Raw genomic sequence first — 72,089 nt, forward strand, 5'->3', positions numbered from 1 at the left:
AAACTCGGGAATGGTCTACCATGTACTGTCAGGAATGCCCCAACTTTCTCAGCCTTTAAATCCAGACTAAAGACTTAACTCAATCTGGCATATCACTAAGCAGTGTAATTCCAGTAGGCTGCGTTTTTCTCCCCCCTCTGTATTAACCAGTCTAATCTCTTTGTCATCATCTACTAACAATTTCTTTCTTGTTGAGCATTGCTTCAATATGATAAGACCCAAGGAGGCCGACTGGCTGTCACACCAGCACCCCATGCTGACTGAAGCCGACGACCGCCTGCCACGATGGCCGAGATGTACCTGCGTGAACTGGGACATCGAGTTAACACTCATCTACAATGTTATTATTAGTTGTAATTGATTTAAACATCTTTTTTAATCTACAATGCCCTGGAGAGATGGGCAGCCACTGGCACCTGGACCCCAGAGGTTTTTTCCTCCCTTGACTTTCAGTTGGAAGTTTTTTGTTCCTTTCCACAGTGGCCAGTAGGACAGAACTTATAGCTTTAATAACTGCATGGATAATGTATTACTAGTATATAGTCAACTGTCTTCTTTGTTTCTTTGTCTTATACCTTTGCTCAGCACTCTGTGTCATTGTGTGGGAATAGTGCTCTATAAAAATAAATGGAATTGAATTGAATTGAGTCTGGGGCGTCAGTAATTTTGTCAATTCCTTTTCTTCTTATTTTAAGAACTGTATAAAGCTCCATGGCCTACTCTTCTTGTACAAACTATTCCAGTTCTCCCAAATTTGAAGTATGCTGGTAGAAAGGTGCAGGAAGCTGCACTGCAGTTATTTTTACCAAAGGCTGTGCTACCAAATATTGACTCTGGGTTTCAATAATTTTGTAAATTCTGCTTCTTTTTTTATTTTCTGATTTAAAAGGATGGATTAAATTCTGAATAAAAAAAACGGCCTGTAAAGGGAAATAAAGAATCATGGAGACCAAACACTTTGGTCAATTTCAATTTTTCAGACAAAATTTTGAGTGCAAGGGTGCCAATATTTTTGAGCACGACTCTATTTGTTAAGTGAGCAGTGATTTATGGGCCTCATGTATGACACAACATCGCCTCCCAAGCCAACACGCTGCCTGGGCAGTCAATGCGGTCATGAGTAAGTACAGGGCAGGAGGGGAGCCATCGATTTCGTGTCACAAGCCAAAATCGGTCTCCTGCTTTCCGAGGGCTTCGACGAACAGCGCGCGCTCCGCAGTGGCCTCCCCCGGGTTCGACAGGCGGTCCGTCCGCCGCGCTGCACGCTTCCAACCCTCTGAACTCGATCTTGCCAATACAGCCGGTGTTTCTGACATAAACACACTCAATGACACCGTGCTCCTCCCTTCGCAGCCCTCTCGGTGACGGCAGCGTGTAATCCACTCCATCAAGACTTTGGAGAGCAAAGAGGGAATGTTTGATGCACGCTAATTCCAGCTATTAATTATTGATCATATCATCAATCGCGTTAAACAGTGTTTGTTATAACATTTCTAGTTCATTTCTCTGCGGGAGATCAAAGCCTGCGTTTCAGTCCCCAGGTCTCTGGGAGGAAGACAAAAGCAGTTTACCAACCATTAATATTTATGAATGAGTGTGAGAATACAAGTACACGCGGCGCTCGTCCCGTTCTCATTAGAGCGATTGTGATACGAGCCGTACATGTTGTTAGCCTTATCTTCGCTGTCGCTGGATCGGATGCGCTGATGAGCGGTAATGGATAGAGGGGCCTCTCTCCGGCGTCTCTAGCGCTCGAGCGCTGAGTGACACACGCACATTGATATGCACAGCAGCACTTTACAATTTTGCGATCTAAAGCGTGAAAATACCACTTCTATTTCAATTACGGTCACCTACTGTGGGGAAACGCGAAGTCCCCATACCGCTCTCTTTGGGCCAAGCGCTCCTGTCCCTGCAGAGGACGAGGGGCAGAGCAGATGCAGTCAGTATGACCTTATGTTGTAAGTTCCCAGTCCAGTGCCAAAGATTTGGAAAGTCTTCGAAAAGTATGACCTAGTACTGAGATTTTATATATACAGCATATGGGGGCAGCATCTCTGGGCTCAAAGGATGCAGGTTCAGATCCCGTCTTGTGCTTCTGAGTTGCTCCAGTAAAAAGTGCCCAGCTGAATAAACGGGGAGATCGTGGTAAGAACATTGTAAGGTGCTTTAGAGAGGACAGCCAGCTACATGTAAATGCAGTACATACAGTATGTATTCATTTATGTTCAATAACCACTTGTCCTGGTCCGGGTTGCAGCGGTCCACAGATTATGCCGGAAACACTGCACGTAACGCTGGGGGGGGGGTGCACCCTAGAAGGGATGCCAGTCCATCGCAGGGTAGCCACATATGCACACACTCATTCACCAGTTCACCTGAAATGCGTCCTCATGGTAGCATGCTTTCGCAATATCGGCTCTAGAAAATTAATACTCCTCTGGTGTTCAAGACCTTTTGGCAAGAGGTGTGTGTGTGTGAGCGTGCCGTTAGTGTCGCTGTGCCATTATGCAGAGGCACAATAAAGCTCGTCTTCTGACGCTTAGCGTAATGCCGCCGACAGCACAGTCCGGGTGGGTTGTTACTGTATTGCTGGGCAACTGAAATAAATGTCATATAGAGAGCTGTTGGACTTATTAATATTATTTACATTTGTTATTATTTAAAGTGGTTTATATTGTTTTGAGAGACATTTGTCAAAGTTAGTCCGGGGTTTTGGGATGGGCTGGGAACCGACCGTAACTTTCCCCGTAAGAAATAATGAGAAATGGACTCCAGCTATCGGCCTTTTCAGTTTCTGTCCCAGTTCTCAGGAACAAATGAAGGGTGGATAGCGGGGTACAACTGTATATGTATATGTCTCTTTCTGCATACTCTTGTACTTTCATATTATACGTTAACTATATCATATGTGTACATATCATTCTCTAGCACTATGGTGACCGGGTGCACCGTTTCAATGCTTTAGCCTACTTCCATGACCCCGTTTCCCGCTTAAGATACATCCAAAGAGCACGAAACGGAAGTCGCGGCGCAAACGTGCCGAAAAGCGGCTCTCAACGCAGCTCGACGGCGCTCTTCGAATCGCGGCCTTCGCTTTGAAGGACGATCCCTCGTACGGGACGCGTACCGCTCCGATCGATGTACCGCACGCATAGCCAGGAGTCGCGGCGCCGCGTTGTCCCGAACGAGTCGGGTTCATTTACTGACTGCTAATGTAGGACCGTAATGAACCTTTCACACAAACGCCCCTTCGATAGGCAACACATCATTAAGAGATATATGAACGCTTAATAGCCCCTGTGACTTGTGTACGGTTACGGTGGCCCACCGTGGCGTAACGCACCGGGAATCGCAAGTCGCCGATAAATCATTCCGCCTCGCAATAAATTTCCTCCTGACTCTTTACATTTTGAATCACTGACACAGAAATGGCTTAGGGGTGTATTCCACACCAGTTATGACAACTTTAATTCTGCGATACAAATGATGACCCTCAAACCTTTGTCTTATGCAAAAACGTGATTGATTTATGGGTCTTGATTTTGTCTGAAAACAATGACACTTGAGATTGATGGCAGTAGTTTATAAATGGTCTGACAAAAATGGATTTTGTGTGTGTGTGTGTGTGTGTGTGTATCTGAATTAAATTCCATCGTTAAATGAAACGAGGGTTCAGTGACAATACTGTTAGCAATTAATTTGTTAAAATTATTTAATTAATAAATTGGTGTAAACGCCGCTCTTTATCTGATTAAATACTATGTTCACAATTAAATTATCCCCCTGCAGTGGAGTGGCATCCCATCCAGGGGGGACCCGCTTAGCCTAGCGTCCAGACGGCCACCACCCTGAACCGGACTAGCGGTCAACGACTTGATCGGTCAGTCCAGCTCATGACATCAGTGCACATTTGAAATACGAGCTTCACGACTACGTGTTGGTTCAGACATATCCTGACCTGCCATAAACCATAATGATAAAAACACCGAGGCCATTCGTTCGTTGATACTTTCGCAGTAAGAAACTTCCAGAAAAAACTGAGCTGAGCAACCGGAAGACTAGGGGATGGGCTTTGTGGTCGTCTTTCATTTCTTAAATATATAACCGTGGTATTGTCACCGGGGTTAGTGGGGCAACAGCACTCTCTCACTCACACACACACACACACACACACACACACACACACACACAGCGGAAAACAGCGACACCTCAGTTATCTGTCATTTTCTCCGGAGCTGGTCGGGGTGGCAGTTTCGACTCGGAGTCGACAGCAAGGACACATTAACATTTCAGTCGGAGTGTCCTGAGGGAAGTGGTCCAAGGGATCCCAGCCAGTGTGTTAACAGCCAGGAAAATGTGTGTGCGCCTGCGCACGCGTGTGTGTGCGTAAAAAAAGGATGCAGCGAGGTCTGCAGAGCAGCCAAATGCAGAGCAGATAGGCATCCGCCTTGGGGGGAGGACGGCTCCTGAGCTAAACTCCCAGCAAAATACTAAACACACAGGTGTGTGTCAGCGCCTAAGGAACAAACTGATCAGCAATTCAGCTCCCCGGTCCAGGAATACATTTCCGGGGAGAAAGATACACTTGCTGTGGCCGACCAAATGCTTTTAACTTCGGTAACCGCTCCGCTGAAGTGGACGAGTCGGCGAGTGGTGCTCCAAGAGCACAAAGGCACCGCAGGCATCCATATATATAGTATTTTGTCACAAATCTAGCTTTTTTTTTTGGGGGGGGGACAATATAGTTAAGATTTTGATGCTCACTGTAAGTGACCAGCTGTCGGCTGTCATTCGAACCCATTCCCTTCTCCTAACTGCGCCAAGCAGTTCGATCTTGCGTCGCTGGTGTCCTCACCCCTCTTTGTTCCTGAAAAATTGCTGAAATTACATATTTTTCAGGTTACGCTCACAAAAGAATAATGCATTATGCTGTTTATATATTCCAAATAAAACGTCTCACTCAACGAAAGAATTGGAAACGGCTTTGGAGGGAAAAATTAATCTGTGAACAAGACGAAGACATGATCTTCTTCCCTTTATTTCCTGCCGTTTGCACTTGATAACCATGGGCAGTAGGTGGTGTAGTGGTTAGTGCCGCTGCTTTGCGCACAAAGGATCCGAGTCTGAATGCCACCTTCTGCTGTAATACCCTTGATAAAGGTACCTACAGTATAAATGAGCCAGGCTTATAAATGGGTAAATCACTGCAAGGTACTTTGAAGAGAGGTGTCTGACAAATATGTGTTTGTACATATGCACCAAAAATGTCCCAACAAGTTCATACATTTGACACTTTTTTCTTCTTTAAAACTGGACTGGTGACTGTTATAGACTCCTATACTTATTCCAGTCCTATATATCTTGTGTGTTTGTGTACACATATAATATATAAACGTATAGCATCATTTTAATGCAATCCTATGAATGCAAATTTACAAGGGTCAGTCAGTAAGTATCTGCAATTATGTTTTTTAGTGCTTCTGGATCAAAGAATACATTTAACTGTCAGAACTTAACAGCAGGTTATAATGTAACGTATTCATTCATAGCACATAGAATAAAATGTTCCTTTAAAATAATGTCTTTCATCACAGGGAGCCGACAGGCCGCAAGTCTTGCAAAGTACAACACTCACGCCTTTTGCAATCGCCCGTTTGTGCAGTAGAACCCAAGTCCGATGTAAAAAGAAGGACCGGAGCGCGTTCGAGGCGCCGTTGCGAGCCGAGCCTTCCCCTCATCGGTCACCTCCGTCACGCAAAGCGGCAGCACGAAGCCCTTCGGCGGCGCATTAGGGGACATCGCAGCCCCCCGCATCCTGGGTCCCCCAGCATCTTCTGGGTCAGCATTAAAGAGGGGGCGCTTGGACACGTCCCGAGGGCACCGGTGCCTTTCACTGCCTGCGTGGCCCATTGCAAACGTGCACGTGCGCACACATACACAAGCACACACCCACACACACACACACACACACACACACACACCCCGCTTGCCCCCGGAGCAATCCTCTCCAGCAATGCCCTTAAGTTGATGTTACAACTGGTAGCTGCGTGTGCAGTTGTGAAATCGTGCTGTTTTTGCTGTACTTAGGCCCGTTTTGAAGTGTGCATCATTGGCACATGTGTCTAAAAGAGGTGTCACCATCAACATAACAATATCATTCTTCCCTCAACAAAAAAATTAAAGAATGCCTCCGCTTTTATTAAATATTTATTATAATTTTTCTTTACATTCCTTCCGATTTTCCCCTGGCAAGCTTGCGCAACGCGAGAGCGCACGTCGGCTCTACCCAACAGTAATTTCTGAACAGCGTTCCTGTTGTTCCGGCACCACGCGTTCGGCTGAAACGTGACATTTTCCTTTTCGGAACGTATTCATAACGTTGGTTTGTTGTGAAGATGGACGGCTGTCTGCCTGCTCCTCGTCGCTATGAGTTGGGGCAAGTGAAGGACCCTGATGCTGAAAATCCCGGTAAGACTCAAGCAAGCAGTGTAATTCATAAGCGAAAAAAGTGGGGTTTTTTTTGTTCAAAATTAAAAAAAAAAAAGAAGCAAAAATACTGTATTTCATTTTACATGGACACATTTCCTCCTTTAATGGCACCTTGTAACAAATGTGTACTTTCAGTCCCGGATCTATTTAGTTTAGGCTGGGTTAGACCTCCCAGGCAAAGTGTGTGCGTGCGTGTGTGTCTTTGTCAAAATATTATTCTCCTTTTAGTAAAGTCCAACGTATGTCCTCTTACATACAAAGGGAACATTCTCGCTACCCTAACTAGAGTACAAACTGCACCCCTCTGTTCCAAGAAGACACATTTCATATTTTAAAATTTTTCCTCTTTAATTGTGAGATAAAATCGCCTCGGTTTAATCCACGCATATTCAGAATGACGTTATGCTCACGACATGGACAGATGTTGGGATGTGTTCATCTTGCATTTAACACAAGACTATTCCAATGAAATGGAACAACGGATGTGTCGCTGCTGCTCCCAGCACTCTCCCGCTGCCCATATTCGCCTGGTAATGAAGCAGCGAGGAAGAGGAGCGTGAGGAAGGGGAGGAGGAGGAGGAGGAGGAGGAGCAGGAGGTGGAGGAGCCGCCGGGTCGGAACACGTGGTTCGAACATCGGCGCTATCTGCTCCGCCGCATGGCAATGACACCTTAACACACGTAGTCCCAAAGTTTTAAAACAAACTTCTTATTCTGGAATGGATCTGATGCGGCTGAGATGAGGTGTCGTATGACACGGGCCCGTCGGCGACCTCCGGGGGGAGGGACGGTGGGTCCGGACGTCGGCGAGGGGCCGGGCCTTTCGGTAAGAAATTCCTGCGTTTGTTGCCGTTGTTCTCCAGATTCAGTCAATGCAATAAAAAGCGAGAGGAGGAGAAGGCGAGGAGTCCCGCGGGGCGGGGCGGGACCGGACGGGACGGGACGGGGCGGGGCGGGGCGGGGCGGCCTGCCCTAGTCCAACGGCTCCTGTTTTATCCGGATGACCGACGAGCCGCGCTGCCCCCTCCTCAGCTCCCTCCTCAGGATGTACTCGCTGAATTGCGACGAGTCCACGCCGCCGCCGCACGAGCCCACGATGTCGAAGCCGCGCTGCTGCAGCCGCTCCAGCACCTGGACGCCGGGAGGAAGAGGAGGAGGAGGAGGAGGGGCACAGGAGGATGAGCAACCGCAGGACGAAGCGGAGAACAAGGAAACGCGTGCGGGCGAGAGGGCGCCCGCTTGGGACACGGTGCCCCTTCTCAGTTACGTCATTAGAGAAAGGGAAGGCGCAGGGCGGCAGGTGGTGCGGCGGTAACAGTCGCCACCTAAGGACCTGGGTTCAAATCCCTTCTCCTGCTGCAGTGCACCTTTACCGTGTCACTTACCCTCAATCAACACAGTAAAAATGACCAGAGCTTGACAATTTTGGGAGGGTTCAACATCTTACCTGTCCCATCCCATTCTGCACCTGTCCAATTTTGGAACATATCGCAGAGAGAAAAGTAAACGTGCAGGCTGATGATACCTTTGTAAGCTCTCATGAGGACGAGTCCATCGGGCGAAGCATAATTACAGAAAGACTCCAACGTTCAGAAATGGCCAGAAACGGCAAGATATTGGGGATTTTTCGTTTTGTTTTTTGAAAAATTGGGATGTTTTCTAGCAGCAAGAAGATTTCAGAATGAGAACGCAGATGAGGCAATAGGGACATCGCACATTTTCTTTATTATGATGGCGATCGTCGCTTTGCATTTAATTTCTGATTACTTTCAATTATCGCCCACGTGTCCAGTGGACACGTACCTGCCCGACTACGAAAATTTAAGTAAATCACCCATCCAGGAGAGCCAGACAACCGGTTGAGTCCTGACTGCCCAGCTGCATAAATTGGTAAATCAGTGTAAGTAGGTCAACACTGTAAGTCACCTTGGAGAAAAGCATCTGAGAAATTAACAACAGTAAAAAGCAACAGAGTAAGACAATGTAGCTGAATTTAAATGAAAAAGAAAAAAAAAAAAAAAGGTGTGTGAAAAAGGGTGGGGTGGGAGGGTGTTCATTTGCAATTCAACAGCTATTAGTTTCCTCTGCCCAATAACTCTGACAAGCATGTGTCCTTGATACACACACACACACACACACACACACACACACACACACACACACACACACACACACACCCCTCAGCACCCCGATTCGTCAGTCTTTCAGACTCTCGCTCCAGAAGGCTGTGAGATCACATTCCATTAGGGCGCCCTCGGGGAAGCGCTGATTTTCTCCTTTTTTCTCGCCCCCCCCCCCCCTCCCGACACACACCCCCCGCACCCCCCTCGCTGTGCCACTTGGCAGCGCCGCAGCTCAGCAGCCTTCCCCAGCTCGGGGCTCGACTGTGTGCCAGACTACAAAGGTCCCGCACTGCTGGCAGTTTCCGTCTCCCCTCCATTAGCGCACACACAGGACCCAGTGGCGATATGTTTTAATAACCAAACAGGATTATACCCTGCCTCCGGACACTTGGGGGCGATCAAATCCACACCCTCTCGAAAAATACAAACCGGAGGGTGAGCGCACGCGTATGTGTGTGTGTGTTGGGGGGAGGTGGGCGTACTGATCCCTGGGTTCGTTTCCGGAGGCTTCGACGTTCGACTGCAACGTAACGCTTCCTTCCAGGTGCGGCTGGGTTAAAGCGAACAGGGGGATGGAGACCAACTTAAGGCCGAACGGCCGATATCACGGGAGCGAAATTGAACTGCGACAGCAGTGTTAGCGCGGCTTAAGCCGTGCTTCCGAAGCGCGCCCGCGAAATAAGCGTCTCGCTGGGAAGGGCGCGCGAGGACGGCGGCGGCGGCGGCGGCAGCGAGAGCCCGGCTCACCTGGACCGAGTTGAGGTGGCAGTAGCCGTTGAGCGGGAAGCGGATGACGTGCGTCGAGTCGTGGTTCCAGCCCGCGTTCACCGAGTTGCACATGACGTCGCCGATCTCGGGGAAGACCTCCTCGATGAGTGCCTTGTCGCCGCTCAGGCTGATGCGCTCGCCCAGGTCGGGCGCCACGCGGACCACCAGGCACTCGCAGGGTCGAGAGGCCCGGCCCAGTTCGCGGTCCTGCTTCCAGCGCTCCAGTTCGCTCAGCATGGGCTGCAGCTGGAAGTAGCGCGCCTCCTCGTACAGCAGGCTGTAGTCCTGCGGCGGAGGGTGGAGACCGCGCTCGTGATGTTACGGCACCGCAGGTGACGGAACAACCCCGACACGTACGCACGAAAATATCAGCGGACCCCATTAAACCTGGACAGTTACTTCAAGAGGGAGCATCGGTCGTCGTAACGAGGCAGTTCCTCTGCGTCAGTTACTCTATAATAGTGCATATACGCTCATCCAGCTCTTTCGTACTTCTTACAGGTGTACACATAACACACACGGTACTCAAAGCCCTTCGCACTTTTTTTTTTTTTTTTTGTAAACTGCAGCCTTATGTTAAAAATCACTTAAATCCACACACGCACAGTTTCAGAACCGCTTGTCCCATACGGGGTCGCGGGGAACCGGAGCCTACCCGGCAACACAGGGCGTAAGGTCAGAGGGGGAAGGGGACACACCCAGGACGGGATGCCAGTCCATCGCAAGGCACCCCAAGCGGGACTCGAACCCCAGACCCACTGGAGAGCAGGACTGTGGTCTAACCCACTGCACCACCGTACCCCTCACTTAAACCCCTCTGTCCCTCATCACTCTGCACTCAATACACCATAATGATAGAGCACAAAGAGGATTTCGGGATGTATTAAAAATGAAAAAACGGAATACTTTCTCGGTGCACTGTGTGATTATGCATGTCTGCGTATGAATTCAACATTTAACGGAAGGACAGAACAGAGGACCGAAGACAAAGAGATCAATGACAACAGCGCGAATGAAGCGGCGCTGGGTCGGTGGACAAGCGCACCTGGATTGGAAGGTCCGAACGGGGACAGGATCGCCGACATTATGAGAGCCGATATATGAGCAGCAAACAGCTCGTGGAGGGCGAGAGCCACGCAAAGCGTAGCCGAGAAGACGGCCGGACGGCGGCTCCGGTGTCGCGCCGCTCAGGTGTTCGCCAGGTGCACGAAATCCTAATTCGGTCGGTCCGTGCGAAAGCGGACAAATACCTCGTAAGGTGAAGCGGGGCGTTAAACGAAGCTCCTGGTAAGACCGAATTCTCGTAGCCCTAATGGGGGTGTGTCGGCGCACAGCCGTGCATATGTGCAAGTAGGCTCAAGCGCTTAGAGTCGGTGCCATTGGATCCAAAGGTTGTAGGTTCAATCCCCATATCTGGCTGCAGTAGCCTTGATCAAGGTACTTACCCTAAATTGCTCCAGTAAAATTACCCAGCTGTGTAAATGGGTAAATAATCATAACCTTAACAGTGTAAGTTTCTTTGGAGGAAAGTGTCTGTTAAATGAGTGAATGTAAATCTACCACTGGGGGGGTTGGGGATTTTCTCTCAAACTGTGGACATGGCTCCCTAACACACAGCTGAAGGTGTGTGTTTGTGCCATGTTGGAAGTGGACTTATGACCAGCTGGGCTGCTGGCAGGGAGCTGCTGTTCCACCCCTGGGTGAAAAAAATGTAAACTCGCAGCGCTTCAGCGGAAACGCAGCTTCGCAAGCGGATAAATATGTAAAACTGTAAGCTATACAAGCCGATATGGATAAAGGCATCTCCGACGCTGCGGGTGTAACTTTGATTTTAAGTCGGCGGAGGGGACCTATGATGACGGCCCCTCCCGGTCTAGTTAAAGGCTGGTAACGCAGCGAAGAAATTAGAAGCAGCGATTAGAAAAACCAGCCTTTCGAAAAGACCCGGGGACACGTCCCTGGCGTGAATCACGCCTGTGCATTAAGATCTAACGTGGAAAACGGTATCGCGGCAGCGTTAAGAGTAAAAACAAGTGAAAACATTCGTTGACAATGGAATGATGCTTCGCCCCTCGTCCTGCATCAACTTTACACTCATTGCTGGGAGGGTTTTCATGTCCCCCCCCCCCACCACCAAAAACAGCAGAGACGCGTTCGAGGCGCATAAATCTAAATTTCCTTCATCAGTCGAGCGACTCTATTCATTTTGGCATGAGGTCTCGGACTCGCCGAACCAGAATGAAAAAGCCGTTTAAAAGATTACGAGAAGACGAGGGGTGAAAACAATCGAAAATTATTACGATCGCGTCGATAAAATGTTTGCGTGGGTGCAAAAAAAAAAAAAGGGTGCGATTTACATATACTCATTCGCAGAGCTTTTATTTGGATTCTGGTCTCCGGACGCTTGACATTCAAGTGAACTTGACCCCGTTTTCTTAGCTGACACACTTTCGGTGCCCCACAGAGAGCGGCCATCAGCCGAGAGAGTGAACTGTGCTCTCAGAGGGTCACCTATAATTAGCTGTTTAAAAAAAAAAAAAGAAAAAAAAACCCACTCGTCGAACTTTATGAGCGGCACTCAAATTCGTATTATTCTACATAATCAACAATTTAGAGGACCCGGGGCGGTTTGCCCATAAAAACCGTCCCATGATGCCTTTTCTGAATTAACATTGGAAGCTTACAGTAGTAATATATAGGTGTCTGCACAGATTTACCAGCCTACTTAATTATCACTTCTGCCCATACATTTCCTTTGAAAGGCAACTTACGTTTTCTACGTTTATTCATTTACCTGCTACTATTTTCCAAAGTCACTTACAATCCTAACCTACTTGTTATTTAATGTTAATTATATCATCATATATTTAATGATTCACTTGACACTTTTCTCTAAAGAAACTTACACTTATTTACCTAGCTGGGTAATTTTACTGGGGCAATTTAGGGTAAGTATCTTACTCAAGGGTACTAGAGTCAACGGTGGGAATCCAACTTGTGACCTTTGGGGTAAAAGGCAGTGGCGCTAACCACTACACCACCAGCTGTCCCATTCGCTCACGCCATTCAGGGTCGCAGGGAGCTGGAGCTTAACCCGGCAACACGGGGCGTAAGGCTGGAGGGGGAGGAGACGCACCCAGGACGGGATGCCGGTCTGTCGCAAGGCACTCGAGGTGGGACTCGAACCCCAGACCCACCGGAAAGCAGGACCTGGTCCAACCCACTGCGCCACCGCAGCCCCCCCCATTTACTTAATAATAATTTATTTATCTACTGTGAGGAGTTTAGGGTGAGGCCAGTATTTTGAACAACGGTATTACAGCAGGAAGACCGATTCAGACTTGCATGTTTTGTGTCCGAAAGGTCGTAGCTCCGACTGCCTGTTGCGCTACTTGCCGCCCCAGTACGTAACTGCTAAATTAGAAACTTCACAACAGAATAGTATCTGGGTATCGTACGAAGAACTAAGGAAAGAGAATTTTGAGCATTTTGTCGAAAAATACACCGACCTTGATTCCTCCAACAAGCGTGCCATTCACTGAATGGGTTTTGTCCACTGCCGTGGTGTTATAACCAATCCTGTACCCTACACGCTGTATGGCTGGGTCTCTTACCGACGAAGACACTTATCCAAAATGTCCTTGAAATTCTGTGATTTAAATTCTTTATTGCATTGTAAATTTTGATAGCACTGCCCCAGCCTTTTTATTATAATACATTGCATTTTCTCCCTTGCCTTTCGGCTGGGAGTTTTTTGTTTTCCTTTCCTCAGCGGCCAATTGGCTTACTTTATACCTTTAATACCTAGTACAGTTCTCATAGAAAATTACTATATAACTAACCTTTTATCGTTGCTATTGCCATGCCTCCGATCCCCCGTTCAGCGCTCTGTGTCACTGCACTTTTTGAAAATAAACTGAACCGAATGGATCTGGGACTCCGGCACCAACGCTAGTTCTTTGCCATCAAGGCAGGCATGTTTTATTTTGGTATTTATAAATGTCAAGGAGCCAGTGATGACGTGCCTAACGCTCAGCAGCTGGAGGTTGGAGGAGGAGCCCGTATTAGTGCGACAAGACAGGAGTCTGAGACCCTCGGATGAAAGCATCAAGGAATGAACGATCGGCACCTCCGAAGGCCACCTCATCTCACTAGTTCAGTTGCTTACTTTAAAGTCATCGGGGATGAGGAGCTTGGAGGTCCTCAGGAAGTTGAGGATGTAGCGGAACATGTGGCCGTCCCTGTCGATGAAGTAGTGCTGTTTCAGGCTGTCCAGAACGATGGGCTCCGTGCCGTCGAAGAGCCGGCCGATTCTGCGGAGGGACAAACGAGGGAGATCTTCCGTTTTACAGCCGCTCGCACCTGGCGTCGCTGACCGCTGCTCTGCCTTTCACGCAGCGGTGCGTGTCGGGTGCGGAGATACTACATTGAAAGGCAAAACAATGAGCTCCGGAATATCTTTCGCAATAAAACCGAGAAAATAATGGCTGTATACAACACACACACACATCTTCAGAACCGCTTGTCCCATACGGGGTCACGGGGAACCGGAGCCTACCCGGTGACACAGGGCGTAAGGCCGGAGGGGGAGGGGACATACCCAGGACAGGACGCCAGTCCATCGCAAGGCACCCCAAGCGGGACTCGAACCCCAGACCCACTAGACAGCAGGACTGTGGTCCAACCCACTGCGCCACCGCACCCCCTATCTGTATACAACATAAAAGATATAAATAAAACAAGTGCACGGTGCATTAAAGGTTCAGCGACAGCAATCACTGTAAAAAATAAAGTAAACCTCTTTTCGGCTCTATCGTTTTACGTGCTGGGATACAAAAAGGCTCTTTCAAGCCCCTCCGAGTTCTCGCACCAGATGAAACTAACATCACGTGACAAGTAACAGATGTTTCCCGTTGTTATTATTGTTTCTTACGTTATTATCGATGGCACCTAAATAAACAAACGGATCCTTGCGTGAAAAGTCGAGGTTGCTCTTACTGCTGCTGTACCGGTGGAAAAAGTTAAGAGTCAAGTGATGTTTACCAGGTGAACAGGATTAGTTTATCCTGGGGAAGCGTTGCCACCAGCATGTGCAAGCAGAAACACTGACCGCTTGGCTTGTGTTCTCTCACACACACACACACACACACACACACACACACACACACACACACACACACACACACACACACAGCCAAGGAGTACAGTCAAGGACTGTGACGATCAGAGAAGCAATTGCTGCTGCTCATCAGTCTGCGGCAAAAGGGCCGTAAAACTACTGTCAAATTACAGTATCCTAAGGACACATTCTTCTTAACTTAGAGACATGATGGCGTTGCAGAAATTCAGATATTACAATGAATTTTCTCCCTCTGCTTCCAGACTTATGGGACACCCTGAATACGGGTCTGCTGTTCCTTAAAATAAATCCATATGTTGAAATACGAAATTACATTTATTCAGTTGGCTTTTATCCTAAGCAATTTACAGGCTGTTCAGACACAGTGGTAATTTTTACTGGGGTAGTTTTAGGGAAAATGCTTTTCTCAAGGATGTTACGGCAGGTGGGATTGGAACCCTGCTCATTTGAGTGCAAGGTAGCAGCTCTAAGCACCACACCACCCGCTGCCCCAACCAAAAAAAAAATTAACGCTTACATTTTAAAAAGAGACTAGCTGGTTGTGTGTGTGTGTGTGTGTGTGTGTGTGAGAGAGAGAGAGAGATAAATTTGAGGTCATCAAGACCAGCACACAACCGCTTTCGTGTTAACTCATCGCGATCATGATGTATAACCTGTCCCAAGCGAGGGCGCCCGTCCTCCGCTCCCTCGCCATCCTCGCCAGCACCGTCCCCGTCCTCGCGCTGCGGGGGGGCCGGAGGACGGAGTGCGCCGCAGCTGGATGCGTCGGGCCCAATAACGTCTTCGCTCATGTCGGCACGCAGCCATAAATTCAACGTGGCAGCCCAAACAGGGGGGAAACAATAGCCTTAAAAAGTAACAGAAAACGAAACGACCCCACTTCCAGCACGCTCCAAACATCGGCAAAATAGGAAAAAGATATTATGGTCACGGTGCTCTAGACCTGGATTTCAGCGGAGGGAAAGAATATAAGACTAAAGAACCATGTTTCGACAGGCCATTCGAAAAGCACTGGGAAAAACCTAAAATTAGAGCTCTGACAGCAAGGGGGCGTAGCGGTTAGAGCCGTCACACCAGCGTAAGTGGATAAATCGGTGTACGCTGCTCTGGAGGAAAGTGTCAGATGAGCGAACGAATTAAGAAATAATTTGTGCTGAACGGTGACATCATCAAGGCACAAGAGGCAGGCCCCTGGAGGGTGGAGAGTTTCGCTGTCAGCGTCAAGGTCCTTTCCTTTCCATCGGCAGATAGCGAGAGAGGGAGCGACTCGTTAACCGCTTGTCCAAGTCAGGGTCGCCGTGGTCCGGAGCCCATCCCGGACACACGGGGTACACCCTGGAGGGGATGCCGGTCCATCGAAGCATCGCTGTTACTTTAAAGAACACCGTCACGGTCAACAAAGGTGTCCGAGTGGATTTTGCCACTTTTAATTCCTCAGTCCAACAATAAACACAAGTATTGTTCCGTTGCGATTAGTTTTTTTGCTCACGATGCATATTCACCAAAGTCCCGGTGAGGAAACTTTTTAACAAGCGTCTAAAAGACCGGTCAACAGAGTGTTCAAGCATCCAATTTATAGTAAAGTGTCACCATAAGGGCTATTTTTCCCACACGCCCGTGATGCACACACGCGCGTAGTTAAAAGCAGCGGAAGGGCGACGAGCGCACCGACGCGGGCCGCCTCCCGACGTGCCCAGGAAGTCGGAAGCGCTCCCTTCTGGACTGCCGAGTCGAGGACGACCGCCGCGGCCCAACGAGGGATGTGCTGCGGAGAGAGGGGAGAGGAACCGGGGAGCAGGTGCGGGGGCCGGGGGGGCGGAGAGCCTGGGGCCGCCGCAGCCGAGCGAGCGTAATGAGCAGAGAGGGGAGCTCAGCGGGGGAGCTGATGGATGCAATTCGAGGAGGCAAGCGACCGCTGTCCTCCTGTAGTACTGTACTACGGGGAAGGGAGGGAAAGGGAGGGGAGGGAAGCAGCGGGGGCTGTGAGGAAGGACTAAACCAGGGGCAGGTGAGGCTGTGGAGGGGTGTAACAGTGACCTCAGTTCTGCTGAGGACTGAGGAATAAAAGTGACAGTGTGTCCTGTGCTTAAAACTCTTCGTCTGCGTCACGCGTGCTCCGTGAATACCCCACGTGTGCTCTATATATACTCCATGCATGTTTCGTGGACAGCACGATGGGACAGCAAGTAGTACTGCTGTCTCACGGTGCCTGGGTTGCGTGAGAGGACATGGGTTCGATCCCCACTCGGACATGTGGAGTTTTCATGTTCTCCCTGCGTCTGTGTGGGTTTCCTCCGGGTGCTCTGGTTTCCTCCCACACTCCAAAGACATGCTGTTCAGGTTCACCCATAATGTGAGTGAGAGAGAGAGTGTGTTCCACTGATGTATGGATGAGTGACCCATTGTAAGTAGTGTATCTAGCAGTGTAAGTCACCGCGGTGAATAAGGTGTGTGGGCTGATAACACTACATAGAGTTCATTGGAAATCACTTTGGAGAAAAGCGTCTGCTAAATAAATGTAAATTTTGAGAGGCCGATTTATGGTCCCGTTAGATCAAGAGGGAAGTGCACCTGACACAGATGTGTTCTGACATGACCCTTCTTGAATGCTGAAAGGGATTCAGCAGTTCTGAGAGACAGAGGGAGCTGATTCTACCACATCGGAGCCAAAACTTAAGGAGTCTGAATTTCGGACCTCTCATGAGAGACACAACCATCGCCCAGAAGTGCAGGAGTGTAACACTCTTACTGGGGTGTACAGAGTGCTCAAGTCCTGTAGGTATTGGGCACAGAGCCTTGGACAGTCCTGCAGGTCTTTAACACAAAGCTGCAGGCCAAATAAGCAACTAAACCTCCTCATCTGATCGGAGGATCCAGAAATAAAGTCCTACCTTCTCATGGGTGTGTATTGCAAACATTTCCACCAAATGTTTTTACTGCCACATTCCTACAAATAATAACACAATATGGAAGAAGAGCTAAGAGTCATGATAGCTGATTTAGACAAAAGCATCTCTTACATAAATAATGAAATTGCATTCCACCTGTACAGCAACTGAGTTAATCTCTATTAAACAGTGACCTACTTCACCAATTCACTTGACAAATTTCAGTAATATTTATATATACTACGGTAAAAATTCTGGACTGAGCGCGATCATGTACTGAAAACTCCGGCGAGATGTATTATATTGGAAATAGCAACAAATTAACGCCTGAAATAATCTAATTAAGGTGGTGAAGGGAGACTACGTGCAGCAAAGGAAAGAAAATATGTACATACCATAGCAGCACCGCAAACCAATCAGTCTACCTACATTATTTCCACCGGCACTAAGGATTCGTTTCCTGCTGTAAACAACTGTTCTGGTCTGAAACAACCTCATCTACCAACTTTCTGTACCGGACTCCAGCGGGACAAAAAGAAGTGTTTGACTGCAATTAGCCCTAAAATGATGGAAACACTATTTCCAAAAATTATTGTTTTATTGGAGGGTGTGCAGTGGCGCAGTGGGTCTGGGGTTTGAGTCCCGCTTGGGGTGTCTTGCAATGGACTAGCGTCCTGTCCTGGGTGTGTCCCCTCCCCCTCCAGCCCTTTGCCCTGTGTTGCTGGGTTAGGCTCCGGCTCGCTGCGACCCCACTTGGGACAAGCTGTGTGTGTGTGTGGGAGAGTGTGAGTGAGTGATTGTTTTATTGTTTGTCCGAAGTGCTCAAAAACCTTTTATTTTTCAGTATGAGAAGTCAATGTTCGCCACTGTATGAGCGGCGAAATAAAACTATTTTATATAATTATATCAAACTGATATGGCTAGTATTGCAATAAAATTATAAAAAATATTATTTCTAAATTTCTGCATTATAAAAATATTCTTTTTAATCATAATGTAGCCATTTGTGTGGTCGATTGTCCAGAGAACGGCGAGGAAATAAAAACTGCTACCCACCTCACCGCTCCGTCTTTGGGATCACAGAAGGATATAGGTTTTTAACTTAGTTCTTGGGTACTATTCAGTCCTGTTCAGATACACTTCTGAACATTTTCATCTCCCTTATTTGCCATCGTTCTCTGGAGCACGAAATAACATCAAGTACTAGTTGGCTCAGCCACAATGAACTCTCCTGCCCCAAACCTGCAGTAAGACCAGAATATAGAGCTTTCCAGAAAGTGAAGGTCTAATCCCAGCAGGCGTTTACCTGGACTCCGGGTACTTGGTTAGCGTGGCCAGGCTGCTGGTGTACATGTGGCCGCCCACGTCTATGTGCACGGGCGCGTTGGACTTGGTGAGCTGTGCCGGCGTCGGGATTCCCTGGCTGCTCAGGGGTGACGCAGGCGACCTGGTGATCATGGGCCTGGACATGTTGGAGCGGTTATCCTGTGGAGCACACAGCAGAGTGCTTTCAAAACAAGGTAAAAACAGGAAGGTAACGTCCCAAGGACCACAGAGCACCCATAGTACGCGCTCAATTCGGCGAGAACTCCTCCGCAGCTTCCGGCTCCCCGTAGGTACCGACCGACGCCAAGGCCAGCAGGGGGCGTACTGGTTAGAGCTGCAGTGTTTGGACTCGGAAGAACCGGCGTTTGAGTCCCACCTCCCGCTGTAGTACCCTCGAACAAGGTCCTCACCCCGAGTTGATCGTTAAAAGCATCTAGCTGTTTACACGGGAGAATTATTGTAAGGAGCGCTGGATAAACGGAGAACTTATTCTAATGAGCAATTGTAACAATGCGGATAGACCCCTTGAAGAGAACTAACCCGTTGGGCGCACAGCTCAAGGACCGCCCCGAAGGACCTGGTACCCTATTACCCGTGAACCCTGCTCAATTAGGGTAGGAGGAGTCTCACTTCAGGGGCAATAATAGCTGAGAAAAGTCCTGCTTGGGGTTTCTGCCCGACCTGCTGACGGCATTTGTCTGCTTGGCCGGATGCGATCCCTGGCTGGGGAAAGGGCAAAAAAGGAGGTCACCGGGCTAGGGGAGGGAAGGCGGGAAGGCAGGCAGGCAGGCGCGGGGCCCCGGGGGGGGGTACAGCGGCGACCTGACCGTCTGCACACAGCCGCCACAGCGGACAGCCGACCCGAAATCCGAACGCACGCGATGCAGGCTCGCCTTCCGTTCCGCAAAAATAAACCCTTCAATCCTCGCACGTGACATTCAATCTTTCATTCCTAACCTGCATACAGCTACTCCCAGAGTTTTGTTCGGAAACACCGACGTCTCCGGAACGAAATCCGCGGGATCCACACAGGTAAAAAAAAAAAAAAGGGCTTGACTCGAGCATAAGTATTATTATGTCTAAAAAGGACTGAAGAAACACGGCCGCCATCCTTCGACGTTACCGTAGAGACGCGAGAAACACTTCTTCGAGCTTTCTGGCAGGAGAGCGACTGAAAAGCAGACTTACGCTTGCCGGAGACGTGAATTATTATTCATCATTTGTACATACTACAGGGCGCCGATCGTATTTCACGAGCGACTGCACTCTGTCGCCATTATTGACTTTCGCAGTAACGCTGCCGACACTGAAATTAAACGTAACTACCAGTGTCACGCGATGTAACTACACGTCTCCATCACGGCCCTGCAACCCCACGACGTACAGAGAACCGCTGCTCAGCAGGTCATTCTCGTGCCCTCTTATTTTTTATTTTTTTTTAAAACGCTGCACACTTGCAACGTTACGCTGCCTATATGCAGCGTTCACACAGCTGGGTGATTTTACAGTATCGACTCCGGGTAAGTACCTTGATCAAGAGCGCTACGGCGGGAGTTAGGATTTGAATCTGGGGCCCTTTGAGTGTACGGGAATAGCGCTAACCACCGCGCCACCTGCCGCCCAGGGACAGGCTCGTGTTCGAAACCATTCTGGCCGGTAACGCTCCCCTAAAGGGAGGCAAAATAAACAGGCCGAAGGGACGGCGTCCTGCGGGGATGCTCTTCCCACGAGAAACGCCAGCGTCTCACGCGATCGCTCTACGCCGGACTTCGGGTGCTCGTCGCCGCCCGAGCCGCTAACAGCGAACCTTCTCGACAGAGCCCCGAAAAGGAACGGGGCGTCGGGCCCGAGCGCGCGTAACCAGCGGGAACGGATCTGGAGCGAAACGCACAGCTAGGGCGGGCTCTAGTTCCAGGGCGGAGTTCGGCCGCCTCGCTTACGCACGCCGCGCCCGAGAGCGAGTTCGCTCGCTCAGACTACATAAACGTTTATTTATACAAACTGCACTTCCTGGACACCGAACACACCCGCCATGATCGCCGCACGGCCAGAATGCTGCTGGGCGATGTTAAAATAATTACGGCGACTACGTACTGATACATTTACTCTTTTGGCTGACGCTTTCTCCAAAGCGACCTTGCAGTGTTAAGCTACTTACAATTATTTACCCATTTATACAGCTGGGTAACTTTTTTTTTTTTTTTTACACTGGAGCAATTTAGGGTAAAAACTTTGCTCACAGCTACTATAAACAGAGGTGAGATTCAAATCTACAACCTTTGGGTTGTGAGGTGGCAGCTCTAACCCCTAGAGTACCAACTGTCCTGGCAGTACAGTAACAGTACTGCATATAGCAGCAGTGGGAAACCCAACGGCCATGGGATAAAAAAAAAAAAAAAAAAAGTGGCTCACTCGATTTACACGAGCCAGTTATGTTGTTATAAATATTGCTGAAAACTGTTGAATTACTGTATGAGCGCATGCCGCTGAAAGATGGTCATACTACTTATCTGCAGCGTATTAAGACAAAAAGTCAATTTTCTGCCATGTTCAGCTGTTGTGTATGTATTTGAGTTTTATTGCCATTAGAGATGGGAAATTTAGCAATTTTTTTTTTATAACTGCGTCGTCATTTCTGTGGCTGAAAGAAACCGGTTACCCACCACACCATATGGGGGGTGTACAGCAAAACCGGTAACGACCGCAGTCAAACTGGTTAACCTCGTGGAAGCCGCCCACCGTGGGACCTCATGCTCCATATGCTCTGCTCTTTCATGCCTCTCTGGAGCCTATAAAACTAACACAAGCGGGTCTGGAACACAGCGCTGTGTGTTGACGCCAATTTTCCAACATCCGTTTCTTTTTTTTTTTTTTCTTTTTTTAACACTTTGCCTCCAAAGTGTCCTTATTTTTATTCTACACAGTAAAGTTCAAATGATGAACTCATTTCTAACATGCAGAGATTGTGGCTTTGGGGTCAATAAGTCTAAACTCACTTTAGTCACAGACCAGCTGCATCGCACCCCGCTTCATTGATATGTGGTTATTTACGCGGTTAATGGATTGCATGAATGAATGAATGAATGTTGCTGCAAACCTGCGAAAATGGGAACTACGGGTGTACGGTATCAAGGGATATGTACCGAAAAAAATTACATTACTACACCACAGTTAGACTTATTAAGGGTTGCACTTGGACAATGAAAACTTCCCCTGGACCTTTTATTATTATTAATTTAAATGAGGCTTCTTTCAAATGGGACTTACTGTTTTAATCACAATTTTTGCTGAAGAAATTCAGGGTAATGAGGGAATTCCAACCCCTGCCCTTTGAATGGTAGATGGCTGCACTAACCCCTACGCCCCCTGTCGCCTCTGTTGCGCTATTACAGCCATCCATTTTCAATAACGGCTTGTGCTGTCCAGGATGGTGGTGATGCGGAGGCATCACAACCTCCTTGTTGAAATTATTTAGAACCTCACTGGAAGGTCTGAATCTGGAGTTGTTCAAATGTTTAACTCTGGACTTTCACCACACGCACACTTGTTCCAAAAACTTTGCAACGAGTCAAGAACCGAAGGAAAACACAAACATATGTCTAAAGTTCTGCGAATGCAAATCTCATTAAAGTGAAATGACGAGGGGACAGAAATAATTGCAGAGCTGTGCCAGGCATTGCGGGGGGGGGGAGATAATGATCTGGAAACAACAAGAAAACAAAGCAGATAAAAATCGGGGTGTTTCTCCGCTATTAAGCGTTTGGTTTGTGCCGCGTGATCTGCAGCGCAACTTGAAGTGAGCGTGAAACACTATTCCATCTTACCTGTGATGTGTTTTGCGTTTCAACATCTTGAAAAGTGACAAAATGTCATTCTGCTTTGGCGCCGCTGAGAAAAGGGACCGGATCAGACGTGGCGCCGATATCACGCGGGGCCACGTATGGCTCAGAGGGTCTGTCCGAAAGGTCACTGAGCACAACACGGCATCGACAGGCATCAGATACCCACATCTGTGAAAGTTATTATACGTCTGTTGGCGCTAAACGCTTGCGCCGGTCAGGGTCACAGTGATCCGGAGCTTATCCCAGAATCACTGGGCGCAAGGCTGGTGGGTACACCCTGGATGGGACACCAGTCCAGAGTAGGGCAGCCAACCACCCACATACCTAGTCACTCAAGATGAGCAATTTGGAGACACCGATTCAGCTAAATTTCACGTCTTCGGACTGGACAGACACGGAGAGAACGTGCCAACCTCACGCTGACTGAGCCACATTCGAACCTACGGCCGAAACAGGCCAGCTGATCTGCTATGCCACCCCGCCAATATAAATAACAAACAAGAATGGCAAAATGAAGCTGATATTCCTGCTTCCTGTGGCATCCTGTGGGGTCTGGCGGGGGGGGGGTCCGTAGTTCCAAGGGTTGGCGCAAGAATGGAGAGGGAAGGGAAGCACAGCAGCAGTTCACACGCTCACGAGCTTCCCTTCTGACAGGTGCCTGGGTGCCGTCACAAGCCCTTTCGGGGTAAAAGGCGCCCCGAGATCTCAGCCCGACCCGACTTCCGCATCTCGGGTTCATCGACTGAGCTCGCAGCGCACCCTCCCCGACCCGTGCAGCCGCGGGGCTCGGCCCCAAAGCCCAGCAGTGGTGCAGTGCAGCGGAAACACCGGCCGTGGCCGAGGAGAGACCGCACACACCGTCAGGACAGCATGCAAACCGCTCACTTCTTCTGCAGATTGCACATCCACACGTGTCGACTGCTACACAGAGGGCCCAGAAAGAAAGACTTAATACTGTTACACTTCTCCTTCACAGGATATATAACACAGCAGTGAAAATAAACCCTGTAAGTTACATTCCTTGACACACATCCATTCCAAACACTGGGACCTTGAAATAAAACACAGAGGGAATGATACTTGCAGAAACGTGCAAGGCGCAAACAGAAAGTGACGAGAACAATACATTTATTCCCATTTTATTGACCGAAAAACTTTTCTGGAAGGCAGACATAAGTGGCTACTTGCCATGGCATGATGTATTGCAGGGCTCAGCGGACATGCACTGAACACAGCGCAAAGCACGTGTTTCGGGAGCAGAGGTGTGTCGAGCTCGGCGCTACGTGGAGGTGTCGGGAGGTGCTCCGTGAGCGCGCGTCTGCACATGGACGAGCAGCAGGAGCAGCAGCAGCAGGATGGGGAAAAACTTCGTGGAAGTTACTTTTACGCGGACATGTGAGCGGCGCGGCGCGAGGCGGCGGTGTCGCGGACGCGCGTTTCTGCCGGACCGTTACCTGCGCGGCGGGCGACGCGCCGGGCGGCGGGGCTGCTCTCCCCACGCTCACGCTGTCCGCCGCCGGCTCCCGCTCCGCGCGCTCCGCCGCTCCCACGCACACCTTTTTCGGCGACGCCGCTCCGGACATCTCCTCGGGGGCCGGCGGTTGCGCGGGTCGCGGCCGTTTGGACGCTTTGTGCGCTTTGACGTCCGCGCCGGCGCCGCCGTCGAGCGGGCTCGCGAACGCCGGGAGCGCCAGGTTGAACCGGAGCTCGGTCCCGTCGCCGACCGTTTCCGGGGCAACGCGCAGCGGCGCCCATTTCGAGCCGATGCCCGCGATGCCGTTCAGGGTGGCCACGGACACGGCGCCGATGCAGTGGTTCGTGTACGTCTTGGAGAGCTTGGCAGCCCTGGAGAGCATCTGCATGCGCGTGCCCAGCAGGTTCTTGCCGATGGCTTTGTTCTCGTACCAGGTGGAGTCCGCGTCGCCGCAGTGGTCGCGCGGTCTCTGGAAGAACGCGCGGCACAGCGGGTTCCGCTTGGACACGTACTTGACGAAGCTCGCGTACGGACAGAACTCGGTGCCCGTCTCGTACATGCGCGGCAGGCTGTCTTCGTCCCCGTCGCTCCTCCTCTTGCTCCAGGACGCCGAGCGCGACTTGTGGTACGGCCCCAGCGCTTTGAAGTAGATGAACTTCCTGCCGTCCTCGTCCACGGCCAGCCCGAACGAGTCCTCCTCCAGCTCGCGCTGGTTCTCGCGGCCGCGCGTGCAGAAGTACATGCACGTCTCGAACCACACTTTGTTGAGCAGCCCGAAGGGCGTGCTCGTGTTGAACACGCTGGACGTGTAGAGCTTCCTGAGGTCGCCGCGCGTGATCGCCTGCTTCTGCACCACGGGGCCCGCGCCCTGCTCCTCCAGCTTCCTGATGACGGCGGCGAGCGTCAGGTTGGCGCTGCGCAGCTCGGGGTCCTTGGTGAGGTCCAGGGTGCGACAGTAGGGCGGCTCGTTCAGGTAGCGGTTCAGCGAGCTGCGGATGCTGATGAGGGACGACTTGCTGTACAGCTGCCCGCTCTTGGAGCGCGCCTCCGCGTAGAAGGAGCGCAGCACCGCGCACAGCGCCTCCTTGTCCATGCTCTCGAAGTCGGGACTCTGCGACTTCTCGCTCAGGTACTCGCGGAAGATGCGCACCGCGTACCTGGTGGCCAGGCGCGTGTTCTCGCTGAGGCGGGAGCGATCCGCTCGGTGCAGCTCCGCCTCCGCCTCCGAGTCCGGCCCGGGCACGTGCAGGCGCTCCGGCGCCGCGCGCAGCGCACCGCGCCGCTCCGTGCCGCGCGCGAGGATCGCCTCGCTCTCCGCGCCGGGCTCCACGCTCTCCGCCTCCCACTCGAGTCCCGCATCCTCGTCGTCCTCATCCTCGTCGTCGTCGTCGTCCTCCTCCTCCTCGTCCCCGGTGATCTGTACCTCCTGGATGTCGTCCTCCCCGTCGCTGCCGACGTGCCCGGGCTCCGTGCCCCCTGTGTCGGCGTCGCGGTCCCCGCTGCCAGGCATTCTCGCCATATTGCGGTCTGTCTGGCGGTCCCCGGGCGGGGCGCATGCGCTATATTGGACCGCAGCGCGGAGAGCCTCAGTGCTTTAGTGACCTTCAGCTACAGGCACGCCGACTGCCTCTTAAAGGTGCAGCGGATGCGCGCGCGGAGACGGAAAGGGTGTCGTTGCTCGCGCTCGCTGCACCCCCCCCCCAACCCCCAGCTCAGGAGCTGGTCCGCAGAGCCCGGTATCGGACCGCTTGGCTGTCCCCGATTCTTCAGCACGGACACTTTCCCCGTGGACACCTAAGGTGAACCATTTATCCATACAGGCCCAGGTGGCACGACAACCCGAAGGTTGGGGGTTCGAGTCCTGCTTGGGATTACTGCTGTCTGACCCTGAAATGACCCAGTAAACATACCCAACTGTATAAATGATTCAGAAACTGTCTCTGGATTAAAGTATCACCTTGGCAACAGCAAACTAATAATCATTAAAGTGACACAAAACCCACAAAGTCCAGGGCTGAGCTAGATTCTGGTATATGGTACACTGACCAGATGATGTGACACTGAGCCATTTCCTGCTTTTAGCAGCAGACAGTATAGAAGAGAATATTCTGGTGGTAAAAGTGTACTGTGCTCTCAACTGGCATGTGCTGTCTTCATACACTCACTGTGCCAATCCTGTGCACCAGCACTTGGTGGGTCCAAACACTTCAATGCGAACTGAAGTGAAATCAGAGGGATTTCATAATTTTTCCCCCTTTGCAGAGTTCCCACATCCTTGACTTTAGCTGACCCACAACACTGCAAATCTGGGGTCACCAGCATACACCCAGGACACCACGTGTGAATCTGAGGAAAGCGATATGCACATAGAAACATATCTGAACAGAGCACTTGATCTGAACCTGAAGTACTTTCATTTCTCTACAAAAAAATAGTTTGTCTTTACTATTTTTATCATTTAATAATTTAGATAATGCTTACCTCAAAAGCAGCACAGAATGCTAACCCATTTATACAGCTGGGTAATTTCTGACAGAAGCAAATCAGTAAGTACCTTGCTCAAGGGTACTACAGCAGGATGCAGGATTTGAACCCAAGTGCTATAAATGCTACTACTACTACTACCCCCAGCAAATACAGCAGAGTGTGAATTCAAGTCCTCTTACAACAAGCTTATTGTAGGATAAACATTGCTTTCAGAATATTTCAGCACATATGTTGAAATAGAGGGGGTGTGGTGGCGCAGTGGGTTGAACCACAGTCCTGCTCTCCGGTGGGTCTGGGGTTTGAGTCCCGCTTGGGACGCCAGTACGTCGCAAGGCACCCCATCCTGGGTGTGTCCCCTCCCCCTCCAGCCTTACGCCCTGTGTTGCCGGGTTAGGCTCTGGTTACCCGTGACCCCGTATGGGACAAGCGGTTCAGAAAATGTGTGTGTGTTGAAATAGATGCAATCACATGTATTCTAGTAGTAGTAGTAGTAGCAGCAGCAGCACCTTCTTCATTATGCCTGCTGCTATAGGTAACAAGGGGGATGTCATCTGCTATAAAGTCAATGCATACCTTTTAATTGCATAAATAAAAGCTGATTTATCAGGCATATTAACGAGATAAGCACCGAGTACATTAACCTCTGACTGTATCGACAAGGTGCATTAAGAGAGAATGCCATCAGGCTTCGCTGGATCGCCTTTAAACTAAATCTGCTGGCACTTACGGATCTCACAGGCTGAATTATTTAAGCGCTGTGAACCCAACTGTTCTACCTTAAACCTCCACAGCACAGCCATGTCTCCTGGGCAAATGTGACCTCAATTGAACAATGCACTCCTCCCAAGGCTATCTTTATCACTGCGCACAAATGCCTGCTAGACTCCCTCAAAAACATTCACGTGGCTTAATCACTTCAAGGATACCGTGGTTCCGTTTTGCAATCTACACACAAGTTTGTTTATCTCCATAAGCTGGAAGTAAAACATCAGTTCTAACTGGAACCACGTTTAAAAAGGGCAAGTGTGAGAAATATTAAAAACCCACCAAGATTTGGATTAATGTACTCTGGATTTGCCCTTTTAATAAACATTCCAGCTACAGACCTAGTACATGTTATGCAACTTACTGCACTACGGGGCTATATGTGCTTTGTGCTTCGACAGTGCGACTTCAGTCCCGAGTGACCATTGAACTGGACCCACTCAGAAGCTCACAGACAGATCACATAGCTCACCGGCATCAGGACTGAGGTGAGCTCAATTGATGTGCACATGACTGGAATAAGACACTGCAAACCATGGTGGTTTAGGCAGTAGGGGTACAGAGAACACCTACAACAAAGGCACCAGAACAATATATATTGCCAGAAGAAACAAAGGTTACAACTGCATCCATGTAATAACGTCAGCTCACGAATTTGTGCAACACAGGTACATATGGGAAAAACAATGGACACTTTCCTTAGGGGCATCTATTTATGCATCATCAGTAACAGCTTGGTCAATTCAGACTCCTGGTTATGCAGAGTCCGTCCCAGCTAGGTAGCTGCAGAGCAATTACACGCATGCTCATTCACTTGCTCAGTCACCAACTGCAATGCATGCTTTGAGTGTGTGAGGAAACCAAAGCATCTGGAGGAAACCCACAAAAACGCAGGGAGAACATGAATGCTTCACACAGACTGTTGGATTCAAAGCAGCATCAAAACCCATAGCCCAGGAGCTGTGTGGCACCTACATGTACACCGTTTATTAAACGGCTGTGCCCGGTTGATGACTGAAGAAAGGCATATCCCTGCGATGGAGCACCCAGATCCCGTTTGAAAGCAGCACAAGTAGAAATGCGTGAATTCCGTGAACTGTGCACAGTCGCTTTGGAGGCCAAAAGACCAAATCACGTGCTAAGCAAATTGCATAATAAATAACGTCAACAGTTGTCACAGTCCACATGGACTATTCCCAAAAGTTCTATCGAGTTAAAATTTATGAAACCCCAAGGTGTTTTTCTGTGGACATCATTTTTCAAGGTGTCGTGGGAAGCTCTAAATGGCCCTAAATATGTTAGAACAGAGAGGTCATTTGTCAAAAATGCATGCAACATTGACTCTCGCTAGCAAGCCACTGGGGAGCCATGCAAATGCTGGATTCTGGGCTGCTGTAGAGCTGAAGAATAGCTTGATAAAGCACAACGTATGTCACTGTGGGCGGAGAGGGAAAAAATGAGCATAAGTCTGGCTTACTTGTGAAATGGCACGACTCGCTCAGCCGCACCTTCTTCGGACATCGAACAGGTGCTCGGCTCCTGCGCTCTCAGGTAGGCGTCAAAGAGCACAGCTTTGAGACTTGCAACTCTTCTCATACAGCACCTCTCAAACAAAAGGTGAGGCCATATTGAGCAGCCTTACATCAAAGTTCCAAAGCCCTCCATTCAAAAATTGGGGCAACTCCTCTCCCAAAAAATCATATTGGCTCAGTTCAGTCTCACCTGTTGGACCAGCTTCTTTGACATTTCCAGTAGGGTCATATGAATGAGTGTTCAGTCAGTTGTTCTAAAGAACTCCATCAGATTTCAGTGGTGAATGAAAAATGAAGTTTGCCACACCATGCAGAACTTGAGTGACTGAGTAATGTAATTTCTCATTTCATTCATCTGCTCACATTCATTAATTGCTTGTCCTTGTCAGGATCACTGCTGTCTGGAGCCCATACTGATCACTTGGCTGGGAGAGGTACACCCTGGGTGAGATGCCAGTCCATCGAGAAGGATGCACAAATCAGAAATTTAAAACAAGAACACTCTCTGAATGAGGTTGTTAAAAATTTAACTTTTGACTAGTCACAATTGCCCAAAATGCAAGTGACAAAACAAAAGGAAAAAATGAATATTTAGTTAGAAATGTGACCATTGTTTTGTCTCAGAAATGTCAGTTAAATTTCTGAACTTGATGCACCTCCCAGCTCCGCCTCTAAATTGACATAAACAATTCAAGATTTGGAATTTGACTTGATGGATTCCATCATAGACAACATTGATTCACACAAACAATGACCTGAACACTGACAATTTTGAGATGCCCAATTTCAGAGTTGGGAGCAAAACAAACTCAAATATGTATTTGAAGGCACTCATGGCCAATTTGCCATTTGGGGTGACTGGTGACAGAGCTGCCAACCCATGACTTAGAAGCATCAAACTTGCTGACAGATGTCAGCAAAACAACTTTGCATCTAAACAGCACTGAGCTGATAAATTATCTAAACCAAGCTGCAAGTATTGCTGTTTCAGGACCCAAATTGTGCCACTACTGTTCTTAATTCCATTAGTACAGTAATACACAGGGTTGCACCTCAAATAGTTTCAAAAACTCATAGCTGTATAAACTGATAAAATTTTAAGTTGCTTTATATAAAAGCATCAATTGAACAAAGTAATAATACTACAGAGTTGATAAAAGCCAGTCTAAAACATCCTTTAAAAAAAAAAAAAAAAAAAAAGGGGACCACAGAGTACAACCACAAGTCTTCAGTCCTGGCAGTCAGTGACTTTTTGGATGGATAAATGCAGGAAGCACATTTACCATGAAGCTGTTTCACACAAGACAACTTCTTTGCATAAAACTCTCTGTGGAAAGCCCTCACTTCATCAATGTGCACATCTCACCAAGAAGGCAGCCTCTGCAATTTGGGCCCAGAGACCCCTTCAGGGGAAAAGGGAATTTTGTGCCTTTTAAACCAGCACCTATGCTTGTCACCTAGAAAAGAAAGTGGACTCCTTCCCAAAATAATGAGACGTGCCGGCCTTCGCACTTTAATTCTCGTTAGCAGGAGCCGTTCCCCACCTATACACCCAATTAGCAATTAGCTGTCTTTTGAGCGGAGACCTTCACTGCGGTGTCTGATCCGTGGCTGATTGGTATGCAGTTTGTGCAGATAGCGATAAGAGAAGGCAGAATACATGTATAGTTTTAAATCTAATTTTATAATGATTTGCAAGCCAGGAGGCCTGCAGGGGGAGAGAGAATAACATGTCTGCTCTTCAAAAGGGGATCTGCACAGCGCACATGGCAAAGTGTGTAGGATCGTGCTTTGTGAATGCAGGTAATTCGTTTCCCCCTGACTAATCTGTGGGAGATAGGAATAAGTTCTGGGGAAAGGAAGAAAAAAGAGAACACTCATACAAAAGAGGAGAGTGGTGTGTTAAAAATTGGCTGTCCTCCTAGGCCCGTCGACCCGGGGAAATTAAAAACCTAGGTGTGATTGCTAGAGCTGCTCCGGAGGCATTTGGACATCATGAAAGAGCGAGGGGGTGGTAGTGTGGCATGGGGGCTCACTGGTGGAGACAGAAAGGGAGAGAGAGAGAGCTTTGTAGCCCATCAAACTTCATCCCACTGCTCTCTCATTAGGGGTGCCAGCAGAAACACTCCTAGCCCTGGAACCCCCCTTTTTAATGAGCAGAAAGTTGAAATAAAAATGCTTGATTATAATATTAAAAATGAGGTGGTACAGTATGTACATAAAACGCGGAAGATTAAAATAAATCGGTAATAAAGCCCAGCCCGTGCTCATGAATTTCAAAACCACTGGTTCAAAAGGTCCATATCGTACTTCAGGTTCTCTCTGGAGGCACAGTTACCACACCTTTGACAGGTAAATCGCCACCTCCTCCAGCCGGGCAGTAATTAACACCAAGAAGGAAGGTCAGAGTTTTGATTTAATCCCGGTCCTATTAGTTTTGCCTTCAGAAACTTGTCACTTAGCAGTACTGTAGGAGAAATTAATGAGGCACAGAGGACATTTAATTGAATAAAACTGACAGTGTCCCAACACTACGCAGCATTGTTAACTTCTTAAATACATTTTAGTTAATGTAGTAGTTAGCACAGGCCAAGCCAGTGATACATATTCATGTGCCGATGCTACATGGATCCCTCTCAATTCTGTCTGCAAGCATTTAAAATATCACTTCCTGGCTCTTGAACAGACACCTCCCATCTGCCACCACTGCTACATCTTTCTGCCTCCTTATTCTCTTGCAGATTAAAGGTCATAAGAATTAATGGCCATAAGACAGGCATGCAATGGTTCAGTCATTTACTTCAAATCAGTGATCTTTTATATCAAATAAAATATATGCAAAAATAAAGAAAAAATAAATCACAGAATAAAATTGCAATCTACTGCCTGACTAACTGGGTTACTTTAGTAACTATTATACAACACTCAGTGTGCCACAGAGAAAAATAAATGAACCCACAATCCAAGATCATCTTTGAATATGCATCTGTAAACATATTTCTTTCCTGAAGTAAATAGCAAGCTGTCACTTTGGTATAATGAATTCAACAATACATTATTAATAACATGCCAAACAACTGGATTGCTTGAGGCCAACAATAGCATACACAGCTGAATAGTGTTTACTCTATACTCTCAAGCATTCAGAAATGCAAGAATTTGTCCAACTTTGGATCCAAAATAATGATCATTAAGCCAATATTAAATCAATACTATAAAAGGAATGTTCTAAAGAATCCTGTCCAGGCTCTTTCACTGATCCTCTTTAGTTGCTTTGTTACAGCATATTAGCGTCAGATTTCCCTCCATTTCTAAGTCTAAATATAACCAGCAGCACTCGAGTCCCATCGCCCTGAAATATTTCCATGTGAATCGCTAGAGGACATGGTATGTGTCTATGGGAATGAGGTTTTCTGTGCCCTCACCCTCCATTCCTCAGCACTTCTCTAATGTACCAGGACACAACTGTCTTTTCCAAGACTAAACCTTTTTACTCAGAACCGGAGAACCCCTATTAAAACTCACATTCTAGTTTCAGATGCCAGGAACTGCTGTGCAACATAATGAATGAAGAGAACAAACTCTCATACTCCCCATGAGAGGACACAAGTTAGTCAAGTTTAGGGCGACACATTTTACAGTCAACAGCAGGAATCACAGAATCTGTTCCCATTAACTACTGTGACATCCAGGTCAGCATCCTGAAACTCAGATCAAGTGATCACTTCAGTTCCAAATTAATTTGATTAAAAAACTTTGTTCCTCCAAAGGATGACAGATGGCAACTGCTGGTCTTAGGTATGTTAGGAAGAGCGGTAGTGCGGTGTTTAGGGCCAATGTTTGAACTTAAGATTCCTAGTTTGAACCCCACTCCCGCTGTACCCTGAAGCAAGCTACTTGCCTTGCACTGATACAGTAATAATACCCTGGTGCTTAAATAGGTAGATCATGGTGAAGCTCATTATTAAACATTAAGTTGCCATGGACAAGGGCATCAGCTAAATAAACGGTAATAGCAAAAGACAGTAAAAGTTTAGTCTGTGAATCATTGCCCAGTCATTCTACTGGCATATTTGGAGATAATCCAACGTTCCACTGAAATCAGAGTATCCTACCAGTACAAATGGAATAACTGCTTCAGGATGGGAACAATTCAGTGAAACCATCACGTCATGTCTGTGCATTTCAGCTTTCAGTTCCGTGAAGTTATCGATCAGTATGATTGCCGTAGGCATTTTATCGTACGCCATCAGGTGAAAAACAGAGCACGCCGTACAAGGGTCCCTCTTTTTACTGGATTACAGCACGTACCGTAATTAACATGCATTTTCTGCGAATCTCAAGAGCGACCCCTAGTGGGCAGTCGGTTGACCGTCCAGGAGAGTTACGTGAACCGGGGTCCCAATGTCACCGCGTCCAACGCGAAGCCTCAGTCAAGTTAAACCGCTCATCTTTTTCGAGCAAATCTATAATCAATATGTGCTGCTCTACTGGCGTTCCTCTTAAATCCGTCTTGGAGAATACAGCTCCCTGAGGACTGACTGGCTCCCAGGAGTCGACTGAACCGAACTTAAATTCCCCAACTTTTTGCGTGAAAGAAACATTTCACAATTATAGCAACTGAAAACATTCGCAAATACTGAACTGACACTTGTAGAGCTGTTACGGTCGTATATATTTCCCCTTTTTGAACGAAACTCCACTGTATTTCGTGGTTCAACTACTGTACTGTGAGGTTCTTGAAAATTACCTTCGTTTCCACGTCAGGTTACCTACAAATCTTACCTCAAGTGAATTATTCTTGTTATTACTAAGTATTATTGTTTTCTAGCCACGAGAAGTAGCTAAGCGAAACAAAAGCTGTCAACTCTTGCGACGTCCATCTGAAATAAGGGACACGGACGACTGTTAAACCGTCGAAAACTTGATGAAACAGACGAGCAGCAGAGAGATTGAAGGGTCTGATTCCGCTGCACGTCTCGAGCTTAGCGACGAGCGGCGCGCAGAAGACCCCGCGCGCGGCTCGCAGGGTTCGCGCTGCCCTCGCGCGACGCAGCCTCAGAGCAAATCGCCTAAGAGAGAAACAAAAAGCCGGGAAGTGCAGAGCAGAGTGGTCCGCATCAACGTTTTGTAATGGACATTTTTCTGATTTTGCACGAATAACGATGATTATTGTAATAATGATGAAAAAAACCCTCCAGCCATTTCCGCCACAGTACAATGGCGTCTTTTATTAGCGTTAGCAGGTCGCGAGGGACGCGCGGGAATCGAAACTCGCTCAAAAGCCTCCGGAGAAACGCCCAAACGCCGCGGAGCTCGCGCCGCCCGGAGAGAAGCCCGTACGCGCGCCTGCCTGAACGGAGCGCGCGCGCGCCACAAACCCATTCGGACCGAGGGCGCAGCGGAGCCTCGTATATTCTTCAGAGTTTATATCATGTGTTTTCCCCCCTAAATCCCAAAAAGCAAATGGTCGGCGTTTTCAGAAAAGGTCAATCGAGCGACCAAGCAGCGTACATGTCCCAAGGAGTGGTGAAATTTATTATTGTGATATTTTTTGTCACAACTGAGGCGCTCCTCACTCTCGTGGCACATGCGTAAAAGGCGCAGCGCCCGACAGCGATCGCGAGCCGAACCCCGCGACGGTTACCACGCGACACTGAGCGGCAGAGCCAGTCCGCGGCTCCTTACCTGAAACATGGACGGTGTCAGGAGGTGTCCGTGCGTAGCCCTCCGTCCCTCGGTTCGTCGGCCTTCTGCCTCCCTCCGCACAGCACACGGAAATGCGATAGCGGGGCGAAGGTAGACGGAACAAAACGGAGCGGAGCGGAGCGGAGGAGAGAAGAGGAAAGAAGAGACGAGACGAGAGGAGAGGAGAGGAGAGGAGAGCGCAGCTCCGGGGCTCCGAGAGCCCTCAGGGCACAGATCAGGGTACAATCAGCTCGCGCGCGTGTGCCCCAGCGCGCGCCAATCTGTACCAGCGCGCGCAGTCAAACTTCCCCGAAATCAGCTCACCGCACAGCCACCGCCTCGGCCCTTTATTTTTCTTATTTTATCCCCCCCAAAGAAATTGCCCGAAAATGTTCCCGCGTCAAAGAAACACCCCGCGAATGTTCCGCGCGAGGCCGTCGTCGCGCTTCTGCCTCCGACTCGCCCTCTCTTTTTTTTTTGTGCGCTGGAAATGTGATTTTAATCGTTTTGATGAGTTTTGATGCGAGGTCCCCGCGGGCGCTTTCTGCCCCTGGACGGTGGGAAATGCAGCACATGATGATGATTATATAGATTGCTGCTTCTCTCATTAGGTTTTTTCGTCGTCGTTTCTGTTGAAAGCGCACACATGTGTGTTAGTTCGTCCGGTAATCAGAAGCATGGAGGAGGAGGTGGTGCAACTTGTTGGAGGACCGTGCGTGGTCATTCGGGGGGAAAGTCTGCTTCCTTTTATTTTGTTTTACCCTCTTTTTACTTGTCTGCTTCCCATGCCTCTGGAAGTTCCCAGATGACATGTATAAATAAGCACAGGGCAAGCCCGCGTTTGCCCCCCGATCAGGTCTGCGCCAGAGCCCTGGGGGAGATGCACAAACTAATTTCAAATGTTCAGCCATGCATATTTTCTTTGAAGATTGAAAGTTCCCAAGCCTTTAGTTTTAAAGTGCAGCGAAATCGTATCACAGGGCACTAGCATCGATATCAATTAACTTTTTTAGGGTAGGTTAAAATTCATTATATGCTCTGCCTTCCTATAATAATAATAATAATAATAATAATAATAATAAATGCTGCGATCATTAGATTAGTTCTCCTTCTGAAAGAGTGAAAATAGTCAAATTAATATTAATATATGGATATTTACTAAAAGTTGGCTGTTAACTTTTTTCCATTTTGTGTAACAAAGAGGGAGAACAGATATCACTGATGGACCAAATTTCTTATTAACCCTTTATATGTATGATTCATCTTATCTGTGAAGTCCGTTCTCCAGAGTGCGGGTTTTCTTGCTCTCTATCGTCCTCTGCTGGTTAAACCGTGGGAATAAAAAGCAGGGAGTGTCAGGGTAATCTGTGGTTTTACATGTCTAACTTATTATTCTCTTTTGATTAACACATTTGTAATAGATGACAATAAATAAGATGTAATTTGCAAGCCCTTAATGTGAACTAAGGCAACAGTGCAAGTCATCATGGACAAAGGTGTCAGCTAAATAAATCTTAATCGTATAATAATAATGATAAAAACTACTACAAATTTCATTGTGTGCTGACTGAAGTATTTTTGAATCAGTTCAGGCGGAATGACTTATCTTGTTGATCTTAATGGTTCCTTTCCTGGGAATGAATTCTGCAACCTTTAGGTCACAAATGACCAGTAACATCTATGTAACCTGCTGTTCTGGATATTATTTTTTGAGATTGAAGGTGACAACATGTATTCTACTGAAGTAATGAAATTATATATTAAGACATCTGATGAATCACAGTGGATGCATGCATGCTAGAGCCTGGAGAGATATTCCTTGAGTAAGGCTTGCAGCTTTGACCGCTTCTAGGGATTTGAGGTAGCCGGTCTGAATTGCATTGGTTTAAATAGAAGCCAGCTGCATAAATACACAACATGTCAAATTTAAGTGATTTTAATTACCCTGGATGCCAGCCAAGCACACGGTGTAATCCATACAAACTGAGTGTGTATGACATCAGGGACTAGAGTACATGCTCTGTTTTTCATTCATCGTAGTCTACTGACTGAAAGGAGTGTCAAACCAAAGCTGACCTTGCATGGATTGTGTTTCTTCTCTGTTCTTCAACTTTCTCCCTGTTTTTCTGGAGTTCTCCAGCACAAGCACACAGGAAAATCCACAGGTGCTAACAGAATTTTCACACAGGTCCTGTGGGATTTGTGGAAACTGCAATGAATTCAATTTCAACCAGTAAAACTGTGTTTTAATACGCATTCATGTCTGTTGAGTGTCTAGTTCATCCTGTTTGTTTCTCTGCTCTGCATTAATAAAGCTGTAAACAAAATTAATTCTGTTTATCTTCAGTGGCACAATTATTTTCTGAATACAGTTTGCATACTCCATCTATGGTAACATTGCCAGTGATTTTCTTTTTTTTGAAGATACAGTATACAGAAGTTTTGTGTCAAACTTTTCATTACATATTTTTTTCCTTCTTGGACAACAGACTTATCGAATTTAATGTTGTTGGTCTCAGAAGAAAACCCCACAAGAAATCGTGAAATACTAGTTTGTGCTGCTGTATATTCCTATTAAACTTTTCCATAACTGCTTGTGATGATTTCTAGACACTTGTGTGTGGTAAATAAATTTAACACTGTGGCCACAAACCATCCTTGTGTCATGTTATTAAAATAGCTAAAATGGTTCAACAACAGAGTAAATATTGAAAAAGTAAACATTCTGCTTTATTGGCTGGTTAGAAGAGTATTCCAGTCACTGTATAGTCCCATAGAGCTCTTTAAGCTTTGGCTAAATTCACAATATAGTATGATCAGCTTACCGGTTTTGAGAAATAAATAGTTTCAGTGTTCTGTGGGTGGCTTTACTTTAAGCAAATTATATGAATTGCAGTTTTGCTTATTGATGCAGTTTCGGTTAACCAGTTTTCCTCAGAGATTTCACAGTTCATTTGTGAATTCAATATGCATTTCCTTTTGTTACACACAGTTCCTCCACCACTGCACCACCTGATGCTTTTTCTCAAAGGTGTTTTTTTTTTCCCCTCTTATAGTGATGTAATTGCTGTCAGTAAGTTAAATGCTTTTTTAAATATGCATGGGTATGCTTTTATCAGTCACTCTTACAACTGTACTTACGCCTGTAGGAGAACCACCCTATGTATTTCGATGCTGAAAGGCACCTACATTCCATTTTCCAAGTATTTCTATGCAAAATTTACATTGGTGATGTTAGAGGACAGTTTGAGCACTGCAACTGCTGTATTAAGTTTGCCTGAACATTTCATTATTTCATTAAGGATTAATTACGCTTTGCTGCTGCGCAAAGACATTATATTAGATGTTCCCTTGCAGTGGACAATGTTCAGTATGTGTGGTCTTGAATCCCTTTGTCTGTGTGTGTAATTGCCCTGTGACAGATTGTTGTTCCATCCCTGCTTCACACCTTATGCTTCTGAGAGGCTCTAGACCACTGCCAGGCTGCACTGGACAAACTATTCATAACGTATGGATTTATGGCGTGGTAAAATCCAAACGCACTCCACCGATGCTCATGGAGGGTTTTTCCTCAAACATGTAGCCCTGTAAAAGCAATGTGCTTAAAGATCTGGAAGAAGCGATGCTCTTGAATACACTTGCTCTGCCTTTGTCTGCATTCTGTTATGAGCATCATGATCAAAGTGGAGTTGAGCACAACAGGAATATCAGACCCTTTAGCAGAGATTAATAACTCCTGCTGGAAAACAGCCTGGGATTTAACCCAGGTGGATCCATTTTAAAACAGGCCTTCTGTATCACTGCAGCGGATCTGATTTGTTGGTGGTGTTTCATTTATTTAATCATGTTTTGGTTCAACGATATGCTTGCGATCTCTTCTTTTAAATGCTTCGTTTTCATGTATGCTTCAAATGATGCTTCATTTTCTGGTGGCACGGTGACACGGTGAGTAGCGCCGCTGTCTCACAGCACCTGGGTGGTGTGAGAGGATGTGGGTTTGATCCCTACTCAGTCTGTGTGGAGTCTGCACATTCTCCCCATGTCTCTGTGGGTTTCCTCCCACAGTCCAAAAATGTGCTCTTCAGGTTCACTCATAGTGTGTGAGTGACGGAGGGAGTGTATGTGTTCCAGTGATGTATGGATGAGTGACCCAGTGTAAGTAGTGTATCTCGCAGTGTAAGTCACCGCGTTGAATAAGGTGTGTGGGCTGGTAACACTACGTAGTGTTCATTGGAAGTTGTTTGGAGAAAAGCATGTGCTAAATAAATAAATGTAAGACTTCAAATTTGTGTGCACTTATGATGGAAAATATTGTAAGATGGACTTTGGCTGCAGAACTGCGTTTCTAGGCAAGTGCAGCTTTCAGCTGAAGACACTGAATAAAGCCCAGCTATGAATCTGAGAATTAGATTTGTATTCATTGTGATCAAAGATGCTACGGACGGTAGAAAAGCACAATGCCCGGCTCCTCTGTTCCGTTATGCAATAGAAAGGTCTCACGATTACAGGTGTTCTTGCAACTTCAAACGATGTGTCATTTTCATAAACCTTTCGGATGATGTGTGAAATTGGAACAAACAAACTGTCAGAGAGGAAAGAAAACTCGTCTTTCCAGGCTGAGAATGCGTCCTGAGCACGCATTTGTCAGTTCGCAGGAAAGGAGAAGGGAGACCAAAGAAAGACGTGTTTTGGGGGAATGAAGATATAAAGAATGCCTGTAACAAAACTGATAAGGCTAAAAATGGAAGGTACAGTGAACCTGTTATACGGTGCCTTGCTCAACGTTTTTTTTTTAAGAAGATTAGAAGACGGTTGCGGAATTGACCTGTTTTGTGTTAGAAAATGTTGCCTCTTTGTTCTTTTTTTTTTACTGTGTCAGATTTGTTCTCGTGTCCCTGGGCGAATTTTCAGAAGTTAAACAGCATTTCGTTCTGAAGCCCAGTAGGTCATAAAACCAACAGGCTGGTTTTTACACATGTATTTTACAAGTCCTTTTTAGGACACCTGCACAGAATGCTGGTGGCTCACACTATCCCCGCATGGTTTAGCACCAGGAAAATTTTAAAGGTTAAATATGATGGTAAAATAAGCGGGGTGGGGTGGGGTGGGGTGGGGGGGGTTCTGTCTAAAGGGCAAAGCTGGCTAGGTTACATACAGGGATGAAGTTTTTAACAGCCAATGAGAAATTAACTACAGAAGGTCCAACCCATAAGCAGCACTCTTTACCATTATTAAATACATCAATACTGCGGGTTTAAACTCAACACATGACACTGAAATAACTTCTTGTGTTTCACTCATTTGTTTCAATTGCATCCGGGTATAAAACAATCAGAACTTTTTTAACAAGTGGACAAAGTATTCGCTTTTAGAATAAAGTGTACAGTACTTCCTTCAATTCACTAAACTTTCTGTCATTTAATTTTTTAGCTGGTGCCTTTTATTCAAGGCATCATCTTTCAAGTGCTGTGTTACTGGTTTGTCTACTTCAGTCATACTTTTCAAGGATGAGCCAATAACTGTGATTTTTTTTTCTTTTTTTCCTGATTTTATAAACTGCACATGGTCACTGTAGTATAATGGCAGAGATAGTACTCTGAGAAGTTACAAATATGTCCACATACGCAGAGCGAGGGCTCAAGATGGAAGGTTACAATATAGCACAGATAATATAGTGGTTAAAGCTGCTGGCTTTTGATTTGCAGGTTGCTGGTTTCAGTCTCACCTACTGCTGTAGTATTCTTGAGCAAGGTACTTACCTTTAATTATTCCGGTAAAATTACCTGTATAAGTGGGTAAATAGTTGGAAGTAGCTTAACATTGTAAGTTGCTTGGAGAAAAGCATCAGCTGAATAAATTAATAAATAATAAATAAATAAATTATAGTAAATTACATGAAAGGGGCACGGTGGCGCAATGGGTTGAACCGGGTCCTGCTCTCCGGTGGGTCTGGGGTTTGAGTCCCGCTTGGGGTGCCTTGCGACGGACTGGTATCCCGTCCTGGGTGTGCCCTCTCCCCTTCCAGCCTTTCGCCCTGTGTTGCCGGGTTAGGCTCCGGCTCCCCGCAACTCCGTATGGGACGAGCGGTTTCAGATGGTGTGTGTGTGTAAATTACATGCATAATCATGTAGTGCTTTCTAGTAACTTCTAGAATTCATTAGAATTATTATGCAAATCAGATGTCAGCTTTTCAAGTGGGAGAAATTGAAACACTTCACTCATCCACCTTTACAGAGGGAACTTCTGGTGTAGAAAACAGCATTGAAGTATGTTTCTTTACCAAATATGTCAGAGTAGTTAGTCTAGGTATCATAGCATCATCAAGAAAGGAGTTTGGATTGTGTTTTAACATGAGAATAGTGGATGAGAAGTCATATTTTTTTGCTCCTGGGATCGTTGCGATAAATTATGGTGCCAAAATTTTTCAGAGAAAGTCAGCGCTGGACTGGTACAAAGGCCGGTCGCACAATTTGTAGATCTTGGCCAGATACTAAGAAAAGATGTGTTGTTTGTTCTGCTGTGAAAGAGGCAACAGCATTTATGGAGATCAGCAGGTTCCTGTATGGAAGGTTTATACACAGAAGTTATAAGCTAAATAATATCCTTAAGACACAGAAATTCTGTTGCTAACATGACCACAGAACCGATTTTCATTTCCCCGATCTTTCGACCACATTGTCCCAAAGGAAAATAAATGGTGGATTAGTGTTAAAATGAAGTTATCTGCTGGGAGTCTGAGCACAGAAGTGGGCTGTTTCATTTCTCCCTCCTCTTTATATCGCCTCCATCAGACCTGCATGCTTTAGCTGAAAAAAGGTGCATCATCTTTATCTACCCATACTTTTCTCTTAGGAAGAAACGAAAGCTGGCCTCTGTAATGGAACTTCTGATGCAATTCTCCAAATAAAGTATTAAATGTTCCACAAAGTGGCCGGTAGTGATTTCACAAAGCTTTTGTGAAAGAAGCCAAATAGTTTGGGATAATACAAATAAATAATGGTAGTAGGCTGTGCTTTCCTTGGACTCTGTCCTAACCACAGCCATGACAAGAATAATGGTGGGGACATTTTCGGTGAACACGTGGCAGAAATTGCTACCAGACGTGAAGGCTCACTCACAGACATGGGCCGGTGCCATGCTGGATGACATCACGTTAATAATGTTAATAATGTAATGCATGACACAGAAAGGGACGTCTGTTTTACAAAAGTCTGCGGTTAATGAGACATTTCTTTGTTCTCAGTGCCAGCAAGTTCTAACGCTCAGTAAAAGAAGAGCAGTGCTTTCTTTTTTGGGCACTTCTGTTGCTTTCCATCTGCTTTCCAAAAGCATTAACTTTACTTGTAAATTCAAATTTTTTGAATGTACCTGGCTCACCATGGCACAGTTGGTTTGGGTTCCTTAATTTGCAATGAAACATTGTGAAGAAACAGAGGATGGTGGTTGAGTTTTCCATCAGTGATTGCTCTACACATTTTAGATACATTGGAAATTCATGTGGAATTGAGTTCTCCTTGTATTGAATTATAAAATTCCAAAAATACACTATTTGGTAATGAATTGCATGGATTGTTTTGAGCGTTTGACTTGCACGTACAGGTGTGCCGAGCAAAGAGAGGTGGGAAGAGAGAAGACCTGACATGACTGGTCTCGTAAGAAATTCCAAAGAGCTGTTTTGCAGATGTACCTTTTTGCAGTTCCATTCTACAGGCTGTTGCCTTACTTGCTGTTATAGATGATTGTCTGGCATCCTTCTTCCTTCTTGAACTTGAACATTATGATAGAAATGTAAATAAATTTTACATGTAGAACTACAGAAAAAACTTTATGGATTCAAATACATGAAGAAGGCTTCAAGTTTCTCCTACACGCCCCTTACTGAAAAAGTGGTGATCTTATTTCTGACAGCCAAAGTTGACATACCTCCAGGATTTTTTGGCTTAGCTAGGGTAGGTTGAGTAAAATTTACTCAAAATTTTCATGGTAAGTAAATGGTTTACTGTTGCATTCTTCCATGCATGTCTTCAGACTGGGAACATGGATAGAGCATACAAACTATACACTCCACAGGATTCAAACCTACACCCACACACACAGCTAAGGCACTGCAAAGCCCCAGCCCTACCACTGCACCACCACCCTGCTTGGTGCCTGGAAAAAAAAAAAAAAATTAACATCTAAAGGAACGAATACACAAGGCTGTGACCTGCATTACCAAAAAAATGCTAGTGGCATCAATATAGTGTAATCCTATTATACGGTTTCCTCTAGAGGGCATTGATAATAAAAGTTCACTGATAATGAGAGGGAAAAACCCAAACATGAAAACGATCTTCCAACAGGCTACCTCAGAACAACGACTTGCAACGTCAAGAGCCCAGCAGCCGCAGCTCCTCACCTTCCTTTCGTGATGTAGTGGCGAGGGGAAAAAGATGAGATGGCAGTTTAATCTGTAACGAAACAAATGTGTTTCATCAGCACCGAGTTGCGGCTTTGCATGGCTCTGAGATGTTCCTGGGGCTGCGGGGTGGAGAGACCGTAAAATGAAGCCGAGAGGAATCCAATCATACGTTTCCACCCCCCTACTGCTGCTAACCTGGCGAGGTCTCAGGTGTGCAATATATCGATTTGTGACTTAGCAAAGCTCAGGTGCACAATATATTGATTAGTAAAGCTGTACGTTTATGCTGTGGCCAGCGGTTATTCGCAACAATCAACGCTGAGCAGACATTCACAGTTCTGCAAACTGCAATGCACAAAAGTAATCATAAGACTAAACTGCGATATCAACTTCTGGATCCAAAGCTGTCACGGCACACATTGGACAGCTGTGCAGTAATGTCCTACAGCAGGTATCTAAAACTTTGCATCTTATTTCCAGAAAAGTCATTATATGAGCATCTGATATCTTTATAACTGAATGTCAGGTAAAGTCACCTGATTGCACTGCTTGAGTTATTAACATACAGTCAGAAATCTGGCCGTTAATGGCAATATGTTAACACCATATTTTACTGAACCAATATACCTGCCAGAGGGAGCCTAATTATCCCTGATATTGAACAATGACGTAATTGTTAATATGCCCATCATTAACATGAGTTACCTGAAATACACACATCCAAAAAAACCTATGAATGCATTATAAATTTTGAAGTCATACACATCTTAACGTTTCTATCAGCAGCCATATTGTGTTTAATGTAATGGAATATCTTGTTCTTGGGCTGCAAATATAAGTTCATCAAATGTTCTTTCATGGTTACGGGCAGCAAATCAGTTTTTAAGGACACAAAACTGTAACCTGAAGGCAGCTGGTTCAGTGGTGTCAGAACTTTTCAACTGCAAAAAATATACATATAGGCTATTGTCAATAGTACTCGGTGGAGTTATACATAAATATTGGGGGGGATTAGGCTTTGTTGCGCCAGTTGGCCAACTCAAGCCCTGTTCCCTGTCAGAGCTATAGTAAAGTACAGCACTTACCCTGAATTAGTTCATTACAAATACCCAACTGTATAAATTGGTCAAACACTATAATTTGCTAAGGACAAAAGTGTTAGCTCAGCAATAAATTGATTAAATTGCAACCCAGACGCCCTGTATATTTTTCCTGCAATGGTTTGTAAAATTGATGATGTGTAATGAAGACATAAATCAATCCATAGCTGTGAACAAATAAACCAACATTGTGGTGAACAAAAAGCCTCTGTTTGCATTTTGTTTCAGCTAATTTTATGCCTTCAAAATCATCCTTCTTTAACCCTCTTGCGCTGCAAGAAGTCATAAGACGATGCATTCCCAACTCAACTGCTGACAAGGAACTAGCTGGTTTTGTTTGTGTGTGTGTGTGTGTGTGTGTGTGTGTGTGTGTGTGTGTGTGTGTGTGTGTGATTCTGTCAGTGAGGTTTTACTGCCACCACTGACAGGAAGGCAACCCAGGAAGCACGCCTCAGATCAAATAACACCGAAGGAATGGTATACAGCCTCCAGTTGATATTGTCCCAGATGTGTGAAGAGACTTCATTCATTATTTCACCCAGGAGGTCTGAGTTCAAACTCCCTCTGTAAACTCAAAAAACAAGTCTTTCAAAGAGATATTCATCAGAATAACACATAGCACATAAATGCACAGTTTTTAATCACATACTCTACTGTACACACAATGTACACAGATCAAACCATCACTTCATTGTCACTTCATCGTAACCACAAGCGTACATGTGGTGAAAATCTTTGGTGCATTCTCTGCAGCCGTGCAGAGTAAACAGTAAACATATACGCACATACACATACGTAGGAGAATGATAAAGTGCAGTACATGGGAGGCAGAGTTAGCTGTGCGTGTCGTGGTATTATTTGTTAGAGTTCAACAGTCTGATGGCCTGCAAGAAGAAGCCGTCCCGCAGCCTGCTGGTGCGGGATCTGATGCTGCGAAACCGTCTGCCTGATGGTAGCAGCAAGAGCGGCCGAAGGCTCGGGTGGCTGGAGTCTCTGATGATCCTCCGTGCTTTCCTCACACACCGCCTGGCGTAGATGTCCTGGAGAAGCTCGCCTCCGAAGATGCGGAGGGCTGTCCGGACCACTCTCTGCGGAGCTTTGCATTGGAGCTCGCAGCACGGCAGCCAAACTCGGCGCCATCTTGGTTCAAATCACACTATGCTACGCTACGCTATGCTGTGCTATGCTATAGTCTGACTGAAAGTGAGACTCAGATTCAGTATACAGCGCAGTGAAATTGGTTGTGGTTTGGCGGGAAACATGAAGCACATTATAGCAATATACAGACAATGAAGTACAAGGCAATTACACTGTACAGAATGAACTGAACTATGCTGTACTATGCTATGCTACACTATGAACTGCCAAACCACTTTCAGCATTCAACAAGGGTCTCTTCCAGACTAACTACCGCCTTGATCTCCTATGTGTTGGATACATGTGTGCCATGGTAACAACTGAATAATTAAAAAACGAGAAACTAGCAAAAACTTACATGCAGCTACTCACGTAATGTATACTGGGTTATACAGTAGTGTGAGGCAAACTGACTGTAGTCTGGAATTGTGTGTATGCATCCAAATCTCTCCTTCTGTTGACGTAATGCAGTTTTTGTTTTGTCCTCTGAGATGTATGTCGCTTTGAAGGAAAGTGTCTGGTAAATAAATGAACATGAAGTGCAAATGTAACATGGAGTGGTTAAGAGAATGTACCCTTAGTATCTAAACCATTGATAACCTTGGAAGTCTTTCCAGAGACGTGAAAAGAGCATGTTTTCTTATGGCCACTGGTTTACTGGGAAGAAGGTGACATAATATGGCCATTGTCCTGCATGGCATCTTGCATGGAGTACAGCTCCGAGCTGGAACAGGACTGATCACGAGCCCTGGGGGCATCGCAGAGAGGCCAAATCGATGGGGTCTGCAGGCTTGCTGCCCCCAGGCCATCACCCAAGCTGCAAATAGGGCACTCAAAACCCAGTCGCCTCCCCAATTAAAGCTGCTCCTGATAGAAAATGTTAATTAAAAGCAGCTTTGCAAACTTTTTTATTATAATTTCAAACAACGGAAATCAATATGTTTTCCGTCCGTGTTTCTATTCCACGCATCTCTACTGGCTCAAACTTTTCCGAAACGTCAGGGAAACAAAAAAGAACTTCTCCGGCTTTTCTCCGAAAGCCGAGTAGCGCTCAGTAACACTGGCAGCACAACAGCTCGGATCAGAGTGAAACGAGACCCTTTTCAAATCCCATAATTCCTTCCCAAAACGAGATTGATTTGCGTTTTTCAGGCAAACGTTTTCTTACATTTATTACACACAACGACATGAGCTCAGATATCAATATCATCCCTCTGACAGGAGCCCGTCATTTCAGGGAGTGAGTTATGTCATTAAAGTGGCAAATGTAACAACATTACGGGAGCTAATAATATAAAGCGTTATTTATGTGGGCGCAGCATGCGAGAGCGTTACATTCCCCCACACCACCTGCCTCACTGAGCCGCAACTCAAGGCGATTCGAGAATCAAACAATTTCATGCAGCTACTGGAGGAGGAAATGAACTGAGCCGAGAGCAATAATAAAATTATACAAATGTTATTACAGACTAGCCTGCTACTGTCCTAGTTTAATTCAAATTTCGGCACTGCGGGCACTGCCAGTGGCAGCAACCTTCCTGAATAAATCAACATTAGCTTACGTCTAAATTATTAAGGAAGTAGGAGACTTTCTTGTTTATTGTATAAATTATGGGGCAGGTTAAAGTGTTAAACACTGTTTTAATTCCAAAAATGATAATTACTAATTTTGTCAAAGGTTTCAGAAGGTAAAGAGCACTGAACAAAGAAGCTATGGACAATATTTTATATGACACTGTTGCAGGCAGGTTTGGAAATAACAGCTATAGACATTTTAGCAATGAAATACGACTCGGGCAGACAAATAGGTCAATATTCTGCTTGATAACGCAGTGCTGAAGATTGATGGATTCATTTGTGTTTATTGTTAAAATATGGCTTGCCTGAGCTGCTAAACCAAATATTTTCTTATTGTGTCCATTCTTATTAAGCAACACCAGTAGGGTATGCAGAATTATGCACAACAACACAATTTTAACATCACCAGAGAAAATGTAGTAGACTTTGAATATAAAATATTTGTATTTTTCCTTTAGACAGTTGGGTAGTGCTTCACGAAAGGAAATTTCTCAGTTATGGGGATAAACAAAAATCTGAGATTGACCAGTGGAAGATGAGGTAATTAAGGCTCCTATTGGGAAGATTTATTATCTAGCTATCCAGAAATCCTTCTTTGTGAAATACCCCTAAGGTCTTTTGTTAGCCAAAAGTGAGTGGCAGCTAAATTAGTTGTTTCAGTCAATAAACTGGTTAATGTGGCAGGTGGATGACGTGAAATATACATTCATCTGAAGAGACAATAAAGAATAGTGACAATTATGTACACTGATGTGGTGCATTTTGACACATCATAATATTAGTAGCAACCACAGAGGACATACAACCTGTGACCTCTGCAGCCAATTTAGTTTTGAAATTACACATTTAGTTTATTGCATACCATGGTACTGGAAAATGATTCCACCGAGAGGAAAATATACAAAACAACCAAGGCAATAACTATGCTGGGGGGTGTGGTGGTGCAGCGGGTGTGGCCTGTGCCTGCTCTCCAGTGGGTTTGGGGTTCAAGTCCTGCTTGGGATGCCTTGAGATGGACTGGTGTCCTGTCCTGGGTGTGTCCCCTCCCCCTCTAGCCTTATGCCCTGTGTTGCCGGTTTAGGCTCCAGTTTGCCGCGACCCTGCTTGGGAGAAGCGGTTTCAGACAGTGTGTGTGTGTGATAACTGTGATTTAAAGTGAGCAAATACTTACCGGTCTCCCAGGACACATAACCTGTGGCCTCTGAATAAAATATAGTCCGATATCTCAATGTACATATTGACAACCTAGATTTTTTTTACAACAATAATGAACAATATAATATTTCACAAAGCAGCATTTCTCAATTGTTTAAGCTACAAGTCAACACTGACCAAAGGGTGGGTTCCTAACTGCTTCACCTACTAATTATGTGACATTTCCCGACATTAACTGCAGCTACTGGGGCTCCTTTTAAACAATGTTTCATCTCATTATTTTAACTTTGTATATTGAAACCTTATTACTGGTATATTTAGTTAATATTTTATAGAGTACTACATTAATATTTGCCATAATTTCCGATAAATTCAGGGGGTGAAATATAAAGGAAATAAGTTCATTTGTTCCCCATTTCAGGTCTTATCTGTTTGAATGATATTATATATCAATAAGTATTAAGGTATTATGCTGGTATTGAGTAATCAATGAGTAAACCAGTTCACATTTTTATCAGTTTATAACAAAGACGTGAATATACCTTTGTGTTTGAGTGCGATCTGACAATGCCATGTTACCGAATGAATATTTGGGCAGGCACATTAATGCCAGATACACCCTCTTGGCACGTCGCCCTTGATTTGTCTCCTCAAATATTCATCAAGCTAGTTAATATTGAAAAAATATTGTCTAAGCTATGATTAATATTCATTTTTTCCTCGCCGAAATTGTTCATAATAATGAGAACTTTGCTGGTGGCTCTGGGAGCACCCCTACAAGCAACAAAGTTGGGAAAGTGCCAGCCCAAAGTGGGGTTTCATGGGATTTTCTGTGGTTTGGTTCTGAACAAATAGTGTGTTTAAAATCTCACAATAAACAATGAGTTGAGCAATTCTTTTTCTTACAGGACTGCAACTTCGTGTGACAGTTCTGCCCTGCTTTGACGCTGCTGTGCAAGATGAATTTTTAAAGAGACTAACTGGATTTTTTTCTCCCTCCTCCAATTAATTTAAATGGAGCAATTACATGTTAAATTTTAATAAATAGCTACGGGAGAAGAGACGGGGAAGTTTAGAAAGAGAGCGCCTAAACCAACTGCGGCCTGCTGTTTGAAAGCATGGTGCCCAGGGATTTCAGAAGAAGATAACCCATGCAAGAATTTTAATTCATACAACCTTTACTAATTATGATTCTAAACATTAGTAATCTGGTTTTCTTTCTAAATGAGTCTATTTCCCCTTCCTGAACGGTGGGTAAACAAAGGATACATTAGCATATAGCCGGGCTGCCGCGGCAAGACCGATCACATGAGGAAGATCTACTTCAGATATCTGGTATCCATACAGTTGTGAAAATTAAGAAATTAGGATAATTATTCTTTTTCTTCATTTCTGATTGCTACATGTGATGAGGTTGACAGTAAATTCAGTTGGATTTGTAGGGGGAATTCAGCGTTGAAGGAACAAGAAGAAAGTCTTCAGTCTTCAAAGTCCACAAATGTTGTAGGACGCTAAAGAAATATCTTCAGTAGTAAATTTGTGATATTATAGAAGTCAACCTTTATGCATGACTGACAGGTGATTTTAAATGTAATAATAATTTTAATTTTATTAAACAGAAATCCTTAGTATGAGAAAGGGCTGATATGGTGCAGTTTTCCTTCACATAATGAATAATTTGTTTTTTGAAATCTACTTATTAAAAGAATTCTCATAAAATAACACCTCATTACCACTCATTTAAATGGAAAAAAAAACAAATGTATCCTGAGCCACAAAAGGTTTATAATTTTTTTAACCAAATATGCAAAATTCCTACCTAATCCTTTAAACACTGAGAAAATCTCAGTTTTGAACACACACACACACACACACACACATTTTCAGAACCGCTTATCCCATACGGGGTTGCGGGGAACCGGAGCCTACCCGGTAACACAGGGCGCAAGGCCGGAGGGAGAGGGGACACACCCAGGACGGGACGCCAGTCCGTCGCAAGGCACCCCAAGCGGGACTCGAACCCCAGACCCACCGGAGAGTAGGACTGCGGTTCAACCCACTGCGCCACCGCGCCACCGCGCCCCCCCCAGTTTTGAACATCTAATTCAAATTCAGATCTAGAATATCAGAACTACTTTGAACACCTTTAAACCCAGGCTTAAGACCCATACGTCGAAAACTGTTTAAGCATTTGAATGCTCCATTTTTAAAAACCCCTTTTCCCTCTGTCTGAATTTATGTAGAATTTATCTTTTTATTTTTAAGTTTTATTATATAATTTTTTGGGCAGCAGGTCAGCACAGAGAGTACTTCACAACTTCTGGGCTGTGGGATCAACAAACACAGTACTCTATTGTAAAGGATATATAGTGTTACAGTATTCTCTTTTAGAGACTTTCATTTTTAAATGAAAGCATAAAAAATGTACACGCACATAGTAGGTCCAAAAATCTGAGATCACTAGTGAAAATAGTTCTTTTTTGCATTATCTTCTAATTTAATACAAACTTTCTCATTACAAGTCTATTATCAGCATAACAATTGGAATGAAAAGTAGAATAAAAGTACCTCTCCATTCTTTAGGGACATGCTATAACCTTTGGTTTGTGTCTTTGTGGCAAAGGATTCATACTAAGCAGGATAATGACCCCAAGCATGTAGTCCCTACAAGTTTTTACTAGTGGTGTCAGACTTTTGGACCCCACTAGATATATACAGTACATATATATACTTTCTCAACTTTGTTACTCGTAGGGGCAAATCCAGAGGCACTAGCAAAGTTCTCATTATTAGAAACAATTTTGGCAATGAAAAAATTAATATTAATCATAGGTTGGACAATTTTTTTTAAAGCTAAAAAACATTCCTTTTCTAGTCCGATGGTGTATTTATGGAGTAGTTAGTGTCTTACAGCAAGGCATGGTCAGAAATAGTTTCTAAAACAATTTGTAGTGGTGACCCTCAGTGTACAGAACAAGGATGTTCATTAAGAACCTGGAATTGAACAAATTTAAATGTTCATCACATGGGTGTTGCCTTCAGCTGATCTTCTGATGTCTGCGGAGCTGACACTGCAGGGTGCTGTAGCTGGACGCTATCCAGTCCCTGTAGAGCATCAGGTTAACGGTCACTTATTCAAAATGACCACGCTGTCCTTTGCAAATACTGAAATAATGCCACTGATGAAAAGTGGACACATACCCACATCAGTGCAAGGAGACATATTTCACTGAATTTTGCTGGAAAGTGTTATTTTCTCGCATTGCCCATTTGTCACTCCACATGCAAACTCATGAGTCCCACTAAAGCGTAAAATAATCACTTGAATTATTTTGGGTGTTTTATCACCTCATTAGACACTGAAGTAATTTATACATGAGATTTTTCAGACAAATAATATGAACCCAGTTATTGCTGTGGAGGGATCTGCTTTAAAACCTCTTCTTCACAATGTGTGAGGAACAAATAAAGGGAATCCGCTATCGTGTCCTCCAGTCGGCACTTGTGTAAAGTGGGGATCGTAAAAGAGAAAGAGTGGGAGGTAAAAGGACCGGTTTCCAAATCCTTTAGGAACTAGAGAGAGGCAGGTGTGATGGAGGCGCCTTAATCCTGAATGACAAAGTGTCCATAACTAATGTGCATCAGAAGATTAATATGTTAAGATGAACTGTATGTAGAAGGGTGTGTGCCTACGAATGACGAGTAGGACTATTTTGTGTGCTGAGAACGATACCTACAGTGGCTTTTATTGAGCTTGGCATCACTGAGCTTCCGCACTTCCGTTTTCCAAAGAGAAATCACTGGCTCATCAAATGCAAAAATCAATTTTTAGATCTTGAGATTGTCTTCCTGAGAATTCTTATATATCAAATGGTAACAGTAACAGTCCTCTGCTTGTAATAGATTTCTACTGGTCGTTTAGTATGTATAAAACAATAACACATTCTGGTTTTAAAGTTCTAATGAAATATGAGTATGAGTTTAATTTGCTCATGTACGACATGAAGTACACCCATGCCTCACATAGCGGGGTCAGGTGAAATCAGCCCATTAGGGGAGTTCCTGTTGTGAAGGTGTGTGTGTGTGTGTGTGTGTGTGTGTGTGTGTGTGTGTGTGTGTGTGTGTGTGTCTATTTTCCTTACAAGCAGCCCGAAGACATGCTGTTCAGGTTCACCCATAGTGCGTGAGTGACAGAGAGAGTGTGTCCCACTGATGTATGGATGAGTGACCCAGTGTAAGTAGTGTGTCTAGCAGTGTAAGTCACCTTGGTGAATAAGGTGTGTGGGCTGGTAACACTACATAGAGTTCATTGGAAGTTGCTTTGGGGGAAAATCATCTACTAAATAAATAAATATTAATGAACTCAAGTGACAGTGAAGTTTGTCATTCCACCTACAAGTGAGTCACATAGGGCAAGGGTTACCCTAACCCTACCATTTATTAATATGATATACTTTCCAAATGTATGATTTGCTTGTGCTGGAAGTGACATCAGTGGCTGAGATTAAGGCGGAGGAGATGCAGGAGTTTGTGCTCAGCAGGGGGTAGCTGCGCTCAACATCATTTCCCAGGTCCGCTACTGCCCTCTGCTGGTGGCCATGCGCATTAACCATTAGAGCTGGTTTCCTGTTCAGGATCCAGGAATTACAGCGCAGTTGTGTATTACACTCCATGTGCCCAAGCATTATCCCCTCAGCTGTTAATTAATGTATTGAAATACTTATTTAGATATTAAATGAATGATGTCAACTGGTGCAACAACTTTTTTTTTTTTTCCTGTCACCCAGCATCGCTGAAACAAAAAACAAAAGCTAATATCAAGAATGCACTTCCCCCCTTACCCAAATATGAAGGCAAACAAGTAAGTTGGGATAACAATGGATTATTAAAGATGGGTTTGTGTAGTGCATGTAATAAGAGTGATGAGTCTGGTCATTCTAGATCACTATGACTGGACTGGACATGACCATAGTGGCCATGCCGTTAAGGATAAGAGACACCGACCTGGACCAGCATTTGGGAGTGGGGGAGTGGGGGGGTGGGGTGTGGTGGTGACATTGGACTTGCCTTACATTGGACTTGCCTCCTTTCTCCAGATTCTGCTTCAAGCCGGCATCTGCGTTCTCCCGGTGACCACATGGTCCCAAGCCGGCGGTGGGAGGGAACGGGATGTTTGGGAACAGTCTTACTGATAATTACTCTGAGCAAACCCACAGCAGAAAAGAGCACAGTGCGTTAGAGAATAACCCCAATGGAATACACGATGCAAGCATTATAGCAAAATACGCTTAAAAGGATAGAAGCAGTCTCAGACTAGACCACAGTCAATAATAAATGTACGGTGGGCCTTCAGCACTGGAGCTGTGAACCCTTAAACATTGCGTGTGCAATTACTACTGGCTCACACACTTTCCTCGTTGGGCCTTTTTTAAGAGCGTTGTAACATTTACGATATTTGCTACGGTAGACAAAGTTGAGCGTTCTGATGATGCAAGCGATAAAAAAGTCTGCATAATCCTCAACCTTCTTATAAACAATATCATCCATTAATCATGAGATTAACACAGAGCCCAGCAGCAACATCCCAAGCATCTGTCTGATTTTTGCTCAATGCGGACTGCAGGTTGGAGCATCTACAAATCAGGCTGCTGCACATTTCTTGGAGAAGTCTGTAGATCCCAGAGCTCAGCAGTTTGGGCGTATATTACATTAAAGGAACAATACAGCTGCCACTGCGCTCTTTAGGACAGAGCACCACCACAGGTTAACAGCTGCTTTCCTCCCTGTCACCTGTGTTCAGTGAAAAATACAAACCCCAGTGTCTGAGCTCTTGAGAACATTGACTAATAATGATAATGATCAAAAAGTGATTGTAGGCCACCTTAGACAAAGGTGTCTAGGTATGAGAAATCAAAGCTACAACTCGGACCTGCAGATACATCCTAAATAACATCTGCAGGATCCATCTATATCTTACAAGAGACTGCAAGTAACTTCTGGTCCAGGGCATGGTGATATCCCTCCTAGACTACTGCAACTCTCTCCTCTCTGGGATTCTGACCTCTGCCATCTAACCTTTCCAGCTAATTCAAAACGCTGCTGCATGAGTTGTTTGACCTGCCGAAGCATTCCCACGTATCTCCTCGTCGCTCCGCATTGACTTCCTATAGCGCCTCGGATAAATTTCAAGACTGTGGTTACAGTCTAGAAAACCATCAATGGATCTGCTCCCCAATATCTACAAGGCCTGATCATTCACTGCACCCCAACCAGACTGCTACGCTCCTCCACCTCTGTTCGCTTGGTGGTCCCACGAACAAAAGGTGCAAAAGCAAAAGCACAAAAATTTTTGGTTCTGGCACCAACATGATGGAATAACCTCCTCCTCTCACTCAGAACTGCTGAATCTCTCTCTACATATAAGAAGTCTTAAAACTCTCCTCGTCCACACTCATTTTTCCCTTGATCACTTAAGTTCATCGAATGTTTAATGTTCACACTCTGTAACTTTGAGATCATACCTGTTTAATAGTGGATAAACTTTGATGCAGCTACTCATGTGATGTAAATGTTTAAAAAAAGGTTATTAGGAATTGTAGATTATTTGGATAAACCTTCAAGCAGCTAATTGTGTGATGTACATTGGTTCATATGGTGGAAAGAAACAAACTGACCACATTTTAGAATCACGTACACATTTTGGAATCGTGCACACATTGTATTTTCTATGAGATGTACGTCGCTTTGGAGGAAAGTGCCCACGAAATGAATAAATGTAAATATGGTCTCACAGCGTCTGGGTGGTATGAGAGGACAGAGGTTCAATCCCCGCTCAGTATGTGTGGAGTTTGCATGTTCTCCCCATAGGTTTCCTCTGGGTGCTCTGGTTTCCTCCCACAGTCCAGAGACATGCTGTTTAGGTTCACCCATAGTGTGAGTGAGAGAGAGTGTGTTCCACTGATGTATGGATGAGTGACCCATTGTAAGTAGTGTATCTAGCAGTGTAAGTCACCACGGTGAATAAAGCGTGTGGGCTGATAACACTACATAGAGTTCATTGGAAGTCGCTTTGGAGAAAAGTGTCTGCTAAATAAATAAATGTAAATGTACTAAGTAGGCAATGATTTTTACTTATTTTTTTCCAATATAAGTGTAAAACTGCCTGGAAAGCAATGCCATGGATTTATAATTCTGATGAACAAGTGTTTGGTGATATTTTTTTTCTTATACTTTGAAAAAAAATCCTAAAGGTCAAAGCTTCAGTGACTATACCCACCTGAATAAAACGATTAAATGTTAGTTATGTAAGCTCAAGATATGCAAATGAGCCATCAGAAATGCGAGGTGAGTGGTTCGATATAATTAGAAATGGTTCTAAACATGAGCTCATTGTTTTGTTGTCTGTACCAGTGGGGGGCGCTGTTGCCCTGCTGAAAAATATAAAGAAAGGCTGAGACGTTGCCCTATTCGCACAATTATTACGTGGTGTCTCGTTATCAGAGACAAACAAACAAACAAATAAAAAATTTCAAAATAAATATCAAGATCAAATTAAAAAAAAATGAAAAATACATACGAGAAAAAAAGTCCTACATCCTTGGCAAAGAATGCTGATGACAGCCTGAAGTCAATGGGAGCGGCGCTTGTGTGCAGATGAGCTGCGACACTTGAGTGACACTCAAGGAAAATGAAGATCTTGTGGCGCGGCGCTCGGAGATGTGGTGGAGGCTCAGAGTCTGGCACGCTGTCACTCTAACCCTAAACCAGCATACATTTCACCAGTAGCTGCATACAGAATTGGAGGAGAGCACACATTTTTAAAAGAGATAACGTTAACCATATCATGTACATTTTTGCATTTAGCTGACACTTTTCGCCAAAGTGACTTACAGTGTTAAGTTAGCTATTTATACAGCTGGGTAATTTTACTGGAGCAATTTAGGGAACACAATGCGCCATGAATGAAAGGCATTGCACCCAACCACCATTGGACCTTTCACCATGTTGGACCTTGCGGATGGTGGGCCCACATGGCCCCCCCACGTTTGCTTTTCGGGTTGAGCCCGGCCAGGTTATGTGGGCTGCCCGGCCACCAGGCAGTCACCCAGGAACACTACCCGCAGGCCTGGCTCCAGGGGTAGGTGCCGGTGACCCTATTCTGGGCAGGGTACACGTTGTACTCTTTATGTCTTTCAAGGGGATTTTTGGATCATGTTAGTCTGGATCTTCACTCTAGACCTGTTCACCTTGGGAGACCTTGCCAGGAGCATACTGCTCCCGACGATATAGCACTGGAATCCCCTAGATCACGCAAGCCCTTCAGCCACAACAAGGCCCCGATACAGGAACGTCTGGGCTTCTCTGCTTTCCCTATTGCCACCATAACCCTAGAAGGACAAGTGGGCAGGAAAATGAATGAATGAATGAACGAATTTAGGGTAAGTACCTTGCTCAAGGATACTTCAGCTGTAGGTAGGATTCAAACCTGCGACCTTCAGATCCAAAAGCAGTAGCTCTCTAACACTCTGCACTTCGAGCTGTCCCTCTCATGTAAGATCATTGTTATTGTTATTGTCCCACAGAGTGACAAGAAATACAAAGGTAACCGTGGCAGATAATGTAATGCCAATTTATGGAATAAATTGGAGATTCAGATAGAAGTGAGTCTGAGAGAGACATGCTTTGAAACTCTTCTTGAATGTGGAGAGGGATTAAGCAGTTCTGAGAGAGAAGGAGAGGCTGCCTGGCCTACTGCAACTCTCTTCTGTCTGGTCTTCCACCCTCCTCCACAAATCATCTTCAGCTGATACAGAACATTGCTGCACGAGTTGTTTTTGACCTGCCAAAGTGTTCCCATATAACCTCCTCCTTGTATCTCCTCACTGACTTCCCATAGCTGCCTGTACCAAGTTCACAACTCTGGTTATGATCTGTAAGACCACCAAGAAATCCTCCACACGTTGAAGCCAGAACCAAAAACCTTTGTGCTTTTGATTTTGGACGTCTTGTATGTGAGACCACCAAGTCAGAGGTAGAGGAATATGCAGTCCGGCTGGGGTGTAGCGAGTGATCAAGTCTTATAGATATTGGGGAGGGGATCTGTTGATGGTTTTTGTCGGCCATAACCAAAATATCAGAAGCTTTGTACAGTTTGCTGTCAGACAAAGGCTGATACTGCGTTTATGAAGGACAAATCTGAAGGACTGGGTTATGACTTCAGTGTGCTTAAAGAAGCAGAAACTTGAGTCAATCTTTACTCCCAGGCTCTTAGACAAGGAGGTGGGCAAAATGAATGAGTTGTCCAGTTAGACAGAATTCATGACGAGAGGATGGACCAGCTGGGAGGTGAAGGTTCTCCGTTTTGGAGAGGGTGAGTTGTAGGAGTGATTAGACATCCAGGCAGCGATGTCTGAGAGGCAGGCAGCAATGCATGAGGACATGTCTGTAGCTCTGGGGGGAAAGGAGAGGAAGAGCTGGGTATCATCGACATGGAGGGGAAGACGGGGCTGAGAGAAGAGGTGTAGTTTGGGAAGAGTAGGAGGCTCAGTGCCAAGCCCCCTGAAGCACCAGTTGAGATACTGAGGGGATGATTGGAAGCCCTGCCAGACCACTAGGTAAGATTTACCTGATAGCTACGGCTCAAACCATTTCAGTGCGGTTCCATTGATGCCAAGCTGAAGAGAAGAGAGTATGTCGAGGAGGATGAGGACCAAGGAGAGGGAGTCAACGCCAGTTGACTGTGGAGTATCTGATACTCCAAGGATCACTGTCTTGGCCAAATGTCCAACCCTGAATCCAGATAGGTGTCCAGATCCTGGGCGAGGAATTCGGACAACTGGTTGTTGGCTTCATATTCTAGTGTTCCTGAAAAAAAAACTCTGCTGTTGTAGATCTTTATCCAAGGCAATTTAAAACACCAGGGTAACTTTAAATCACGAAATGACAAAGTATATCATGGCAGCTATCGAAATTTAATTGGCTGTATGTTAACCACAGTCCCTTAATCTCAAGATCAATTAGGTAACTGGTGATACAGCCTCCTTTTTGTATTTTTTAAATTAAAATAAACACTTCTCAAAGAATTATTCACAAAGCAGGTGAATGTCAGGAAGGGCAAAGTCTTGATTAGTGCTGAGTTAATTAAAATACCCTATGTGAGATTGAAGAACCTATTTGGGGCCTGTACTGTGCGTGACCAGGTCTTCGGGGCACAATAAGAAGGAAAGTTGCAGTAACCTGCCTTGTCTTTGTTTATATTAAAGAGTTTAGCTGATGATTTTTGCCAAGGCAACTTACAACGTTGAGCGACTTGCAATTACTTACCAATTTTTACTGCGTGAGTTCCGGGTGCGTACCTTCTTCAGGAGTTCTAGAAAAGGAAACTAGATTTGAATCTGGCTCCATCGAATGCAAGGCTCCAGCTCTAGCCGCTACGCCACCTGCCGTTCCTCAGTGACAGGGCTTGTACTGCACACCTCACACTCTGCGATTCTACTAAGCCCACAGCAACAGCACCCTCTCAGCAGCTTCCAATGTAAATTTTGTCCAAGGACTAAAAATAATGATTGCACTTATCTTGCAATTTACAGTGTAAGTGGGATTTAGTTGCTCGCAAGTAACTATCAATGGGAGGGCTGTCTCCTCCCCCAGGAAATAACTCATCATTTAGAGAAATCACACAAATTGAGCGGGGAGTATAAGACCATTTACGACTGTGTTCGCAGTGATGGAATGAGACTATAGAAATCGGCTCTGTAGGACGGGGAAAAAGAAGTAATTTCCACCGTGAGCCGCCCGTGAGGCAGGGTCTGCCATTAGATGAGGCCATCCATCATCATCATCATCATCCTCAATGCGTGGCCCTTTGCCGGGCCCTGTGAATGTGGACCGGTTGGCTCCGCTCCCGGTGATCTCAAACGGTTCTGTCCCACTTCCGGACCCCAACTGAGTCAGGGGTGAATGCCTGTTCTTGTGGGTCACACCAATTCAATGCATGCATTAAGATGTAAGGGTCACGCCTTTGGAAAAAGGAGCGGAACTGAAGGCGACTGTTTCCCTGAGTGCTGGGATGGTCCGAGAAACGGTCAAACTCCAGGAAACAAAGGTGCAGAGCGGTAGCTCCAAACACTATTGTATAAGGAGGAACTGGTTATTTAGTTATTCGTTCATTTAACTGATGCACTTCTCCAAAGCAACTTTAAGTCACTTACACTGATTTCCCATCTTATGCAGCTGGGTAATTTTAACTGTGTCCATTCCAGGTAAGCATCTTGCTCAAGGGTACAGCAGTAGGAGGTGGGATTTGAACCTGCATCCTTCAAGTGCAAGCTATTGACTCTAAACACTAGGCCACCTGCTGCCCGTTAAACTGCACAACAGTGTTGCTATGTAGATCCAAGAGTGAATTTCAAAACAATAGGTGCATGACAATAACAAAAGCGAGGGAAATTATTTACAAAACATTCAGTGCAGAAAGATTCTGTACAATGGATCGGATTTAAAGCTGCAATTGCTCAGCAACATGAATATGCACTTAAAATTAGACGGACGAAAAGACAAAGCGAATACATTTTTTGAAAGGTAAAAAAAGCAACAACATAGACGCACACACAGCCTACATGTAATAGGAAAAGAACTTTAATAACAGTTTATAAGGTCAGGTATGTAATTTAAGAGGAATCTCACATGTCGAGAGGTGCTCTATCAGTACTGTGCTTGTGAGGGTCTGCTGTGCTGCGGTTCCCAGTGTCAGCAGTCACACAGCAACACCATAATATCATTAATATCATAATTACTATCAGTTTCCGAGTCAGTCGAGTGACTTTCCCAAACTACCTTGCAATACAAGAGTTGCACAACATCTTCTCTGTGCTAAGGCTGTCATGAGCCCTGAGTTTTTATTCAGTGAATTAAAAAAAAACATTACATTAGTTTTATTGAAAACGTCACTGCAAAAAAGCATCAGCGAAACTGAGCCTGACACGAAAAGTTGAGAAATAACGTACATTTTGAAAATCGGAGCTTTACACAAATAGTAGTACTTACAGTGAAGACATGTTATGAAATGAATACACTCCGCTCCAATATTTGCAATTATTTGTTTTTCCTCTACACAAAACTGTACATCTAAACTCACTGCAGAGGCTTGAGCTAGCCTTTGAAAATTGGAAAAATGATTTTAAGAAGGTATAATCTAGACTACAAAACATCTAACAAGTTGTAAGTGAAAACCGAAAAGAATGAGGACTAAGTCCGCCCTTCGTCATAACAGCTCCAGACAAAGAACGGCACAGTGGGGGCGAAGAAACCGCACAAAGGAAAACATACAGTGAAAATAAATTTCGGCTGCAAAGCGTATTCCGAAATTCACAATTTAAATACGCTACCGATGTTCACAATTCACTTCAGTCGTTCAACTCAGTAAACACCGTCAAAAAAAAACACTCAAAAGAAATTCAGAGCAATTAAAAAAAACAGTGTCATAAGTAAAGTTTATTTTTTTCAACAGAAATATGCACTGAAAAAGGAGTAACCCTGGGAGAGCACAGATGTGATGCTCCAACCAGCCGTAGGGCTATAAAATTTGCCCTTGACCCAATTTTAATGGCACCTCTGATTGTCTCAGCATCACCCTGGTAATTAAATTCCCAGAAATTAATAGAACGGTGACCCTGATTCACCTTCTCCGTCATAAATCTGAGCCCCAGATCACACCTGAGAGTCACAGCGGTCCACTATGACTTTGTGTAAGACTGGGTGAGTTCACCACTGTTTAGAAACGTGGCGGCACTCTGTCCTACAGCAGGTCCGTTTCTTTAAGGGAGGACGCGGGGGGTTGGCCGAGGGTAACGGGTGGCTCTCCTTTTTCAGCGCTCCTGGCTAGTCATACGGAGGACAGCACCTCCCGAGACGGGTCCCGATCCCGGTCTCGATCACGGTCCTTTCTTTCAGCCCTCTCCACGTCGATCACATGGAAAGGTCCTGGCTTGATCACCAGCTCGTCCAGGTCCCTCGGGAAGCGGCTGTCCTCCACTTCCTTGTACTTGGTGGAGGTGTAGGGGCCCTTGGAAAGGACGTCTCTAATGCGCTGCTTCAACTCTTGGTCGGGGCAATACACATATTCGTAGAGAGCGGCGGCCACGACGCCGCCCATAATGGGGCCTGTCCAGTAGACCTGCGGGCAAAGGATGCAACCTGTCCAGAGGTTGGCTGAATCCTTAGCTAACATCTGATTAGCATAGCGAAACCGAGAAACCCCCCTTGGGTTTGACACATTTTCTGTGTTGACACACTTCACCTCAGTTTTGCAGCTCTTGTTTTCCTGGGCCTTTGATGCATAAAACATTGGGAACGTGCAAAAAGTCGGCCGCCGGAACTTTGACGGCGGCTCCCCTAAGAAGAGTGCGTCGAGTCGGCGCCGCGAAATTATGTGGGGCACGTGTTGCGAAGGAGTTTCAAAGATCCCGTCGCAGGGGCTCGGGGATCCAAGGGGAGGAATCGATGGTGGGCTTTTTGTTGTTGCGGCAGACAAGGCAACGATTTTCCACCGTGTACACTTCCAACGGGGCCTCAAACACTTTTCTTGTGCAAACACCGCTCCGCACACACTCTGTACAAACACTGACACCATTAATGTCGTCAAGATGAAACATCTGTCATACAAAATGTTCGCGTCTAGAAGGGCTGAGGTTTACCATGTGTGCGTTTGCAGCCTTTCTTCTCAAAGATGTGCTGGCTTGGTTCGTAGGAAGCTCACCAGAGCAGGCTTGGACATTTTATTAATAAACTATTTAGCTAGCAACGCTCTGTCTAACCGGAAAATCGACACCTTTAATTACAAAATCGGTGGCATTTAGACTTTTTTGTTTTGTAGTATTGAGAAAAAAAATCATTGACGCTTTCACGCTTTACGCATTTTCTATTTCAGAGATGAACACATTACATTTATTCAGCAGCTTTTCGCCAAAGCAACTTACGATGTTAAACTACCGACAGTCACTCGCCCATTTATACCGCAGGCTAACTTTACTGTGGTGAGTACCTTGCCCAAGAGTACTGCAGTAGGTGACTGGATGTCAACTTGCGACCTCTTAGTGTGAAGGCAGGAGCTCCAACTACTTTGCTCCCTGCTGCCCACCATGTCTAAGTACAACCCCACAAATACTGTACAGAAGAGGATGGGGGATTCTCACTGTCATCTTAATCACTCCAGTTAGTCACGTTTCATCGGGGTCAAGAAATTCTCCAAATATTTTCAGGAATTATCAAGTGAGCCTGGGAGGCTTGTGGTTTGGTCTTACCCAGTGGTTCTCCCAGTTCCAGGTCACAAGAGCAGGGCCAAATGACCGAGCAGGGTTCATACTGGCACCAGTGTAAGGGATCTGGAACCATAGCAAACGTGGCACGACATCAGAATGGACACTGAGACAAAACAGGCATCTTTAAAGACATTAACACATAGCCACATTTTACCACTTCTTTTCAGATGTGTAACACACTGGTGCGTAAAACGTATCCAGCTGCTGTATTTGACTGTTGCAGACATGGGCACACATTGTATGTATACATCCAGAAAGGTCAGTGTTAAATCTCCTCTAACCCCGAATTATGCTATCTGGGTATCATTAAATGTAATATTCCACTGTTGCTAGGAAACCAAATTGTCAATCAGACCACTTATTTTCGATATGACGTGTAATCATGCACACTTGTGTTCTGGGGTCGGCCTTTTGTTTTATGCAAATTGACACAATTAAAGGTGAGTCATCTAGCTGAGAAGTCAGTCATTCACCCATACGTACCACATTCACACATTTGATAATCTGTAGTTTTAATAAAATATTAATCACAATGATAACGCTACATAGAGTTCACTGAAAGTTGCTTTGGAGAAAAGCGTCTGCTAAATAAATAAATGTAAATATAATAAATGAAATAATCCTTTTGGTTTTGACATACAAACAAACAATCAAACTGAAAGAACCCAGTTAGTTGGGTGGTAATTTGAAATCTCACATATCTACAGCTATGGTATTAAAGAAGTGAGAGATAGACTATGCACTACTTTGTTCCACATGAACTAAGTTTCCAAATAGTCCTGAGGTTCAGTGCTTTTTTTTTTTCTTTTTACCATTCACTGTGGTATTAATGAAATAATCTTGACTCATCTTGCTGGTGTAGTCTGGTGCAACTTCCTTCAGGATAAACAAATCCTAATGGCTTCCATCCATCCATCCATCCATCCATCCATGCCTTTCAAACGAGCAATGGGAGGACTCACGGCAAAGAGATGGCCGATGGAGACAGCGATCCCGATGGCTAAGGCTGCTGAGCCTTTTAGGTCAACGCGCTTGGGGTCACAAGTGGCAAACACGGTGAAGACCAGCTCAAAAGTGATCAACAGCTCCACCACCAGTGCATGGCCCACAGAAATGCTGGAACTGACCTGTCACACACAGCATGAGCATCGTAAACCAAAACCTTCCATGAACCACTTTCTAGAGCCGCTCTGTGACTCCATTTGTCATGGAATTCTATTAACACCACTCAGCAAAAAAAGTAATAAAGTTTTATTCAGCAGTATATTGAACAGCAGTTCAGCACTTAAACCAGCACTGGGGAGGCAACCTGTCCAAATAAAAACAATACACTCCTTAAATACATCTGGAGTGAGTATAAGCTAAAACAACTTCTCATTGGTGACATTCACCATATGTTTACATAACATGGCTTGGTTACTGTGTGGATTCGGCAGTTTCGAAGAATGTGTGTATGAGGAGAGAAGAAAGACAAGACATGGTATGTCATGAGAGTGAGGGATATATGGTACACAACAATATGAGGCCAAGATGTCTCGTGGCTGGGGCTCAAGGCAGCCATGCATACTTGACCTCCACAGTTTGCAGCCAAAGACCAATGAATAGGCTGCACAAAGTATTCTCTCACACATTCTTCTGCCATCCATATACAAGGTGACCATGAGAATTAAACCTAACACATATAACACAACATTTCTGCAACTGAAACCTTACATCAATCTAGTCCACATCGGTTGGAAGTTCAACATTAATTTTTATTAAACTTTGAAGAACTTAATAGGTAAAAATAACATAAGCCAGGATTTTGGTCCTCATGTTTTTCCATTATCACTTGCTTTGTCCTTCTTAACACCTTCTAAATGTCCAGAGAACATGATGTTGTGTCAGGCATTCAGAACTTCTTTCCTAGCAGCTAAGAAGTATTCATACCATCCTACACTCAATGAAGCACTTTCTTATTATTATTCCAACCTTGTCCCTTCTCAAAACATATGGGCCATTACATTTTCAGTTTTCACTATCTGTTTGTCCGCAGCAGGGTCATGATGGTCTGGAGTCTATCTCAGAAGCACACGGTGCAAGGTAATTTACACCTTGGACAGCGCCAGTAAATCACAGATCAGTGACACACTCATTCACTCAAATACACACATTAAGGGGAATTTAGTGTCAACAATTATGGGGAAACACACATCTTTTGACTGTGGGAGGAAACCAGGGCACCCAAAGGAAACCTGCAGGAACATGGGAAGAATGTGCTAATTCTACACAGACTGACCTGGATTCAGACCCATGACTGTACCAACAGCCCAGAAGCTGCGAGGCACCCACGCTACCCGCCACACCACCCCGCTACCTCGAAACGCCTGTACAGTCTTACAAAAAATTCTGAAGAGCCATTAAAACATTTTACCGAGGTTACCCCCAGGTTGCCCCTCACTGAAGCAGGAGTGACCATGAAGAGGATTCCTGCCCCCACTGTAGCTCCCAAGCACTGGGCTATGAGGTAGAAGAAAGCCTTGGCCAGGCTAAGCTTCCTGGTGCAGACCATGGCAGCTGTCACAGCGGGGTTGATGTGACCGCCGCTGATGTGACCGAAGCACTGCACCATGGTGGCGATGCTCAGTCCAAAGCAGAGCGAGATGAGCACCAGGTCAGGGGGTGACTGCTTCTCCTCGCCAGCTCCCCAGTTTATTGTTGAGCCCACACTGAGAAGGACAAAGATCATGGTGGCCAGGAACTCCCCCGAGACTGCTCTCCAGAACTCTTGTGTCCAGATTCCCTTAAACGCTGCCATTACACTGTTGGGGTTGCACAAGGACAGGCACCTCCTGGGAAAAGGAGCATTTAATCACTGAGAGCTTGGAAAACTCATACAAATTCTTGCAGAATACACAAATTAACAAATTTAAATTTTCATGTAGTTCTTCTGTAACAACATATGAGACTTATGACAATCTGAATTTATGACGGATTACTATTGTTTCTTACCGTTTGGGCATCTAGCAGTAATTGTCTTTTGTTTACAAATATTTTTGTTTCCGAGTCCTTTCAAGTTAATTTTTCTTTATTATAGCTTAGCAAGCATCGTAGCACTAATAAATCACTTTTTTTTTGGTTTATGCTATTTGAAAGATGACCAGCTACACGGAGCTTGGCTAGCTAGCAGAAAAGTGACTGTTCTGGAGGTTCAGAAAAGAAGTAATGAAAGACAATAGATTTCGAAATGAAAGTGAAATTAATAGTGCAGCATCAAAATATAATACTGAACTGTATTTATATCATATGTTAGCCTTTTTTTTAAAATGAAAAGTGTGTGAGTGAAAAAATATCACAAAGACCTATAATACAATATAACACTGTTACATGTTAAATGTTCCTGCAACCTTATGGTTAATATAATACAGTATAAGCAGACTTTCGAGTAATGGTAACGTCACTTACGGCAAGGTCATCGCAACGAGACCTCGTCATAAGTCGAGGACCACCTGTACGTTTATTCGTTTCAAATACACTTTTATTCAAGTGTTGTAGAAATAAAAAGTGCATTTCACAGCAGGTGAAGGGCTTTACATGTAGACATGGGATTGTCAGAGTGCAATTAGTTTGTCTGATGCCACAATTCATGAGTAGATACCTAGAGAATTGAGTCTGATAGTAAATACAGAAGATCTTGACTGATGATCCAATGCAAATTTATGGAGCCGTCAGGCGATCGGGAGGGAAGTTGGTTTGAAAGAGGTGTCTTGTGACTCTTGATTGCTCAAAGGGATTCAGCTGTTCTGAGGGATCTCCTACCGCAATATCGGAGCCATAACCAAAAATCTACGGATTTTTGATTTTGGATAAGTAGAAATGCATCAGCACTGCATGGAAATGCTTTCCAGACAGGATGCATGAATTTCTTTCAGACACGTGAATACTTCTGCTTTCTTTTCACACAGCACGGCAACGGAGGTCTGTAATGAACTTTGTTCTCGAGCATGCCCGTCTTCTCACATTAGCTGCTTTGCACTGTTGTGTTTCTTGTCAAGGCTTCAATCTGCTCTCCATTCTCATGGAAATCAATTCCATTTGAGTGGCTTGAACTCTGCACACAAAAAAACCGCGGTACACTGCTACCGCAGCGGACAAATGTGAGAGGATTCCTGAAAGACCGAGAACAAATGGAACTTTATGGCGTGACACAAAAAGATCTTCAGGACCGAGGGGTACAGCTGCAGAACGATGGAAACCATTGACATACTTGTGTAAGAGAAGCCATCAAGAAAATTCAGATGCAGCAGCAAAAATGAACTAAAGCATTCAGGAACTTGATAGTGTACATTTGTGATACTGTGAGCTTTGAAGGTATATTTGGCCACAATGCTTTAAAAGACTAAACTTTTGTTAAATCTATAAATGCTACATATCATACATGTAGTCCAGCTATACACCCAGGTACATGTTGGTTTGCAGATCCATCCCTCCTTATTTTTGCCTATTTTGTGCTATAAAACCCTTTACCCAACAGAGACGTGGGAAGATCCAAAAAGGCATGCATTTTAACTCAAAACCGAAGCAAGAGAAAACAAAAACATTTTTTCTAGATGATTAATAATTATCTATTATGATAGTATAATGCAATTTTGAACAAAATACTGCACATTCAAAATATACAGCACACCTTACAAAAATATGAGAATTTGGTGGTCTGAACATTTCTACTAGTGTCTTACTTGGTTTTATTCCCCACAAACTCTGGATTTACACTGTGCGACTGTTTTATTTCCAGCTTATTCACCCCATTTAATGTTTAAAAGTTGACCACAGAGAACCAAGATGCCCCCAGGAAAACATGCAGAGCTGAACAGGTCTGCATTCTTTTAAATTGTTTAACTGTGTCACATTTGCCGTTATTAATACTGTTCTCCATCTCCTTGATGTGTAATTTAGGTACGTGCAGCACTTTTATTTCTGTCTATATTAGCATAGTATAGCAGGGACCCCCTGCTCAAACTGTTGGAATGTCTATTAGATGAAAAATGATGTAGTCATGTGCAATATCTAATCATTAATTAGTGCAAATTTACATTACACAATCCAGCCTTAAGCAGACTATATATAAGGCTACATTTTAATTTCTGACATTTCTATTAAATTTAATAATTTTAGAGCATTATGCAACAGATAATGCACGGCAAGACTGACACTTTCAATCACTGTGAATATTGAAGCTTGGAAAATGCACTGGAAATAATGGCAGACTAACCAAACAAAGGACGCACTCACTGTGCTTTTTGCAGTACTTGCAGATATGCTCCAGTGATACCGTCTACCTGTGATGGATGAATGATTTGCGAGCTGTCAGTCATCTGGCGTAAATAAATATATCTGAAGTAGCCTGAATGACAAACATTTCAGGTGTTTGAAACTGCTGAGCAGGAAAGAGGGGTGAAGGACACCGAGGAGAATCGAGTTCACACAGTATTTTGTATCTCCTGTCTTAACCTACAGAGATGCTACTGTGTAGTGACAGGAGGAAGCTCTTAGGGACGACCATTGAGGGGGGCTTTAATATGCAAATTACCGGGCCGCTCCCTCTCACGAGACACTCACGATGAAGCCACTATCCAAAGTGACTTGTATTGTTTAGCCATTTATGCATCTGGAAAATTTTACTGGACCAATTTAGGGTAAATATGTTGCTCAAGAGTACAATAGCTGGAGGCAGGATTTGGACCTGCAACTTTTGGGTCTAAAGGCAGGAGAAAAATGCTATCAGCTGTGCCAAAGGGAAAACACTGCTTAAGGAGGGAGTATGTGCTTGCCAATAAGCAAGTAATACCATACAGCACAACTGAAAGATACTGGGTAAACAATGTTAAAAGAGAGGGGTAAAAAAAGAGGATTAAAAAAACCCAAGTACAGCATATACCTTATGGGCATAAGAATTTCTCAGGGACTATTATCGGAGGAATATGGAATAGGAAATATTATCAAAAGTGATAGCACAGGTTTACACAATCACTGGGAGAAAATACTGGTCGTTGGCCTTGAAGCACGGTAACTCAAGTATGATAAGTATGGTGTACTGTACGTACAAGTAGTGCTGCTGTCTCACAGAGCCTGGGTGGTGGGAGAGGATATGGGTTCACTCAGTCTGTGTGGAGTTTGTGTGTTCTCCCTGTGTCTGTGTGGCTTTCCTCCGGGTGCTCTGGTTTCCTCCCACACTCCAAAGACATGCTGTTCAGATTCCCCCATAGTGTGTGAGTGACAGAGAGAGAGTGTGTGGGTTCCACTGATGTATGGATGAGTGACCCATTTTAAGTAGTGTATCTAGCAGTGTAAGTCACCTTGGTGAATAAGGTGTGTGAGCTCATAACACTACATAGAGTTCATTGGAAGTCGCTTTGAAAAGTGTCAGCTAAATAAGTAAATGTAAGTATAATGTACTGATCAGTAGCAAATAAACGTATCCTTATGTGAAGTATTTCAGCCGCACATTCTTAAGTAATTAATTTTTCTAACTTCACTCAGCTGCATGGAACTATGAGATGAAATACTAAGTATTTCGATTTAAACAAGTACAGACAAACACTGTTGTTGTGCGGTAACGCCAGTCAGTGTGTGCTATATTGTAACAGTGGTTACAGAAAGACAGTAGTAATTACGGGACAAAAAAACGGAAACGTTTATATACTATATATACTATACACACATTTATAGAAAATATATACTGTATATACAGTATATATATCGCAGAGCATGCATAATAATAGGCTACATCAAAATATATTCACAAGAAGAAGGCTAAAACTGTGCAGTCGAGCTGGCAAAATAATTTCACGGACACTTCACTTGTTTTCACGCGTGTTCTTCAGGAACCTGCGGAGGAAATGATTCACGTGAACTTGGATCTTCGGTCGCATATTATTTGCCAGGCTTTACTGATCGATGTCCTAGTTGTACAAGGCGGTTGGTACATGATTATTATTCTCACTGCATCATTATGTGAGTTCTAGGAAACTGCTTTGCTCAGGTGGGATTCAAACCAGACACCACCTGATTGCTGCAATGCGATGGCACGATCGCCACCCACCCTACCCTCTGGCCCACGTTATTGTAAGAGCACGAAGAGTTCACGTTCTAAAGCGCATTCGGGTAAAGCGCTACTTTTACGCGCCACCGGTACCGCGTTCAAAGTAACGTGACGCGCGCGTTTCCGGCGAGAGCCGCTCGAACGGAACGCGCGATGTAGGAAGCCGCACTCACCTCAGCGCTCCCGGCGCCGCGCTCTCGCTCATGCCTCCAATGCGCGGCTCCGCCACTCTTTTTATAGCGCAGTGCGCGCCCCCGCCACTTAGCTTGCAGTGTCCGTGTGCTGTCTTTGCGTTGCTTCGTGTAGCAGACACTTTTCTCCAAAGCCACTTCCAAATGCCACCTTTAGTAACTAGAGTTGGACTTCTCCTCCCAAGCACATTGGTAAATTACACTGCCACTTTAAGCATTCTCATTCTCATTCTCTCGTTCTGAGTTCTCTGGCTGTCAGATGGCATTATTGTTACTACTCTTACCGTTATTTATTGCTAAAGCCTATTGCTGTTGCACTACTCACTGTCATTGTCTTTGTTTTGTTTGTGCAGTATTTCTGTTGTCTTTGTCTTTTGTCCAAAGTCTGTGGAGAAGCATTAGGAAGAATTTCATGATACTTGTACGTGGTACTTGTACCTATGACAATAAACTTGAACTAACTAACTAACAAACAATGAACTCTATGTAGTGTTACCAGCCCACACACCTTATTCACCAAGGTGACTTACACTGCTAGATACACTACTTACAATGGGTCACTCATCCATACATCAGTGGAACACACTCTCTCTGTCACTCACACACTATGGGGAACCTGAACAGCATGTCTTTGGACTGTGGGAGGAAACCAGAGCACCCGAAGGAAACCCACGCAGACACAGGGAGAACATGCAAACTCCACACAGACTGAGCGGGGATTGGACCCACATCCTCTTGCACCACCCAGGTGCTGTGAGACAGCAGCGCTACTAGCTGTACCACCCATAATAATAATAATAATAATAATAATAATAATAATAATAAATTGTATGAAGGGATTCAAATCAGCAACTTTCAGGCTGCAAAACAAATTATCCATTATGGCACTCGCTGAATTGTAAATAAAAAACCTGGCTGGGCTTACTGTGTATTATGAGGGATATACAGTATCTTTCAGAGGGTGCTGGATTAGTCTTAGTCTACTCTGGAGTGTCACTAAATATACCGAATATCTTTGCAAACTTTGCAGAACTGTGGAAAAAATGTGAACTTAAAAGATTAATCGACAGATAAAAGCATCATTGTGATCAAACTTGGGATAAGCACCCTGAGAAACAAATAGCTTGATGGAACATTTTTGCAACGACATCACCCTCACTAAATAATAATAAAAAAAAATTTATCAGATATTCTGAACTTAAGGTAAACAATGACGTTCTATCAAAGATAAGCATTTTATTTCATTTTCAAATAATTTAGCCCCCAACATACGTTTCTGTTTTTTTTGCATTAAAATCACAGGCATATACACTTGATCAATAAACCACAAAGCATACATTTGAAAACAATGATACAATTTATCATCAAGGACCATTTCAATAATGAACTGCAATGTGTACATGTGCTCATACAAAGAGTCAATGTGAAGCTGAAGATCCAAGACGTACGTTCAGTTTTCAGTTCCCTTGGTGAATTTTCAGCTCACGCTCAGAGTTTTCAAAGTTCACAGGCATGTTGAAGTCTTGAATCCCATGCTCACATTACACTTATTCTTTTAGCTGACACTTTTTTCCAAAGCAACCTACAATGTTAAGCTACTTGCAATTATTTACCTGTTTATATAGCTGGGCAATTTATGACAAGTACCTTGCTCAAGGGTGCTAGAGCTGGAGATTGAACCTGCAACCTTTGCATCCAAAGGCAGCAGCTCCACCAACCAACTGTCCACTTAGAAAAATCAGCCGAAATATTTGACACAAATTTTCCTACATCCCAAATACCTCAGTTGTCTAGAAATAAAAAAACCAAATATAAAACAAAATAAAAATGCATGTATGGATGAGTGACCCATTGTAAGTAGTGTATCTAGCAGTGTAAGTCACCTTGGTGAATAAGGTGTGTGGGCTCATAACACTACATAGAGTTTTTTGGAAGTCGCGTTGGAGAAAAGTGTCTGCTAAATAAATAAATGTAAATGTAAAGATAAAAATCTTGATATTGAGATAGGTTTTCTTTTAGTGGCTAAATCGTAATTTTTTATGACATCTTTTTTTGTGTGTCTGCAGAACTTCTATTCTTTGGTCCATGTGTGTTTTAACTCAAATAAGGGTTTATGTAATTAACCATGAGGTAGTCCAAGTGAAAGAAGTCATACATTCTTTGTGTCTCTGAAGATGACCGCTGCAGAATGTAGCGGTTAACCACTGAGGCGGAGGCTCTTTCCTCGTTTGAATGTCTACCTTCGAAAGCGGGAAACTCAAGGTCCTTGGGTGCGTCAATGAGCCACAGAAAGTAACCGGTGTCCTGCTCCAAGGTTTCAAATTTGCAAATAAAATCATAAGAGTTGATGCAGGGATAGAGGGGCGTGGTGGCGCAGTGGCGCAGTGGGTTGGACCGCAGTCCTGCTCTCCGGTGGGTCTGGGGTTCAAGTCCCGCTTGGGGTGCCTTGTGACGGACTGGCGTCCCGTCCTGGGTGTGTCCCCTCCCTCTCTCCAGCCTTACGCCCTGTGTTGCCGGGTAGGCTCCGGTTCCCCGTGACCCCGTATGGGACAAGCGGTTCTGAAAATGTGTGTGTGTGTGTGAGTTGATGCAGGGGAAGCAGAG

At 45.1% G+C, this 72,089-nt stretch overlaps 2 protein-coding genes and 1 pseudogene across 4 annotated transcripts; all 3 read right to left on the reverse strand.

The window, feature by feature from the left end:
- Positions 1-6,251: 6,251 nt before the first annotated feature.
- On the reverse strand, positions 6,252-35,183 carry LOC108931659 (BTB/POZ domain-containing protein KCTD1). Of its 3 annotated transcripts, none has more exons than XM_029246447.1 (5): positions 34,525-35,183; positions 18,717-18,895; positions 13,551-13,695; positions 9,362-9,667; positions 6,252-7,622 (listed from the first exon to the last, which is right to left on the reverse strand). In XM_029246447.1, exons 1-5 carry the CDS (start codon positions 34,531-34,533, stop codon positions 7,464-7,466), a joined length of 798 nt encoding a protein of 265 aa, XP_029102280.1. In that variant the 5' UTR covers positions 34,534-35,183; the 3' UTR covers positions 6,252-7,463. The 3 variants fall into 3 exon arrangements, with proteins under 3 accessions (XP_029102280.1, XP_029102281.1, XP_029102279.1); XM_029246448.1 differs by lacking the exon at positions 34,525-35,183 and adding an exon at positions 33,622-33,705; XM_029246446.1 differs by lacking the exon at positions 34,525-35,183 and adding an exon at positions 24,033-25,691.
- A 24,373-nt stretch (positions 35,184-59,556) lies between these two features.
- Positions 59,557-69,529, reverse strand: LOC108931592 (aquaporin-4-like). Its single transcript, XM_018747470.2, has 5 exons — positions 69,468-69,529; positions 64,627-65,044; positions 63,176-63,340; positions 62,196-62,276; positions 59,557-61,069 (listed from the first exon to the last, which is right to left on the reverse strand). Exons 1-5 carry the CDS (start codon positions 69,497-69,499, stop codon positions 60,779-60,781), a joined length of 987 nt encoding a protein of 328 aa, XP_018602986.2. The 5' UTR covers positions 69,500-69,529; the 3' UTR covers positions 59,557-60,778.
- A 2,050-nt stretch (positions 69,530-71,579) lies between these two features.
- Positions 71,580-72,089, reverse strand: part of LOC108931664 (carbohydrate sulfotransferase 9-like) — a 978-nt pseudogene continuing 468 nt past the window's right edge.

This window comes from Scleropages formosus, chromosome 19 (assembly GCF_900964775.1).
Source record: "Scleropages formosus chromosome 19, fSclFor1.1, whole genome shotgun sequence".
Taxonomy (NCBI): Eukaryota; Metazoa; Chordata; class Actinopteri; order Osteoglossiformes; family Osteoglossidae; genus Scleropages; species Scleropages formosus.

Bases quoted from the DNA above. Each gene is read 5' to 3' on its own strand.
- LOC108931592 (XM_018747470.2), bottom strand. From the start codon at position 69,499: ATGAGCGAGAGCGCGGCGCCGGGAGCGCTGAG. The intron at 63,341-64,626 runs GTAAAATGTTTT...TGTGTGTGACAG, and splicing joins GCAACCTGGGGGTAACCTCG to GTCAGTTCCAGCATTTCTGT. The intron at 62,277-63,175 runs GTGAGTCCTCCC...CTATGGTTCCAG, and splicing joins CCATCGGCCATCTCTTTGCC to ATCCCTTACACTGGTGCCAG.
- LOC108931659 (XM_029246446.1), bottom strand. From the start codon at position 25,571: ATGGCGAGAATGCCTGGCAGCGGGGACCGCGACGCCGACACAGGGGGC. The intron at 13,696-18,716 runs GTAAACGCCTGC...GTCCCTCCGCAG, and splicing joins ACCAAGTACCCGGAGTCCAG to AATCGGCCGGCTCTTCGACG. The intron at 9,668-13,550 runs GTAAGCAACTGA...CCTCCGCCGCAG, and splicing joins TCATCCCCGATGACTTTAAA to GACTACAGCCTGCTGTACGA.